The sequence below is a fragment of the Rhinoderma darwinii genome, chromosome 6 (assembly GCF_050947455.1).
Source record: "Rhinoderma darwinii isolate aRhiDar2 chromosome 6, aRhiDar2.hap1, whole genome shotgun sequence".
Classification (NCBI taxonomy): Eukaryota; Metazoa; Chordata; class Amphibia; order Anura; family Rhinodermatidae; genus Rhinoderma; species Rhinoderma darwinii.
This window is the reverse complement of record NC_134692.1, coordinates 81,245,109-81,317,197: the sequence shown is the minus strand read 5'-3', so window position 1 is coordinate 81,317,197 and position 72,089 is coordinate 81,245,109. Positions and strand designations below refer to the sequence as shown.

The following is a 72,089-nucleotide window of genomic DNA, read 5'->3' as shown; positions in this document are numbered from 1 at the left end:
CCACCCAGATCACACTGCAACCCGCAGAGAGAGGAATATCCGTGACAAAGTCCATTGCAACATGCTGCCAGGGGGCATCGGGCACAGGCAGTGGTTGGAGAAGACCAGCTGGTGTGGAGTGGGCAACTTTATTAGCTGTGCATACCGTGCATGAAGAGACAAAGTCCCTGACGTCTTTGTGCAGCGTGGGCCACCAGAACTGACGGGCAATTAGGTCTTGGGTCTTACGAGTCCCCGCCTGACCTGCCAGCTTGGAGCTGTGAACCCAGCGAAGGATTCTTCCTCTGTCTGCCAGACGTACAAAAGTTCTTCCTGGAGGAATGTCTCTAACTTGCAGAGGGTTCACAGAGAAGATGCAGGAAGGATCAATAATATTCAATGGGGACTCCACAGTGTCCTCTGTTTCGAATGACCTAGACAAGGCATCGGCCCTCACATTCTTGTTGGAAGGTCGGAAGTGGAGTTCGAACCAGAATCGAGCAAAGAATAACGACCACTTGGCTTGATGAGGATTCAACCATTGAGCCGTCTGTAAATAGGTCAGATTCTTGTGATCCGTGAAGACCAGGATAGGGTGGACTGCGCCTTCCAGTAGATGTCTCCACTCCTGCAGGGCCAGCTTGATGGCCAGTAACTCCCGACCCCAATCGAGTAGATGCGCTCTGCGGAAGAAAACATTATAGAATAGTAGCTACATACCACAGTCTTGCCTTTAGAACCCCTCTGGAACAACAGTGCACCTGCACCAACAGAGGAAGCGTCCACCTCTAAAGAAAACTGTACGGACACATCAGGGTGGTGAAGTATAGAGGCTGACGTGAAGGCTTTTTTCAGGGTCTCAAATGCGGCTTCAGCCTCCGGAGTCCACATTTTGGCCATCATACCCTTCTTTGTGAGGCAAGAGATAGGGGCTGTCAATGGCGAGAAGTTGGGGATGAACAGCCGGTAGAAGTTGGTGAATCCAAGGAAGCGCTGTATGGCCTTTAAGCCTTGGGGGCGTGGCCACTCCAGGACGGCCTTTACCTTCTCAGAGTCCATTTTGAGGCCCTGATCGGAGATGATGTAGCCCAGGAAGGGAAGAGATCTTTTTTCAAACATGCACTTCTCAAGCTTGGCGTACAGATGATTCTCCCTTAAACGAAGCAACACCTGGCGGACATGACTCTGATGAGTTACTGGATCTGGGGAAATAATAAAAATGTCATCGAGATACACCACAACACAGATATAGAGGAGATCACGAAAAATGTCATTGACAAATTCCTGAAACACTGCGTGGGCGTTACACAGGCCGAAGGGCATAACTAGGTATTCATAGTGCCAGTCACGAGTATTAAATGCAGTCTTCCACTCGTCACCCTGACGAATCCGAATCAGGTTGTAGGCCCCCCGCAAGTCCAGTTTAGAAAAAAAAATTGCCCCCCGTATGCGATCTAACAGTTCCGAAATTAAAGGCAAAGGGTACCTGTTCTTCACCGTGATCCGATTAAGGCCTCGGTAGTCAATGCAGGGACAGAGGGATCCATCCTTCTTCTTGACAAAGAAGAACCCGGCTCCGGCCGGGGATGAGGATTTCCGAATGAGGCCCCTCTCCAGATTCTCCTTAATATAGGTCGACATAGACTGAGTCTCTGGCAGGGAGAGAGGGTATACTCTCCTGCGAGGAGGAGATGAATCAGGAACCAAGTAGATCGGACAATCATAGGCACGATGAGGCGGCAAGGTCTCTGCTTCCTTCTTGTCGAAGACATCAGCGAACTGAGAGAAACACGGAGGCAACCCAGCCAATGACTGATGCGGAGAAAGCTACGGTGGATGGATATGACCCAGACAGAGGTCGAGACATTTGGGACCCCACTGGAGAACCTCTCCGGAGTTCCAATCCAGGCGTGCAAACAGAGCCAAGGCAAACCCAGCAGCACGGGGTTGACGGCCTTAGGCAGAACCAACAGGGAGATGAGCTCAGTGTGAAGAGCTTCCACTTCAAGTCTCAATCAGTTGGTCATGGAAAAAACAGGATCAGGCAAAGGCAGTCCATCTACCGAGGCAACGAACAACGGCCTTTCCAGGCGGACAGTGGGCAACGGGAGAAGATCAGGTAGGCAGAAACCGGATGGAGCCTCTCGCCAGCGACGATGGTCACGGCAATAAACAGTTTGGAAGAGAGTTCATGATTAAATGCAGTAGCGGCCAGGGTTGTCTCTCCAACCAAACCTAGGTGTTGGGGTTTTTTGGTTTCTGTGGACAGAGACGCACGACATGGCTGGCGAGGCCGCCATAGAGAGTCCTGAGCGTACGCCTGCACTGTTACTATTGTTACTATTGTATAGACAATTTTAGGCGATCCTCCTGCATCAGCACCTCAGGCGTAGCAGTAGATGAAGGCAAGTGTAATGACAGGGATAGGGAAACAGACAAGTGAGCCCTAATCTACCCGCCACTCAGTCCCTGCCTACTTGCAACGACTCACCCTAGGCGACGGGGTACAACTGGGCGACGGTCCCTACACTCAATAAGTGCACGACAGACAACAGACAAGGAAACACAGAACAAAGGGAAACGGGGCAGTTGCCCACGGCAACACCGTGAGCAACAAGAATAGTAAACGAGCCGAGTCAAACCAGGAGAGTACGAGGTGCCAAACGTAGAGCAGAAGAGTAGTCAGTAAGCCAAGGTCAATACGAAGCAGGGACAAGTAGTTCAAGAAGCTGCAGCAAGGCCAGGAAACCAACAGAGAAGAATCACAAGCAAGGAGGAACAGGAAAGGCAGGTATAAATAGACAGAGGGTGGGAGCTAGCTCCGTCTGGCCAGGCTGTGATAGGCTCTCCCACTCCTAAGCCTGCCATCCTGAGTGGTGGAAGATGGAGTCAGTCTCACAGACATAGAAGCAGGTGCAGACTGATTACTTATGGGTGTGGATACAGAAGCTGTGCCTGGCAGATCCTTAACAGTACCCCCCCCCCTTTTATGAGGGGCCACCGGACCCTTTCTAAATGGACCTGGTTTATTGGGGAAACGAAGGTGGAACCTCCTGACCAATACCCCAGCGTGAACATCCCGGGAGGGTACCCAAGTCCTCTCCTCAGGCCCGTATCCTCTCCAATGGACCAGGTACTGGAGGAAGCCTTGGACCATCTTGCTGTCCACAATCTTGGCCACCTCGAATTCTACCCCCTCAGGGGTGAGAACGGGGACAGGAGGTTTCCTCGAGGGAGCCAAGGACGGGGAGCAGCGTTTAAGGAGGGAGGCATGAAACACGTCGTGTACTCGAAAAAGATGGGGGCAACTCCAGTCGGAAGGAGACAGGATTGAGGACTTCAATGACCTTGTACGGCCCTATAAACCGGGGAGCAAACTTCTTGGACGGGACTTTAAGGCGCAAGTTCTTTGACGATAGCCACACCAGATCCCCGACCATAAACAAGGGGTTAGCAGAACGTCTTCTATCTGCCTGAGTTTTTTGTATGCTCTGGGACGCCTCTAGGTTCTTCTGAACCTGGGCCCAGACTGTGCACAGTTCCCGATGAACGACCTCTACCTCGGGATTGTTGGAACTACCAGGTGAAACGGAGGAGAACCGTGGATTAAACCCAAAATTACAGAAAAAGGGGGAGACCCCTGACGAGTTACTGACCCGGTTATTAAGGGAAAATTCGGCGAGGGGAATGAATGAGACCCAATCATATTGACAGTCAGAGATAAAACACCTTAAATATTGTTCTAGAGACTGATTAGTCCTCTCGGTTTGGCCATTAGTTTCAGAATGGAAGGCAGAGGAGAAGGACAGATCAATCTCGAAATTTTTACAGAAGGCTCTCCAAAACAAAGAAACAAATTGTACCCCTCTGTCCGAAACAATATTGACAGGGACCCCATGGAGACGCAGGATGTGTTTGACAAACAAGGTAGCTAATGTCTTAGTATTGGGTCGTTTTTTGAGGGGCACAAAGTGGCACATTTTACTGAAGCGGTCTACTACCACCCACACCACCTACTTGCCTTGAGATGGAGGCCAATCGGTGAAAAAAATCCATGGAGATATGGGTCCAAGGTCTCTGGGGAATGGGCAAAGAACGTAGTAAGCCCGCTGGTCGGGACTTGGGAGTCTTGGACCTAGCACAAACCTCACAAGCGGCGACGTAGGCCTTAACATCTTTAGGCAACCCAGGCCACCAATATTTTCTGGCAATGTGGTGCTTGGTACCCAGGATGCCTGGATGACCAAATAGTGCGGAGTCATGATTTTCCCTAAGTACCCTTAGCCGGAATTGCAGGGGAACAAACAGCTTGTTCTCAGGAAGGTTCCCGGGAGCTGAACCTTGATCAGCAGCAATTTCAGAGACTAAATCAGACTCAATAGAGGAAATGATTATACCTGGAGGCAAAATACAAGCAGGATCTTCCTCCGAAGGAGTGCTGGCCATGAAGCTACGCGACAGTGCATCAGCCTTAATATTTTTAGACCCAGCCCTATAGGTAACCCAAAAATTTAATCTGGTAAAAAATAACGCCCATCGAGCTTGTCTCGGGTTTAGCCTCTGGGCCGATTCTAGGAAAACCAGATTCTTGTGGTCGGTAAGGACCGTTACCTGGTGCCTAGCCCCCTCCAGGAAGTGGCGCCACTCTTCAAATGACCATTTAATGGCTAAGAGTTCGCGGTTGCCAATATCATAGTTCTCTCAGTGGGCGAAAACTTCCTGGAGAAGTAGGCACAGGGACGGAGATGGGTGAGGGACCTGGTACCCTGGGACAAGACAGCCCCCACTCCCACCTCGGACGTGTCAACCTCCACGATAAATGGCTCCATTTGGTTGGGCTGAACCAACACCGGGGCCGAGATAAAGCACTTCTTAAGGACCTCAAAAGCCTGGACAGCCTCAGGAGGCCAGCGGAGGAGATCAGCACCCTTGCGAGTGAGGTCCGTAAGAGGCTTAGCGATGACCGAGAAGTTAGCAATAAATCTCCTGTAATAATTAGCGAACCCCAAGAAACACTGTAACGTCTTCAGGGAGGCAGGTTGGACCCATTCCGCCACAGCCAGGACCTTGGCGGGGTTCATGCGGAATTCATGAGGAGTGAGGATTTGACCCAAAAATGGTATCTCCTGCACCCCAAACACACATTTTTCGGTCTTCGCAAACAGTTTGTTTTCCCTAAGGACCTGGAGCACCTTACTGACATGCTCAATGTGGGAGGACCAGTCCTTGGAAAACACAAGTATGTCATCAAGGTACACTACAAGAAATACCCCCAGGTAATCTCTTAAAATCTCATTAATGAAATTCTGGAAGACCGCGGGAGCATTACACAACCCAAAGGGCATGACGAGGTATTCTAAATGACCTTCGGGCGTGTTAAACGCAGTCTTCCACTCATCCCCCTCTTTGATGTGGATAAGGTTATACGCCCCCCGTAGATCAAACTTAGAGAACCATTAGGCCCCCTAAACCTGATTAAAGAGATCAGGAATCAAAGGAAGGGGATACTGGTTCCTTACAGTGACCTTATTCAAGTTACGGTAGTCAATGCATGGCCTAAGACCACCATCCTTCTTCCCTACGAAGAAGAAGCCAGCACCTACCGGAGAAGTAGAGGGGCGAATGTAACCCTTGGCCAGGCATTCCTGGATATACTCTCTCATGGCTTCACGTTTGGGACAAGAGAGATTAAATATCCTACCCTTAGGGAGCTTAGCTCCTGGTACCAAATCGATAGCGCAATCGTATTCTCTATGAGGAGGTAACACTTCGGAGGCCTCCTTAGAGAAAACATCAGTGAAGTCCTGAACAATCTCAGGTAGCGTGTTCACCCCCTCAGGGGGAGAAATAGAATTAACAGAAAAACATGACGTCAAGCATTTATTACCCCATTTGGTAAGATCCCCAGTATTCCAGTCAAACGTGGCATTATGCAACTGAAACCAGGGAAGGCCTAAAACCAAATCGGACGATAATCCCTGCATCAACAGTACAGAGCACTGCTCCAAATGCATGGAGCCAACAAGGAGTTCAAAAACAGGGGTATGCTGTGTAAAATAACCATTAGCAAGAGGAGTGGAGTCGATACCTACTACCGGGGCAGGTTTAGGCGAATCAATCAAAGGCATAGCTAGGGACATAGCAAATTCCACAGACATGATATTAGCAGACGACCCTGAATCCACGAAGGCACTGCCGGTAGCAGACCTACCACCAAAAGAGACCTGAAAGGGAAGCAAGATTTTATTACGTTTCATATTTACGGGAAATACCTGTGCGCCCAAGTGACCTCCCCGATGATCACTTAGGCGCGGATGTTTTCCGGCTGCTTATTTTTACGCCTAGGACAGGTGTTCACTTGATGCTTGTCATCCCCACAATAGAAGCAGAGACCATTCTTCCTGCGGAACTCTCTACGTTGTTGGGGGGACACGGAGGCCCCGAGTGAGTGGTGGAAGATGGAATCAGTCTCACAGACATAGAAGCAGGTGCAGACTGATTACCTATGGGCGTGGATACAGAAGCTGTGCCTGGCAGATCCTTAACAGCAGGAGGGGTTGTTGAAAGTTAGGCGCCAATATAGGAAGCCATCTCTCCTGTTGCATCTCATGAGACCTCTCCCTGAACCTTATATCTATCCGAGTAGCCAGCAGAATCAGGTCGTCCAAAGCAGGTGGTAGGTCTCGGGCAGCAAGTTCGTCCTTGATCCTGGGTGACAGGCCATGCCAGAAGGATGCCACCAAGGCCTCATTTTTCCAGGACAGCTCTCCCGCCAGGGTCCGGAACTGGATGGTGTATTCGCCCACGGAGGAGTCCTCTTGACGAAGGTTGAAGATAGCTGTGGCTGCCGACGAAACATGTCCTGGCTCCTCAAAAACAGTATGGAACAACTGCACGACCCCCTGGAAGTCTCGAGTCTCGGGTCCCTGTCGTTCCCAGATTGGGTTCGCCCATGCCAGGGCCTTGCCAGCAAGTAGGGATACGATGAAGGCGATCTTGGTTATGTCTGACGGAAATGCTCGGGTGTGCAGAGAAAAATGGATATAGCATTTTTTCAGAAATCCCCTGCACGTACTTGTGTCTCCATGGAACCGAGAAGGTAATGGCAGCGAGAACCGGGAATCCGAACTGGAACTGCCAGGAGGAGTAGCAGGAGGGTCGGTCGGAGGAGCTTGTATATAGGAAATGGAAGCAGTTAGCACCCCTAGCTGCTGCGCCATGGAGTGCACTGCTACAAAAAGTTGATCCTGTCTAGTTGACATCCTGCAGGTCTGCCTGCATGGCTTGGGAGGGTGACATGCCCTTAAATTGACCAGCGGGGGCCATGGCCTGAGCATACTGTCACGAGGCGGCGTGTGGACCCACTGGGCCGTGCTGCGTAGCGGGATGGCAGCTGGCGAAACAGGTAAGGTATAGAGTCTATAGTCCAGAAAAAGGTACCTGAGGCAATGTAGACAGTAGCAAGGCAGGCTAGGCTGGGACCAGGCAGCAGGTAGACGTCAGGCATGGAGTAGTAGAACAGGTGTGAAGATGCAGCACAACACGACAACAGCTCAGCACGGCAGTAGACCAGGATGGTACAGATAGCACGGGAAACAGGATACAGGAACAGAAAACACCGGGAAGCTGGAAGACACTTAGGAAACCATTTGCAAGACAGACTAAGGGAAACAACAACAACAACACTCAGACGAGGATAAGAAGGGCAGTGACCCTCTTATAGTCCAGGAGTTCATGAGTAGATGATGATGATTTTGAGGTTTTTGAGATTTTGCGCACCCTCCGAGAGACAGGCTCGATACCCGGAAGTGAGTGCCGGCACCTCACAGGGGGACGATGCAGCACAGCAGCAGGACGTCCATGGCCGCGGTCATCAAGGGGTAAGTTAGAACGACGTAGACGTTACAATGTGGTTTTAGAATCACCCTACATGTGGCCCTAATGTTTTGCCTGGACATTCGACCAGGCTCTGGAGTGAAAGAGCAACATGCAATGTTGAGGCCTAATTTGGCAATTTACAAAGTATTGGTTCACAATTGCAGAGGCTCTGATGTGAAATAATAAAAGAAACCCCTGAGAAATGACCACATTTTGGAAACTACACCCCTCAATGCATTTTTTAAGAGGCGTAGTGAGCATTTTCACCCACAGGTCTTTTCCATAAATGGTTGCGCTGCAGATGGTGCAAGGAAAAAATGTAAATTTTTCCCTAGATATGCAACATCAGTGGCAAATATGTTGTGCCAGGCTTGTGCCACTGGAGACGCACACCCCAAAAATTGTTAAAAGGGTTCTCCCGGTTATGGCGATGCCATATATGTGGAAGTGAACAGCTGTTCGGGCACGCTGTAGGGTTCAGAAGGGAGGAAGCGACATTTGACTTTTGGAGCGTGGATTTATCTGGTATTTTAGTTTATAATGTGGGGGCATATGTAAGCTTAGCAGAGTACATTAGGGGCATAGTCAGGTGGTAATAATGTGGTAAAAAAAAACAATAAAATAATCCATAGATATTTGTTACGCTGTGAAGCAGTCCATTATGCATAGGCCAATGACGCACGCACTGATAAATGGCATCCTTACTTATCTTTCTTTTGGTACACACTCCGCACCTTTGCAGTTTGGGGAATTTTGCTGGGAAAGTGTTGTCCTGGTATAATACGGACACCCTCGCTTCCAGCAGATATGTTTGGGCCCTACCTTTCCTGGTTCCCTAATTTTAGGGCCTTGATAAATCGTTTCTTGAAACAGAAGAAATGCTCCCCTCGGGCCTGCACAACTGCATATTTCTTATTTCCTGACATACTGGAGCCTTAACTTAGGCTGTTTTTTTGAGGGGAGAGCTGTAGTTATTATTGGTATCATTTTGGGGTACATTCGACTTTTTGATCACTTATCCTATTTTTTGGGATGCAAGGTGACCAAAAAATAGCAATTCTGGCATAGTTTGTTACGTTTTTTAATATAGCCTTCACCATGCGCTATATAATATATGTTAACTTTACTCTTCTGGTCAGTACGATTCTGGCGATACCTAATTTATAGCACTTTTTTATGTTTTATAACTTTTTGCACAATAAAATTACTTTTGTAAAAAGAATGTATTTTTTCTGCCGCCATATTGTGAGAACCATAACATTTTAAATTTTTTGTCGACGGAGCTGTATGAGGGCTTGTTTTTTGTGTGACGAGCTATAGTTTTATAGGTACCATTTTTGGATACATGTGACTTTTCAATCACCTTTTATTAAAATTTTTGTAGGGCAAAGTGAATTTTTTTTTACGCCGTTCATCGCGTGGAATAAACAACATAATATTTTTATAGCTCAGGCCGTTAGAAACACGGCGATACCAAATATGTATGGTTTATTAAATTATTTAAATAATACAGGAGTTGATAAGGGTAAAAGAGCGATTGTGTTTTATTTTATTACTTGAAACTTTATTTTACAACTTTTTTGTTCACCTTAATTTTCTTTAGTCCCACTAGGAGACTTGGAGTTCCAACGATCAGATTTTTTTGTAGTGCAATTAGATCTGTCAGTAATTCACTGACAGGAAGCCGATTAGGCTTCGCCTCCGGGCGTGGCCTAATCGGCTTCAGTAATGAAAGAGCAGGAGGCCATTGTTAGGCCTCCTGTTGCCATAGCAGCAGTCGGTAGCCCTGCGATTGCATGGCAGGGCTGACGATCTGCTACCAACCTCTAAGATGCAGCGATCGCTTTCGCTCGCTGTATCTAAGGGGTTAATGGCAGGAATCAGATCTAGCTCCGGTTCCTGCCATTACAGGTGGATGTCAGCTGTAACATACAGCTGATATTCACCGCTGAGAACGCCGGCTCAGCTCCTGAGCCAGCGCCATCTTGCCAGCGGCTACAGAAGCCTTTTAGGCCACACCTACGTGTGGAGCCTGAAAGGCTTTTGTACAATGCGTACCGGGAGGCTAGTGTTAGGCCTCCGGTTGCCTTTGCTGGGGTGCTGATGATCGCTTTTGACCGCTGCATTTAAGGGGTTAATGGTGGGGATTGGAGCAAACTTCATTCCCCGCCATTACCCCAGGGTGTCAGCTGTAACATACAGCCGACACCCGGGGATGGTGGCACCAACTCAGCTTCTTAGCCAGTGTCCACCATTTGTCATATGTATACGGTAAAATGCAGGAAGCACTAGCTTTTCATGACGTATCATACGACAAATATCGGAAAGGGGTTACAATCACTGAATAAGCCATACCAGGGAAACTGGGCCCCATAGCAAACTTTTAACAGGGCCCCCCCTCCCCAGGGTGCCACACAACCCCCCTTGTAGATAGTGCCTCCCTGTAGATTTTGACACACAGCTTCACCTGTAGATATCGCCATACAGCCCCCGGTAGATAGCGCCACACACAGCCCCCTGTAGAAAGTGCCATACAGCCCCCCCTGTAGATAGACCCATAGAGCCCCCCTGTAGATAGCACCATAGAGCCCCCCTGTAGATAGCTCCATACAGCCCCCCTGTAGATAGCACTATACAGCCCCCTGTAGATAGTGCCATACAGCCCCCCTGTAGATAGCACCATACAGCTCCCCCTGTAGATAGCGCCATACAGTCCCCTCTGTAGATAGTGCCATACAGCCCCCTCCCTGTAGCTAATGCCATACAGCCCCCCTGTAGATAGCGCCAAACAGCCCCTCCTGTAGATAGCGCCATACAGCCCGCCTGTAGATAGCGCCATACAGCCCCCTGTAGATAGCACCATACAGCCACACAACCCCCGTTGTAGATAGTGCCTCCCTGTAGATTTTGCCACACAGCTCCACCTGTAGATATCGCCATATAGCCCCCGGTAGATAGAGCCACACACAGCCACCTGTAGATAGTGCCATACAGGCCCCCCTGTAGATAGCGCTATACAGCCCCCTGTAGATAGTGCCATACAGCCCCCCTGTAGATAGTTCCATACAGCTCCCCCTGTAGATAGCGCCATACAGCACCCCTGTAGATAGCGCCATACATCCCCCTGTAAATAGCACCATACAGCCCCCCTGTAGATAGCACCATACAGCCCCCTGTAGATAGCGCCATACAGCCCCCTCTGTAGATAGCGCCATACAGCCCCCTCCCTTTAGCTAATGCCATACAGCCCCCCTGTAGATAGCGCCAAACAGCCCCTCCTGTAGATAGCGCCAAACAGCCCCCCTGTAGATAGCCCCATACAGCCCCCTGTAGATAGCACCATACAACCCCCCCTGTAGATAGCGCCATACAGCCCCCCTGTAGATAAAACCATACAGCCCCCTGTAGATAGCGCCATACAGCCCCCTCCCTGTAGATAGTGCCATATAGCCCCCTGTAGATAGCGCCATACAGCCCCTCCTGTAGATAGCGCCATACAGCCTCCCTGTAGATAGCGCTACAGCCCCCCTGTAGATAGCACCATACAGCCCCCTCCCTGTAGATAGCGCCATACAGCCCCCCTGTAGATAGCGCCATACAGCCCCCTCCCTGTAGATAACGCAATACAGCCCCCCTGTAGATAGCGCCATACAGCCCCCTGTAGATAGCGCCATACAGCCCCCTACCTGTAGATAGCGCCATACAGCCTCACCTGTAGATAGCGACAGACAGACCCCCCTTTAGATAGCGCCATACATTCCCCCCTGTAGATAGCGCCATACAGGCCCCCCTGTAGATAGCGCCATACAGCCCCCCTGTAGATAGCGCCATACAGCCCCCCTGTAGATAATGCCATACAGCTCCCTCCCTGTAGATAGTGCCATGCAGCCCCCCCTGTAGATAGCTCCATACAGCCCCCAGTAGATAACCCCATACAGCCCCCCTGTAGATAGCGCCATACAGCCCTCCCTCCTGTAGATAACTCCATGCAGCCCCCTGTAGATAACACCATACAGCCCCCTCCCCTGTAAATAACGCCATACAGCCCTCTCCCCTGTAGATAAATCCATACAGCCCCCCTGTAGATAATGTCATATAGCGCCTTCCCTGTAGATAGCTCCATACAGCCCACCTGTAGATAACGACATACATCCTGTAGATATCGCCATACAGTCCCCTCCCCTGTAGATAACGCCATACAGCCCCAACCCCCCCAAAAAAAACAACAAACAAAAAAAACAGCCCGTAGCATATGGGTTGTCCCACAAAATACATGTATCCCCTATCCACAGGATAAACCATGGACTTCCAGGTCTGCGTCCGGCAGCTCAATAAAAATGAAAGGAGCGGCGGCCACGGATGCGCAGAAGCACACATTCATCCCTTATTATGTGGATAGGCAATACATGTGTTTTGTGGGACAACCCCTTTAATGGCAGAGGGGCTATATGTGGAGCACTATCTACAGGGGGCTATATGTGGGACACTATCTACTTTGGGGGCTACATGTGGGGCACTTCTACAGCGGTGGCTATAAGTGGGCACTATCTACAGGGGTGGCTATATGTGGGACACTATCTACAGGGTGATGCATGTGGGGCACTGTCTACAGGGGCTCTATGGAGGTCACTATCTACAGGGGGATCTATGTAGGGCACTATCTACATGGGTCTCTATGGGGGGCACTATCTACACTGGCACGGGGGTGTGTGTGTGTGTGTGTGTGTGTGTGTGGGACACAGTGTATGGTGCTATTATAATTAGAGGTACAGAGTATGGTGCTATTATATTTAAGTATAGTTAAGTGTCTGGCACCATGATAACTTTATATTTGTTTATAGCTGCAGAAATGTTTGAACAGTGAGAAGCTGAAGACATCTAAGTTTCAAACTGCAGAAATGGGCTGTGGCCGGGAGAAGTCATCATAGAGGTCTTGACCGGATGGGGAAAAAAAGAGAAAAAGAACAACTAGAATCTGAGATCGTCACTGGTGAGTCACTTAATGTAAATGTTTATTCTGCCTCTAATCAGTACTATAGTCACTGTATGATCTGTAGCGAGGTGATGGGTGGTATGATTTTTTTTGGTGAAACAGCAACTCCCAGCATATTCTTATCATTGTTTGGGCCATGCTGGGAGCTGTATACAATTTAGTGCAAACCTGTACTGCAGGGGTTGCACTAAATTGAACTGTATTCGTGCTGGTGTTGTATTTATGTACTGAGCTTGGTTCTACTGTTGTATATATGTACTGAGCTTTGTTCTGGCACTGTATATATGTACTGAGCTTGTTTCTGGCACTGTATATAGAACTATATTGTTTGTAAAATGTACAAATGGCTTTATGCACGAGTTACATAAAAAAATGTGGTAAAAAATTACACCTCCTTGATTGTTAGGGAAAACAAGTATGGCGAGGGGGAAGGAGATGTCGGGAAAGAGGTTTGGGGGGGGGGGGGGCGCCAAACTGAATCTTTGCCCTGGGTGCTGGAGAACTTAGCTACGCCTCTGCTATAAGGCTAGAATTTTGGCATTAGGATGACATGCGCATCAACTTCAATGTTTCCCTATCAGCCATTTTGAAATGTTCGCAAGGTTGCACACAACTTTTTTGTTCCCATAGTGTTATCTAGCCAATGTATGGTGGTATTATTCAGTTACTGTATGGTGGTATTATTCAGTCACTGTATGGTAATATTATTCAGTCAATGTATGGTGGTTTTATTGAGTTAGTGTATGGTCTTATTATTCAGTCACTGTATGGTGATGTTATTCAGTCACAGTCACTGTATGGTGGTATTATTCAGTCAGTGTATGGTGGTATTATTCAGTCAGTGTATGGTAGTATTATTCAGTCACAGTATGGTGATAATATTCAGTCCGTGTATGGTGGTATTATTCAGTCAGTGTATGGTGGTATTATTCAGCCACTGTATGGTGGTATTATTCAATCCCTGTATGGTGGTATTTTTCAGTTACGGTATGGTGATATTATTGTGAGTATATTGTGGTAGTATTCAGTCAGTGTATGGTGGTATTATTCAGTCAGTGTATGGTGATATTATTCAATCACTGTATGGTGGTATTATTCAGTTACGGAATGGTGATATTATTCAGTCAGTGTATGGTGATATTATTCAGCCATGTTATGGTGGTATTATTCAGTCAGGTATGGTGATATTATTCAGTCACTGTATGGTGATATTATTCAGCCACGGTATGGTGGTATTATTCAGCTATGGTATGGTGGTATTATTCAGTCAGTGTATGGTGATATTATTCAGTCACGGTATGGTGATATTATTCAGCCACCGTATAGTGATATTATTCAGCCATGGTATGGTGGTATTATTCAGTCAGTGTATGGTGATATTATTCAGTCACGGTATGGTGATATTATTCAGCCACGGTATGGTGATATTATTTAGCCACGGTATGGTGGTATTATTCAGTCACTGTATGGTGGTATTATTCAGTTACTGCATGGTGATATTATTCAGCCACAGTATGGTGGTATTATTCAGTTACTGTATGGTGATATTATTCAGTTCTGGTATGGTGATATTATTCAGTCAGTGTATGCAGGTATTATTCAGTGACTGTATGGTGATATTATTCAGTTAGTGTATGGTGATATTATTCAGTCACTTTATGGTGATATTATTCAGTCACGGTAAGGTGATATTATTCAGTCACGGTATGGTGGTATTATTCAGTCAGTGTATGGAGGTATTAGTCAGTCACTGTATGGTGGTATTATTCAGTCACTGTATGGTGGTATTATTCAGTCACTGTATGGTGTTATTATTTAGTCACTGTATGGTGATATTATTCAGTCACTGTATTGTGGTATTATTTAGTCACTGTACGGTGGTATTATTCAGTCACTGTATGGTGGTATTATTCAGTCACTGTATGGTGTTATTATTTAGTCACTGTATGGTGGTATTATTCAGTCACTGTATGGTGGTATTATTCAGTCACTGTATGGTGTTATTATTTAGTCACTGTATGGTGATATTATTCAGTCACTGTATTGTGGTATTATTCAGTTACTGTATGGTGATATTATTCAGTTCTGGTATGGTGATATTATTCAGTCAGTGTATGCAGGTATTATTCAGTCACTGTATGGTGATATTATTCAGTTAGTGTATGGTGGTATTATTCAGTCACTTTATGGTGATATTATTCAGTCACGGTAAGGTGATATTATTCAGTCACGGTATGGTGGTATTATTCAGTCAGTGTATGGAGGTATTAGTCAGTCACTGTATGGTGGTATTATTCAGTCAGTGTATGGTGGTATTATTCAGTCACTGTATGGTGGTATTATTCAGTCACTGTATGGTGTTATTATTTAGTCACTGTATGGTGATATTATTCAGTCACTGTATTGTGGTATTATTTAGTCACTGTACGGTGGTATTATTCAGTCACTGTATGGTGGTATTATTCAGTCACTGTATGGTGTTATTATTTAGTCACTGTATGGTGGTATTATTCAGTCACTGTATGGTGGTATTATTCAGTCACTGTATGGTGTTATTATTTAGTCACTGTATGGTGATATTATTCAGTCACTGTATTGTGGTATTATTTAGTCACTGTACGGTGGTATTATTCAGTCACTGTATGGTGATATTATTCAGTCACGGTATGGTGATATTATTCAGTCACGGTATGGTGATATTATTCTGTGAGTGTATGGAGATATTATTCAGTCGCTGTATGGTAATATTATTCAGTCACGGTATGGTGATATTATTCAGTCACTGTATGGTGATATTATTCAGTCACTGTATGGTGGTATTATTCAGTCAGTGTATGGAGGTATTAGTCAGTCACTGTATGGTGATATTATTCAGTCAGCGTATGGTGGTATTATTCAGTCACTGTATGGTGTTATTATTTAGTCACTGTATGGTGATTTTATTTAGTGACTGTATGGTGGTATTATTTAGTCACTGCACTGTGGTATTATTCAGTCACTGTATGGTGGTATTATTCAGTCACTGTATAGTGATTTTATTCAGTCATGGTATGGTGATATTATTCAGTCACGGTATGGTGGTATTATTCTGTGAGTGTATGGAGATATTATTATGTCGCTGTATGGTAATATTATTCAGTCACGGTATGGTGATATTATTCAGTCAGTGTATGGTGGTATTATTCAGTCAGTGTATGGAGGTATTAGTCAGTCACTGTATGGTGGTATTATTCAGTCACTGTATGGTGTTATTATTTAGTCACTCTATGGTGGTATTATTCAGTCACTGTATGGTGGTATTATTCAGTCACTGTATGGTGTTATTATTTAGTCACTGTATGGTGATATTATTCAGTCACTGTATTGTGGTATTATTCAGTTACTGTATGGTGATATTATTCAGTTCTGGTATGGTGATATTATTCAGTCAGTGTATGCAGGTATTATTCAGTCACTGTATGGTGATATTATTCAGTTAGTGTATGGTGGTATTATTCAGTCACTTTATGGTGATATTATTCAGTCACGGTAAGGTGATATTATTCAGTCACGGTATGGTGGTATTATTCAGTCAGTGTATGGAGGTATTAGTCAGTCACTGTATGGTGGTATTATTCAGTCAGTGTATGGTGGTATTATTCAGTCACTGTATGGTGGTATTATTCAGTCACTGTATGGTGTTATTATTTAGTCACTGTATGGTGATATTATTCAGTCACTGTATTGTGGTATTATTTAGTCACTGTACGGTGGTATTATTCAGTCACTGTATGGTGGTATTATTCAGTCACTGTATGGTGTTATTATTTAGTCACTGTATGGTGGTATTATTCAGTCACTGTATGGTGTTATTATTTAGTCACTGTATGGTGATATTATTCAGTCACTGTATGGTGGTATTATTCAGTCACTGTATGGTGTTATTATTTAGTCACTGTATGGTGATATTATTCAGTCACTGTATTGTGGTATTATTTAGTCACTGTACGGTGGTATTATTCAGTCACTGTATGGTGATATTATTCAGTCACGGTATGGTGATATTATTCAGTCACGGTATGGTGATATTATTCTGTGAGTGTATGGAGATATTATTCAGTCGCTGTATGGTAATATTATTCAGTCACGGTATGGTGATATTATTCAGTCACTGTATGGTGGTATTATTCAGTCACTGTATGGTGATATTATTCAGTCACTGTATGGTGGTATTATTCAGTCAGTGTATGGAGGTATTAGTCAGTCACTGTATGGTGGTATTATTCAGTCAGCGTATGGTGGTATTATTCAGTCACTGTATGGTGTTATTATTTAGTCACTGTATGGTGATTTTATTTAGTGACTGTATGGTGGTATTATTTAGTCACTGCACTGTGGTATTATTCAGTCACTGTATGGTGGTATTATTCAGTCACTGTATAGTGATTTTATTCAGTCATGGTATGGTGATATTATTCAGTCACGGTATGGTGGTATTATTCTGTGAGTGTATGGAGATATTATTATGTCGCTGTATGGTAATATTATTCAGTCACGGTATGGTGATATTATTCAGTCAGTGTATGGTGGTATTATTCAGTCAGTGTATGGAGGTATTAGTCAGTCACTGTATGGTGGTATTATTCAGTCACTGTATGGTGTTATTATTTAGTCACTGTATGGTGATATTATTCAGTCACTGTATGGTGGTATTATTTAGTCACTGTACGGTGGTACTATTCAGTCACTGTATGGTGGTATTATTCAGTCACTGTATTGTGGTATTATTCAGTCACGGAATGGTGGTATTATTCAGTCAAGATATGGTGGTATTATTCAGTCACTGTATGGAGGTGTTATTCAGTCACTGTATGGTGGTATTATTCAGTCACTGTATGGTGGTATTATTCAGTCACGGAACGGTGGTATTATTCAGTCACGGAACGGTGGTATTATTCAGTCACGATATCATGGTATTATTCAGTCACTGTATGGTGGTATTATTCAGTCACTGTATGGTGGTATTATTCAGTCACAGAACGGTGGTATTATTCAGTCACTGTATGGTGGTGTTATTCAGTCACGGTATGGTGGTATTATTCAGTCAGTGTATGGTGATATTATTCAGTCATTATATTGTGGTGTTATCTAGTCACAGTATGGTTATATTATTCAGTCACCGTATGGTGGTATTATTCAGTTACTGTATGGTGGTATTATTCAGTCAGTCACTGTTTGGTGATATTATTCAGTCATTATATTGTGGTGTATCTAGTCACTGTAACACAAATATCATGATAATTGATCAGAAACTGGCGAATCATGATGATAATTCGCTAAAGTCAATAGGCCTTTAATGGGGCATATTCAGGCTTAGTGCCTAGGGCAGCGTGAGCTGTAAACATAGCCCTGAGTGTATCATATTATTACACGTGTATTACATATTAGAAATATGTAACATACACATACTAATATTTCACATTTAAAGGGGTATTTCCAGATCGAAAAATTAGCACTTATCTATAGGATCGGTGATAATTTTCTGGTCGCTGGGGGTCACTGAACGGGGTTCCGAACCCCTAGATTCTTCTCACTGCACACCCTGCAGTGAGGAGCTTAATTAAATGAAGCATCGGGCGAGCATCACACTCCATTCAATGTCTATGGGAATGACAGAAACAGCCGAGTGCTGCACTCGGCTGTTTCCATCATTCCCATAGACTTTGAACGGAGAGGAAGCGCAAATGCTCGACAGATGCTTAATTCAATGTCCTCCTTACTGCGGTCGAGCTGTGAGGAGGAACAGGGGGTTCTTCGATTCCCATTCTCACAATCAGTAAGGGTATGTTTACACGGCAAACTAAAAATGGCTGTAAAATACGGAGCTGTTTTCAAGGGAAAACAGCCCTATTTTCAGCCGTTTTTAAAGCATCAAGTGTTCTTTGATGCATTTTTTACGTGCGTTTTTGGAGCTGCTTTTCTATTGAGACAATGAAAAACGGCTCCAAAAACGGCTGAAGAAGTGACATGCACTTCTTTTTTTATGGGGCGTTTTTTTACGAGCCGTTATTTCAAACGGCTGCGTTAAAAAAACGCCCCGTCAAAACTAAATGCTGTTTTTCCCATTGAAGTCAATGGGCAGATATTTGGAGGCTTTCTGCTTCCAGTTTTTCAGTCGTTTTCATATGGATGTAACATTATAAATACAGATGTAACATTATAAATACGCATTTATAAATTTTCTTTATTGACACATGTTGAGTTCTTCCATTAGGCTATGTTCACACGGAGTATTTTGGGGGAGGAATATCTGCCTCAAAGCTCCAAACGGAATTTTGAGGCAGATATTCCTCCCCCAAAATACTCCGTGTGAATAGCAATTATCGCGCCGTTTTTCGCCCGCGGCCATTGAGCGCCGCGGGCATAAAACACGCTTTCTCCTGCCTCCCATTGAAGTCAATGGGAGGTCGGACGCGGAAGCGCCCGAAGATAGGGCATGTCGCTTCTTTTTCCCGCGAGGCAGTTTTACTGCTCGCGGGAAAAAGACGCCGACGCCTCCCATTGAAATCAATGGGAGGCGTTCTCGGGCCGTTTCTGCCGAGTTTTGCGACGCGGTTTCCGCGTCAAAAAACTCGGCAAAAGACCCCGTGTGAACATAGCCATAGGCTGTTTATTCTATTTTGAATAGACTTTTTTTGTTTTGGTTCATCAACCCCCATTGAGAAACAATCCCCCTGAAAAACAAAACAAAAAAACACAAAAACTCAGTGTGAACACAGCTGTACGATTGCTGGAGTTATAATGAAACCGTCCAATAAATAAAAAAAAAATAATGGCTTCTTTTTACGAATTATGTTGCTGTTATCGGCTCAAAACACCGCTCACCGACACCTAACAGCACCATAAATTTCAGTGAATAAATTGTATAACAAAAAGGAAGATCTCCACGCCACACGACCGCTCACACACCCTCACCCAAAACTACTGACTCAGGAGACACTGGACAAAAGACCGTTCACCACGCCTCTTTACCGCCAGCTAACCAATCAGACTCAAGGATTTCTGTACACTCGTTAGAAAAGAACAGGCAGATACTGGGGACAGTTCCATTCATGCTTTCGACGCGCCTAACATTATGTTTGTAAAAATACTGTATACTGTCATAAAGCTACGGTGGTGTAAGTTGTGGTAAACGAAATAATACTTAGGAATGGAGGATAAGACTTCTAAAATGTCTTAGAAACACGGAGAAAATTCTATTTTATCACACATCATTTTCCCCTCGCAAGTGTTGCAATGGTACAATCCACATATAAATAAAGAGGTCACGCCGCACATGCTTGCAGACGGTTGTGTGGAGCGGAGAGAGGTGTCGGCGTGTGAGGTTGTTTTAGCTGTAGAACAGGTTTAGAGGGCACAAATCATTGAAAGGGCAAATTTATGGCATTAGTTGGTTTGTGGTAACGTCAGACACATACCAATTTTGTCGCTCTCATAGAGAAACCTTACTGATTTGACGGGCATTGGCGTAGCCTGGCCACTAGGGGCAGCTTTGTGCTCATCGGAATAGTCTTGACCTAAATTCTGGAGGCATTTGTGTCTTGACTTTTGATTTTGTCCCTTTTCTGGCAGAAAATCAGCCCCCCTGACTGCCTTCAAGAGTTTAACAACTCCACATTACATAAAGTGCATTTCTCAGTCTGATCAGTATTCGTAGAGACGCCACTTTAATAAGTAATGCTTTGTGCTGCTCATAAATCACAATGAACGTGCTAAACGACTCCTACGTGTCCATTAAAGACATTAAGACCGGGCAGAAAAATTTAAATGTCGTCTTTATTGTCCTGGAGATAGGTAAGTGTGTGCCCTTCAAGTATGGGCTCTAGGTGACAAGAAATGCAGCAAGTGCTTGGCAGACACGTGGGCACAGCTGGACTTGGCATCACTTGCTGCTGTAGATGATAAGGGCACATCTGGGTGATCTGAGATGTATTCTTTCATGACTAAATTCCAGTTTTGTTTTCCATTTGAATTTTTCATACAGGCAGAGTTACAAAAACTAAAGATGGTCATGAAGTGAGGTCCTGCAAAGTGGCAGATAAAACGGGCAGCATCACAGTCTCAGTGTGGGATGAAATTGGAAGCCTTATTCAGCCAGGAGACATAATTCGCTTAACAAGAGGGTATGTGATAATGATTGGGAGGTGGAAGGCTGCTGGCGGAGGCACCTTCCTGGGTAACTAAGTCAAAGCTGTGATCAGATCCTCAGTGCTGCACATATCTCTTTGGTGTACAGAAAGTAAAACAGCAGCATCGGACAGGTAGGTTAGATGGGTGCACGCCTCTGGGGTCACAGTCCAATGACCCTTCAATATAGAGGAAGGTAGAAAATGAGGCAGTACGACCAATTTAGTGAAAAATAGCGATCCTGCTTATTCCACACGCAACGTTTCAGTTCCGTATGAGTCTTTCTTGAGCATGCTTTAGAGCTTCATACTGAGCATGCTCGAGAGCTTCATACTGAGCATGCTCGAGAGCTTCATACTGAGCATGCTCGAGAGGCTCATATGGAGCTGAAACATTGCGTGTGGAATAAACAGGATCGCTATTTTTCACTAAATTGGTCGTACTGCCTCATTTTCTACCTTCCTCTCTTTGGTGTAGATGCAAAAGGGAAACTCCGGCATAAACTGGGGGGTTCCCATTGTAAATATGCATAAGTATTGGCCAAATATGTTTAAAGGGAACCTTTCATCAGTTGTATGACTCATAACTACTATATAGGGGCAAGAGAGACATTTCAGAAAAGCAGCAGTAAAAACAAAGCATATCTTAAAAAAAGAAGGTTGAATAATCCCTGTTCCGTACGCACATTGCTCTTGAAGTGCCTGCTTTCTTCAGGCAGTTGTCCTGCGATTTCGGGGGCAGCTCCTCCCATCTACACTGGATTGACATCTGATGCCTCCTGTGTCCGTCCACCTCTCCCTGCTGAGGGATGTCAATCAAGTCTAGATGGGAGGGGCTGCCCCTGAGATCGCACGGCAATAGTGTGCTGAAGAAAGCGGACATGGCCTGTTCACATCAGCGTTGTCTTTCCGTTAAGGGGTACCGTCGGAGCCTTCCGTCGGGGGAACCCCTCAAGGCAAATGGAAGCCATAGCTTCTGTTTGCATCACCATTGATCTCAATGGTGACGGGTACTTTGCTAATGGTTTCTGTTTGTGACCGTTGTGAAAGAGTTCCGCTTTTTCGACGGAATCTATAGCTTCCATCAAAAGTGCTGTTGCTTCCGTCCAAAAAACGGAACCCTTTCACAACGGTCACAAACGGAAACCATTAGCAAAGTATCCATCACCATTGAGATCAATGGTGATGCAAATGGAACCTATAGTTCCCATTTGTCTTTCTGTTGATGGGTTCCCCCGACGGAAAGCTCAGATTGAACCCCTCAACAGAAAGACAATGCTGATGTGAACAAGCCCTAATGTGCATACGGCGCAGGAGTTGTTAAAACTTATTTTTCTAAGGTTTGCTTTATTACTGCTGCTATACATGGGTACGTCCTGAAATGTCTCTGTGCCCTATATAGCGGTTTAGGGTTGTCAAAGCTGCTGACCAGTTTAGTTCCCTTTAGGCTTTATCTTGGTAACAGAAGTTGTTGCCCTGGGAGAACTATGCCAGAAATGGTGACGATCCAGTGTTGTCGCATACAATGGCTGAAAGGCTTGTGTTATTACATGTCACCGTTCCTTAGAGCCTTGACTGCCAGTGACTGAGAGATGGTGTCGGGACACAGCGTTAAACATGAAGTTCCTGATAAGTATCTGTTTTTTTTTACTTTAGTGGTGACTAAGTCCCATGCACACGACTGTATTTTTCATCCGTTATTACGGACCCATTCATTTCTATGGGCTACGGACACCATTTTGTATTTTTACGGATGGGTGTCCGTGCCGTAGAAATGAGGGAACATGTCCTATTTTTGCCTTTAATTACGGCACGGACTCCCCATAAAAGTCTATGGGCGCTTCCATAATTACGGACGGCTACGGATGCGCATCCGTAGCCGTCCTGGAGATTAGCAAAGATCCCTCCGTGTTTTTTTTTTTTTTTGTTGATCCGTAAATAAGATGCAATATGGACCGTATTTACAGACAACGTTCCGTATACACGAATGGTTTAACCCCTTCCCGCACCTTGGCGTAACTGTACGTCCAGATAAGCAGTAACTTCGCGCACCTGGGCGTACAGTTACGTCCGCGCTTTAAAAGTTAACCGCCGCGCGGCGCTACACCGCAGCGGCGGCTAACTGTGCAGGGTGTCAGCCCTGCTCTCCCCGTTGCCGATCAGCGGCCTGTCGCCGCTGAAATCGGCAATTAACCCCTTCGATGCGGTGGTCGATTGCGATCACCACATCGAAGAGGTTTACAGCGGATCGGCAGCCCCCCACATGTATTTGCGGGGGCTGGCGATCCTTATCATGGCAACCAGAGGCCAGACAATGACCTCCGGGTTGCCATGTACGGAAGCCTCGGAGGATCAGCCTCTGGCCGTTCCTCCTCTGCTTCCTGTCAGTGTGACAGTTACGTCACAATGACAGTTAGAACACATTACACTACGTGTGTAGTGTAATGTGTTCCAGCAGCGATCAGAGCTGCAAGTCTAAGTGTCCCCTAGTGGGACAAGTAACAAAAGTTAAAAAAAAGATAATAAAAATGTTTTGAAAAAGTGTAAAAATCAAAGTTATAAGTGACATAAACAAAGAATGCTTTTTTTCCTATAATAAGACTTTTATTATAGGAAAAAAATTAACACGTTAAAAGTACACATATTTGGTATCGCCGCGTTCGTAACGACCCCAACTATAAAACTGTAATATTATTTTTCCCGCACGGTGAACACCGCGAAAAAAATAAACGAAAAACAGTGCCCGAATCACAATTTTTTTGGTTACCAACCCTCCCAAAATATACAATAAAAAGTGATCAAAAAGTCGCATGTACGCCAAAATGGTACCAATACAAACTACATCCCGTCCCGCAAAAAACAAGCCCTTACACCGCTTTTTTGACTGAAAAATAAAAACGTTACGGCTCTAAGAATATGGTGACACAAAAAATAATTTATTTTATAAATAAGTGATTTTATTGCACAAACGCTGCAAAACATAAAAAAATTATATACATATGGTATCGCCGTAATCGACCCGCAGAATAAAGTAAAATGGTCATTTATAGCCCAGGGTGAAGGCCATAAAAAAAACAAATAAAAAACATTGTCAGAATTGATGGTTTTTGGTCACCTTGCTTGCCAAAAAATGGAATAAAACGTGATAAAAAAAATTTCTGGTACCCCAAAATGGTACCAATGAAAACCTACAGATTGTCCCGCAAAGAATAAACCCTCACACGGCTCCGGTGGAGAAAAAATAAAACCGTTCTGGCTCTCAGAATATGGCGATGCAAAATGTGCAGAGTGTTCCAAAAGCGGATAAGATCGGGCACCATTTATAAGTGCGACACCGGCCACATATCTGCGGATTATTATTTATTTACTGCATTATTATACCCTGATGTACCCCGCACAGCTTACATATGCCCCCACATTATAAACTGAAACACCAGTAAAACCCCAAACAGAACAACTACCAAGCAAACTCTGTGCCCCAAAAGCCAAATGGCGTCCCTCCCTTCTGAGCCCTGCAGCGTGCCTAAACACCAATTTACGTCCACAGATATGGCATCGCCATACCCGGGAGAACCCGGTTATTATTTTGAGTTATTTGTCTTCAGTGGCACAAACTGGGCATAACATATAGTGCACTAAAATGGCATATGAGTGGAAAATTGTAATTTTCACTCCGCACCATGCGCTGCGCATTAACCCCTTCGCACACCATGACATAGCATGTCGTAGTGTGGGGGGTGATGTATGGAGCGTCTCACGTAAAAAATAAAGAATTTAGAACGGCAAAATCGCTGTTTTTTTGGTCACCTTGGCTCTACCTAAAAATGTAATAAAAAGTGCTCAAAAAGTTGTATGTACCAAAAAGTTGCACCAATAAAAACGACCGCTCGTCCCTCAATAAATAAGCCCTCATACCGCTCTATTGACTGAAAAATAAAAAAGTTGTGGCTCTTGGAACGCGGGGAGGAAAAAACTAAGAAGGAAAAGAAAAAAATGGATCACTCCAGAAAGGGTTAATTACTTTCTAATGAAAAACCATTTATGACCACACGTGGGGTATTGCTGTACTCGGGAGAAATTGCTTTACAAATGTTGGGCAGCTTTTACCCCCTTTATCCTTTGTGAAATTGAAAAAAATGCAACATTTTAGTGGAAGAAATGTCGATATTCATTTTCACGGCCTAATTCTAATAAATCCTGCAAAAGACTTGTGGGGTCTAAATGCCCACTATATCCCTAGATAGATTCTTTAAGTGGTGTAATTTCCACTTTTGCGGGGTTTCCCCTGTTTTGGCCTCTCAGGGGCTTTGCAAATGCGACATGGCACCCAAAAACCATTTCAGCTAAATTTGAGCTCCAAAAGCCAAATAGCGCTCCTTCCCTTCTAAGCCTTGCTGTGGGTCCAAACAGCAGTTTATTACTACATATGGCATATTTCCGTAATCGGGAGAAATTGTTTTACAAATGTTGGGGTGCTTTTTCTCCTTTATTCCTTGTAAAAATTAAAAATGGCTACCTTTTTTCAGAAAAAAAGTCGATTTTTACCTTTACAGAATAATTCCAATGAATTCAGCAAAACAACCGTGGGGTCAAAATGCTAACTTTACCCCTAGAAAAATTCCTTGAGGGGTGTAGTTTCCAAAATGGGGTCACTTTCCGGCGGTTTCCACTATTTTGTTCCCTCCAGTGCATTTCAAACGTGACACGGCACTGAAAACCATTCCAGCAAAATCAGAATTTCAAAATCCAAATGGTGCTCCTTTCCTTCTGAGTCCTGCTGTGGGTCCAAACAGCAGTTTATTACCACATATGTGGTATTGCTATAATCAGGAGAAATTGCTTTACATATGTTGGGGTGTTTTTTCTCTTTTATACCTTGAAAAAATTAAAAATTTCTACGTTTTTTCAGAAAAAAGTAGATTTTCATCTTCACAAACTAATTCAAATAAATTTAGCAAAAAAACTGTGGGTTCAAAATGCTAACTATACCCCTAGATAAATTCCCTGAGGGGTGTAGTTTCCAAAATGAGGTCACTTTTGGGGGTCTTTATTGTTTTGGCCCCACAAGACCTCTTCAAACCTGACATGGTACCTAAAATATATGCTAAAAAAAAAAGGCCCCAAAATCCACTAGGTGCTCCTTTGCTTCTGAGGCCTGTGTTTCAGTCCATGACCGAACTAGGGCCACATGTGGGGTATTTCTAAAAACTGCAGAATCTGGGCAATAAATAATAAGTTACATTTTTTGGGAAAAACCTTCTGTGGTATAGAATTTTTTTTATTACAAATGAATTTTGTATAAAAAAAAATGAAATTTGTAACTTTCACCTCTACTTTGCTTTAATTCCTGTGAAACGCCTAAAGGGTTAATACACTTTCTGAATGCTGTTTTGAATACTTTGAGGGGTGCAGTTTTCAAAATGGGGTGATTTATGGGGACTTTCTAATATATAAGACTCTCAAAGCCACTTCAGAACTGAACTTGTCCTTGTAAAAATCGCCTTTTGAAATTTTCTTGAAAATGTGAGAAATCGCTGCTAAAGTTCTAAGCCTTGTAACGTCCTAGAAAAATAAAATAATTTTCAAAAAACGATGCCAAACTAAAGTAGACATGTGGGGGATGGTAACTAGTAACTATTTTGTGTGGTATTACTATCGGTTTTACAAGCAGATACATTTAAATTTAGAAAAATGCTAATTTTTGCAATTTTTCGCTAAATTTTGGTGTTTTTCACAATTAAATACTGAATCTATCGGGTAAATTTTGCCAGTAACATAAAGTCCAATGTGTCACGAGAAAACAATCTCAGAATCGCTTGGATAGGTAAAAGCATTCCGGAGTTATTACCACATAAAGTGACACATGTCAGATTTTAAAAATCGGCTTCGTCCTGAAGGCCAAAACAGGCTCAGTCCTGAAGGGGTTAAGGATGACTAAATGACTACGGATCCGTATTTACAGACCGTGTTTACGAATGGATAAAAAAATATGGTCGTGTGCGTGGGGCCTTATTGAGGGGGCAATATTGGGATTTCTCGCCATGTTTTATTAACCCCTTCCTGATATCTGCCGTATATATACGGCGCACGCCGGGTGGGGGAATATGGAGTGGGCTCACGGGGCACAAGTAAAAAACTGTAAAATAAAGGTTTAACAAATGAAAAAATTACAATTAAGAGCTCAAAAAACCCCCCTTTTCCTATTTTCCCTCAAGCACAATGTAAAAAAAATAAAAAGCTAACATAACTGGTATCGACACGTCCGTAAAAGTCTGATCTATTACAATATATCATTATTAAAGAGGCTCTGTCACCAGATTCTCAAATCCCTATCTCCTATTGCATGTGATCGGCGCTGCAATGTAGAGAACAGTAACGTTTTTTGTTTTTTTTAAAACGTTCATTTTTGGCCAAGTTATGAGCTATTTTATTTATATATATATATATATAAATGAGCTTTCAAATGGACAACTGGGCGTGTTTTTTTTTTCGTATGTCCAACTGGGCGTGTATTGTGTTTTTAACTGGGCGTGTTTACTTGTTTTACTAACTGGGCGTTGTGAATAGGAGTGTATGATGCTGACGAATGAGTGACCAATCAGCATCATGCACTCCTCTCCATTCATTTACACAGCACATAGTGTTCTTACTAGAACGATGTGCAGCCACATACACAAGTGTCCTGATAATGAATACACATGACCTCCAACCTGGACGTCATGTATATTCAGAATCCTGACACTTCTGAATCTTTTCTGTGAGATTCCAGCAAGCCATGCGTAATCTCGCGAGATTACGAGGTAAACGAGATTTCGTTTCCCTTGCTGGAAATCTCACAGAAAAGATTCAGAAGTGTCAGGATTCGCACGGTGAACACCCTAAAAAATTTAAAATATCAGAATTGCTGGTTTTTTTGGTCCCTTCTTCTCTCACAAAAAATGAAATAAAAAGTGATCAAAAAGTCTCAATATAAACTGCAGCTCACCCTGCAAAAAGTAAGCCATCACACGGCTAAATCGACAGAAAAATAAAAACTTTATGGCTCTCAAAATGTGGCGACAAAACTCAAATTTTATTTTTAACAATACGGTTTTTCCTAGTAAAACAAAGAAAACTATATAAATTTGGTATCGCTGTAATCGTATTAACCCGCACGGTGAACGCCGTAAAAACAAAACCACCCAAAAGGTTGAGGAATCGCTGTTTTTTTTTTTTCTATACCACCCCACATATATATATATATTTTTTTCTCGTTTCCCACTACATTATACGGTACAAAAAATGGTGCTGTGAAAATCTACAACTCGTCCCGCAAAAAACAAGCCCTCATACAGCAATATTGTTGGAAAAATAAGAGTTATGGCTTTTGGAAGGTGGGGAGTAAAAAACAAAAGTGAAAATCCCAAAAATGGCTGCGGAGGGAAAATGTTTTTGAAAGGTTTACATATTCTTTAACCCCTAAAGGCTATGTAAACCTTTAAAAACATTATATATATATATATATATATATATGTGTGTGCTCGGTGCAGCTTTCTAATTTAGTTTTTATTCAAAATTATTTTGACTTTTTCAGATACAGCTGCTTTGTATCCTGGATACAGATCAGCTGTATCTAGCGCTGAAACCTGTATCCGTCAGGTCAGCAGCACTGGCCGGTTCGGTGTCAGTGGGTCCTTTTGTGTCTGACACGTGAACTTCGATGTGATCAATAACTGCTCCATCCTGCGTGTCAGAAACAATGTAGTGATTACATCATCACATCGCCACTGACCTGACCTGTCCATGTAAAGGATAGGTCCCGCTCATTAAATAGAGGAGCGAACCAGGAAGTGGAATGTAGCGGCAGTGGAGGTAAATGGGGAGATGGGAATACCCCTCTTAATATCTATGGGCAGCTTAGAATGAGAAGAACTGACTGCTGGGATTTGTTTAATCATCCAGTGGCTACAACGTTCAGGTATTGTCGATGAAGTCTACTTGACTTCTCTGCACTTCGTTACTCTGTCTGTGGTAGTTGCAGCAGAGGAAGCGTAATCTCGCTGTAACCTGTCATTTACTGCGTAATCTCGCGAGATCACGCTTCCTCTGCTGTAACTACCACAGAAACCGTAACGAAGTGCAGGGATTGTGAATATAGACATCCCGTGGAATGTCTATTCACTGTCTAGACAAAATAGACGAGGAGACAGCACTTCCAACATATGTCAGCTTTTTAATCACCTGTGCGACGTTTCAGTCCTGGACTGAAACGTCGCACGGGTGATTAAAAAGCTGACATATGTTGGAAGTGCTGTCTCCTCGTCTATTTTGTCTATATGATATCGGGAACCGCGGATCCGGTCCTATTGAGGCGTGCACCCACTTGTGGTCCAGTGCTGTGGTAATTTTCTGCTTTGGATATTCACTGTCTAAACACTTCAGGATTGTTAATGTGTAAGTATAGGACAGCACATAAGGATCTGGCAGGATCCCTATGCGCTGAGTAAATGAATGGAGAGGAGTGCAAGACGCTGATTGGTCAGCGTCATACACTCCCCTGTACAAAGCCCACTTGGTCTAAAGTAAAAGTACGCCCACTTGGGCATTAAGCAACTCATTAGCATAAATGTAAAATCACTAATAAAGTGGTGAAAATAGATAGTTTTATTAAATAAAAAGCTTCACTGTCACCTACATTACAGCGCCCATCTCCTTATGTAAGAGACAGGGCACTTATAATGTGGTGACAGAGTCTCTTTAACTATGGTAATCTGATTTTTGCATTGATCTTGGCACTCGCTGTCCTAAAAAAACAAATAATTCTGCCATTACTGGTAATACAGTTTTATGTAGGTAGTAAGAGTAGCATATTGCATTTTATTACACTCTACACGGAAAATGATTTAGCTGCAGTTATTTGGTGTATCTAAATAGGATCAGAGAAAGCCTAATGACTTCCTGTAGTGTTTACATAAGCAAACGGTCACGTATATTCTAGCTGGCTTCCCTATTATGGCAGCCTGGCATGAGTTCGTACATGTTCAACAGTGCAAGCTAAGCACACTGTCTGTGTAAAAGAATGGCTTATTGTTTAAAGCTGAACTGTAAGACAATGTGAATATAAATAGAAGACTGTATTGTTTGCACCAAAGACTGTCATAACTGCATGTACATTTTTAAAGTGCAAATAGAATCCGTTTGTCTCAGTTGTGCAAGGTTTCTGTCGTTTTGATGGAATGGATAGCGTGTCAGTCAGGGTCCCGTTCCGACGGAAATCTCCGTCGGAACGGGACCCTAGCGCAGATGTGAACGAAACCTTATTGACTAAACACTTTTTTGGCTTCACGTTAACAACCATGTTAGGCTCTGTTGCCATATACTGCACAGTATACCTCTGTATGTAATCTGTTTGACAGGTTTTCATGTGGATTAGGCTTCTTTGCTTTTTTTTTAGAGCTTAAAAAAAAAGTATGCATTTGCTTACGTCCACAGTGGATTTGCGGATGGAAAATCCGTAGCGAAATGCAGTAGCAGCAGAGTGTATGAGATTTCAACAAATCGCATCCACATGCTGCAGAATTTTTTTTGCGTAGAAACTGACCTGACGTGTGGATTTTTAAATCCGTAGCATGTCAATTTCTGCTACAAAAAATTCAGTTTTGTTGCAGATTTTCCCTATTGAGTTCAAATTTGCTCGCAAATCCCATTGTTGGCAATTTTGCTGTGGAATACTGGCAGAACCTGCAGTAGTATCTGCGAGTCCAGAGAAGTTTAAAATATAAAAACACTATACTCGCCTCCCCTGGTGCTCCCATTGCAACTTTTTCCTGGTCCCCCACCAGTCTCTAAACCCAGCCTCCAGCGATGATATGTCAAGATGTATGCACTGCAGCGTTCACATGTGACGACTCCCATCGCTGGAGACTGGGTGTACAGAGACTGGCAGGGGACCAGGGAAAGGTTGCTACAGGAGCACCAGTGGAGGTGAGTATAGTGTTTTTGTTTTCTTAGACACTTGGCTGTTTTCCACTGGGAAATCCACACCAAAATCTGCTTGATGTGCTGTGAATTTTCTGCGGAAATTTTTCAGCAGCGAATCTGAACTTAGATTTGGAAGTATTCCATTTTTTTAAATAAATGGCAGACTGATCCAACTCAATGGGCATATGTTTGGACCCATCTAAAGACTTCACTTACCTTTCAAAATAAATAAATTCTGCTATCAGATACAGAATATTTATTCGTAAAAGGATACAATTATAGCGTACTGTGCAAAAACCACTATATGACCAATCTGTGTGAATACCCCATTAGTGACTAATGCATGTTTTCTCTTTCATGAAGAGAACCTCTCTTTATGCTATATGCACACGTGCTTTTTACTACAACCGCATCAAATCAGGGTAAAAAACGCATGTTTTTTTCGGATTGATCTTTGATGCGGTTTTTAACCGCTACGTGAGTATAACCTTCGGCCTTATTCACACTAATGTATTCCTAGTTGGTGTGCTCTCTGTTGTCACATCGGACAGCACGCCATCCCATACAAGTTAAAGAGACTCTGTCACCACATTATAAGTGCCCTAGCTCCTATATAAGAAGATGGGCGCTGTAATGTAGGTGACAGCAGTGCTTTTTATTTAGAAAAACGATCTATTTTCACCACTTTATGAGTGATTTTTAGCTTTATGCTAATTAGTTTCTTAATGCCCAAGTGGGCGTGTTTTCACTTTAGACCAAGTGGGCGTTGTACAGAGGAGTGTAGGACGCTGACCAATCAGTAACCAATCAGCGTCATGCACTTCTCTCCATTCATTTACACTGCACTAGCGATATAGCTATATCGTTATGTGCAGCCACAAATACACAAACACTAACATTACTACAGTGTCCTGATAATGAATACACCTGACCATCCAGCCTGGACGTGATGTTTATTCAGAATCCTGACACTTCTGAATCTTTTCTGTGAGATTACAGCAAGGCAAACATAATCTCGCGAGGTTACGCTGTAAACTGTCATTTAAAACGAGATTAAGTTTTATTTTTCTCTCAACAATGTGTGTCTGTTGTGAGAAATTCACAGCATGCCCTATTCTGGTCCAGTTTTGCAGACCAGACTTGCCCATTGAAGTCTATGGCTGTATGAAAAAAACCAGACCGCACATGGACGACATCAGGAAGTGCTTGCAGAGGAGAAATATGTCTAAAATAACATGGACATTCATGTACATGAATAACGGTCCGTTTTTCGTACACCAATTGGACATGCTCGTGTTAATAAGGCCTTGGATAGAAACTGAGTGATCACTGCGGGTCCTGCATCTCCAAGGGTATGTTCACACAGCATATGTTTGAGGCAGAAAAATACGAGGCTGATATCAAGAGCGGATTATCAACTTTTCTGGAGCTATTTTCCATAGTCAATGAAAAACGGTTCCAAAAACTTCCCTGCACTTCTTTTTGGCGGACGCTTTTTTACGCGGCCGTTTTGAAAAAAACGGCCCGTCGGAACAGAACGCCGTTTTTCCCATTGAAATCAATGGGCAGATGTTTGGAGTGGTTCTGCTTCCGATTTTTCGGGCGTTTACGGTCCGAAAATGGGCTGTGTGAACATTCCCTTATATACTTTCTGTTGTGGCAAAAACGCACCTTTTTCCTGCGTTTTTTCAACTGCAAATAATGGTGCATACTTTGCTGCGTTTTTCATAATGCTAGGAGATGGTGAAGTCTCCTGAAAAACGCAGCAATTCTGTCCACTTTCCGCAGCAGGAATTGACGTTCTACAGTCCAAAAAATACGCACCGCAGGTCAATTTCAGCTCGGAATATTTACGCAGAGTGTGGATGAGATTTGTTAAATCTCACCCACTTTGCTGCGACTGTATTCTGCTGCGTTTTTTCCGGTGCGGTTTCAATTGCGTTTTTTCAATGCAATTCTAAGCTGTGTGCGTTTTTACCGTGATTTGGTGTGTTTTTCGATACATTTGCGATAAAAAAATAAACGCAGCCGCATTAATAAAATGCACCAAAATGCTGTAAAAATGCATGCAGTTTTCAGATGTGTTTTTCAATGCAGTTCTAACCGCACCTGAACCACAATGTGTGAATAGTCCCTAACACGACCCATTTTTTCCACTTCTGTTTTTTAAAGGCAGACTGCATGGCTACGTGCTGGATTTTATACACCTGTGGCAATGTGACTGAATGAAACACCTAAATTCAATGAATTCCCTTTGGAGACACGGCCAATTAGAGTTTTTTCATTTTAGTTTTTTTTTTCCCCGCCTTTCAAATGCCAAATTCTTTCTTTTTTCGTCGACATAGCCGTAGGAGGGCTTGTTTTTTGTGGAACAAGTTGCAGTTTTTCATGGCACCATTTATTGTACTGCATAATGTACCGGGTAGCTGATTTTTAAATTTTTTTTATTTGTGGGGTAAAATTGGGAAAAACAGTGGTTTACGCCATTTTCGGGGGACGGGGAGTTTGTTTTTATGGCGTCTATCAGGCGTTAAAAACTATGTGGACCTTATTCTACAGGTTGATACGATTATGGCGATACCAAACTTATGTTTTGTTTTATTTTTCACCACTTTTAGAAAAAAAAAACAATTTGCTAAAAAAAAATAAATGTTTTAATCCGGCAATTAGCGATGTGAGGGCTTAATTTTTGTGGAGTGAGCTGTAGTTTTCACCGAAACCATTTTGGAGTAGTTGCGACTTTTTGATCACATTTTACTGTGATAGTTCGGACTTTTATGGACGCGGCGATATCAGTTATGTTAACTTTTTTTTAACATTGATTTAGGGAAAAAATGGCAAAAGAGGGTTTTTTTGAACTTGGGTATGTTCACACGATCTATTTTCAGCCGTTTTTGGTCCCTAAACTCCCCGAAAAACGGCTAAAAATGCGGGGGCTGAACACCTACAAACATCTGCCCATTGATTTCAATGGGAAAAACGACATTCCGTTCCCACAGAGCGTATTTTACGCGCCCGTTTTTAAAAACGGCTGCGTAAAAATATGTGCATGTCACTTCTTGAGCCGTTTTTGGAGCTGTTTTTCATTTACTCAATAGAAAAACCGCTCCAAAAACGGCCGCTAAAAACGCAAGTTGCTGAAAACCAGGAGCTGTTTTCCCTTGCAAACTGCTCCATATTTTCAGACGTTTTTATATCCTAATACTTGATCTTTGATTCCGCCCGCTGGAGTGAGGTGACGGCTGTATAACACAGCCGCCACCCGCTGAGTATGGAGCGAGCTCGGCCTGTGAGGTCGCTCCATACTTCCCTTTTGGCGACATCTCAGTAAGGGTATGTTCACACGAGGTCATTACGTCCGTAATTGACGGACGTATTTCGGCCGCAAGTACCGGAGCGAACAGAGTGCAGGGAGCCGGGCTCCTAGCATCATACTTATGTACGACGCTAGGAGTCCCTGCCTCGCTGCAGGACAACTGTCCCGTACTGAAAACATGATTACAGTACGGGACAGTAGTTCCAAGGCGGACAGGCATCTGCTAGGTCATGCCTGCGGCATGATCTAGCAGGCATTCGCTGCAGGCAGACCTGGGGGTCTTTATTAGACCCCCGGCTGCCATAGAAGACACAGACACTCGGCGATTTTATCGCCGGGTGTCAGTGAGATGAGAGGGAGCTCCCTCCCTCTCTCCAAAACCATTCAGATGCGGTGCTCGCTATTGTGCACCGCATCTGAAGGGTTAAACAGGTGAGATCGATACTAATATCGATCTCACCCGGCAGAGCAGGGACGCCCCCAGCCCTCAGCTGCTTCTGGCAGCTGAGAGCAGGGAGATTTCACGGCTCCCTGCTCTGTTTACTTTATTCTACAGCAGCGACGTAGTTTGGCGGCGCTCTAGAATAAAGCCCACTAATGACCGCCGTAAAAAGACGTATCGGCGGTCATTAAGGGGTTAAAACCCCAAAACACTGAACAATGCTGTTTTATCAGATCTGCACCCCTTGTTTTACAACGCCTTTCCGGGAGAAACGGTATTTGATGCTGAGAGAGGCCAATTTCACACGGCAGTGTTCTGTCGTTTTACATCAGTATTTGTATTCCAAACCAAAAGTGGAGCATAAACAGAAAGTATAATGGAAAGATTTGTACCTCTTCTGTGTTTTGGACCCACTCCTGATTTTGGCTTCCAAATACTGACCAAAATACTGCTAAGTGAAAATGGCCTAAGAGCCTGTTCACATCACCGTTCATTTCCGTTCCGGGGTTCCGTCGGGTGAACCCCGCTTGAAATGGAAGCTGTGCTGTCAGTTTCACTTTCCGTTGCGGGGTTCACCCGACGGAACCCTCCGACGGAACCCCGGAATGGAAATGAACGGTGATGTGAACAGGCCCCAAGGCAGAAAGCTTTATGAGAAACCGGGTCCAATACCGTTTTCGGTATTTCAAAAAAGCATTTTCATATATTCTTTTGTTCAGGTTTTGATAACTCTGCTTGTGCTTGAACTTATAGATGTTTTACATTTGTCTTTAAGGTATGCATCAATGTGGAAAGGATGTCTAACTCTGTACAGTGGAAGAGGTGGAGAGCTTCAGAAAATAGGAGAGTAAGTACATGGCTTTTTCCTGTGAAGTGTTACCATCATATCATACCTCCCAACTTTCAAGTATCGCAAAGAGGGACAACCGATGCGTAGCAAATTATTTTCCTTTTAAGCTACGCCTCTAACCCTGCCCAATCACCCCCCATTCACACCCGATTCAGCCCACACCGTATCATGCCACTTTAGCTGCCTCCCACACACTATAATACCCCCTTCCACACCGTATAATGCCCCCTTAGCTGTCCCTAGTGGCAGTCCCCACATAGTGCCACTGTGCCTATGTAGATATTGCCACACAGTGCCCATGTAGATGGCACCATAGTGTTCCTATGTAAATAGTGCCACACCCCCTTGAAGATAGCACCACCATCCCCCTTTAGATAGCGCCATTGGGGCTCGCTCTATGAGTGGAATTCCCAGCCAGAGCATCGGCCACGCTGTGGCCGGGTGTACCGCTCCAGGAGCAACTCCTGACATCACTGTCCATATATATAGACCGTGACCTCAGGGACCCCCTCTAGGAGCAGAATCCTCGGTCAGAGTGTCCATTCCATATATGGATGGTGACGTCAGGGGCTCCTGGAGCGGAATACACGGGCACAGCACTACTATGAGTCCTTTACTAGTAGACCGTGAGTGCTGAAGCAGGGAGCTGACGGTTCCTTTCTTCAGCATTGGATTCAACTGTATCTGCGTCCTGAGGATGCAGATACAGTTGTCACCGGAACATACTACCGGCCGCCTGGAATCCCGGACTGCACCGCTGAATCCGGGACGGTTGGGAGGTATGATCATATGTTGTGTTTCTTGTCTAACATTTCTTCTGACAAACTGCACACAGAATGTCACTTGTATTTAATTGTAAAGCATTTCTATTACATCTTGGAATGATCTATTCCTCAACTGTTCATTCTAAGCATGGTGTAAATGAAGTCTAAGGCCCTGTTCATGCGGTTTTTTTGCAGGCAGAAAAAAATCTGTCTCAGAATTCCTTCAGGAATGTGGCGTTTTTCGTTCCTGGCCATTAAAGCTAATGCAAGGACTGTGGGCAAAAAAACACTGCAAAAAAATGTTTAGAACAGAACGCCACAGGTTTTTTATGTCTCCCATTGACTTCAATGGCACGTCAGAGGGGGATGCTGCGGCAAGAAAGGACATGTCGCTTTTTTTTCCCCCGCGAGCTGCCAAAAGCCACTTGAGAAACCGCCTCCCATTGAAATAGTTTTTTTGGCGCTGATTCAGATGCGGTTTCCGCATCAAAATCGCCAAGAAACTGTGTGAACTGACTCTAAGATCAGTAAAAAAAAATTTACCTACCATTTGTGGATCCTTTGTTCTCAAGTAAGGTTTTAACCAGTGGTCTCCAAGATGTGACTTTTCAGCTCTTGTTAAACTACAACTCCCAGCATACTGGAAGTTGTAGTTTTGCAGCAGCTGGAGTGGCACCAATTAAGGGCTTATGCACACTGCCATATTACAGTGTGGTATGGATCTGTAAAACGGTGCATGTAGTAGGGATGCACGATGCATTGAAACTTCGATGCTGTGCATCCCCAAATGGTTCGATACCGTTATTTCATGTATTTCGATACTTAGCTTTGCGGCCGCACAGCTTAGCATTGTAACACATGAATGTACGAGCGGGGCTGGAGCTGTGTGATACAACCATTGCCCCGCTCCTTAGTCCTGACAAGTGCACGCTGTCGGGATGATGTGATGCGGCTAGCGCTGCACTAATAAGCGGCACACTGAAGACAGAACATGGCGGGCGCACTGCAAAACTCCCCCATGTTCTGTCTTCAGTGCCTGAACCGCCGCTTATTAGTGCAGCGCCGGCTGCATCTCCTCATGCTGACCGCGCGCGCACATACTGTCAGGAGCGGGGCAATGGCTGTATTACAGAGCCGCAGCCCCACTATAACGGCGGAGATCAGAGAAACCTCATCTCGTCCGTTATTCCCCTGAATGCTCAAAGCTGACTGCAGCATTCAAGAGGAAGTGAGAAGGGGTGATGCCCCTTGGATCGCATCACAGGAATCCCTGTGACGCGACTGAGGGACATACCATATATGGGCAGACAGCCTATGGTCCATTGAAGGACCGCAGGCTGTCTTACCATATTTCCTGTTGGGGCATACTTAGTACACAGGCTAATGTACTGGCATATAGATATATACCAGTACATTACTATCAGCATATAGATATATGGCAGTACATTAAAGTTTAAAAATAAAGTAAATACATAAAGTAATATTAAATTTTAAAAAATACACATTCACCTTTTTTACAATAAACATTAAAATAAGTCTCAATACATAAAATATACACATATTGGGTATTGGCGCGGCCGTAATAACCTTCACCAAAAATTTTTTTGCATCATTTATGATGTGTACGCTGGAAAAAGTAAACTAAAGATGGCTTTCTTTCACTTAGGCCGGATTCACGAGGCGGGTGCGTTTTGCACGTGCAAAAAACGCGGCGTTTTGTGCCCGCAAAAGGTCCATAAAAGCTCCATGTGTCAGCAGCATATGATGCGTGGCTGCGTGATTTTCACGCAGCCGCCATCATTATGACACTCTGTTTTTATGTTTGTAAACCGAAAAGCACGTGGTACTTTTCTGTTTTCATCCATAGTTTTGACTACTGTAGCGCGCATCACACGGAAGTACGTCCGTGTGCCGTGCGCGGTTTTCACACACCTATTGACTTCAATGGGTGCGTGATGCACGAAAAACGGGCAAATATATAGGACATGTCGTGAGTTTTACGCAGCGGACATACGCTGCGTGAATATCACGGACAGTCTGAACGGCCCCATTGACTAACATAGGTCCGTGCGATGCGCGTGAAAAACACGCGCATAGCACAGACTTAGGCCGGATTTACACGAGCGTGTGCGTTTTGCGTGTGCAAAAAACCCAGCGTTTTGCACGCGCAAAAGGCACTTAACAGCTCTGTTTGTCATCACCATATGATGCGCGGCTGCGTGAGTTTCGCGCAGCTGCCATCATTATGGCACTCTGTAAACAGAAAAGCATGTGGTGCTTTTCTGTTTTCATTCATGGTTTTTACTGCTCTTTCGCGAGATTTTCACGCACCCATTGACTTCAATGGGTTCGGGATGTGCGAGAAATGCAGAAATATAGGACATGTTGTGAGTTTTACGCAGCAGACACCCGCTGTGTGAAACTCACGGACAGTCTGCACGGCCCCATAGACTAAAATAGGTCTGCGAAAGTGGCTTTTTACAATACAAGGTTGTGTATTGTCCACATGATTTTTTTTTATTTTTTATATTCTTTACACTATTAACTTTGTGCTGGTTCAATAGTTGGTTTATGCCCCTTCCAATGCAAGGAAAGTTGTCATTGATAGTCAATAGAGCCCCTCTGCATATTCAGTGTTGGTTTGAGGAAAGTTAAAGCATTAATCTGTTTAGTAGCACAGATGCATTCCTAGTATCTCTTGGGGTGCTATTATACGAGCCGCGGTAACCGAAATTTCACCCTTCGGACTGCACTTATTAGCAGTTAGCCCAGAAAATAAATCCTGACGTTCATTCACCTAAAATTAAAATTCATACAGGACATCGGGCTTAGATCTTTCAGTATAACTAAAACCTGAGTATGGGACTGGGGTCCACTACCGTTTACAGCTCCAAACACATTTCTATCTCTCATCACCTCAGGACATATTTTTGGTAATGGCTTCATTACTCTTCTAATTTACTCTCTGCATTTTCATAGCTTATAACCATTTTAAAGCTCCACAAACGCAGTGATGCAAAGGTAGTGGTTATTGCTCACTAAGGCCCCATTCACATCGCGTTTGTGCTATCCGCCGAGCGCATTCGTTTTTAAACACTAAAAAAGTGTTGAAACGTATAGCTCAGCGTATTCATAGAATATAATGGGTTAAATGTAGACCAAAATAGCGTTCGTTTTGGTCTGTTTGTCATTGTTTACATTGGGATACTGTTTGTTTTTAAAGTACTGAAAAGCGTAGTCTGCTACACTATTCTGTACTTCAAAAACTTATACGCCACGTAATGTTTTTTAGCTTTGATCTCAATGGACGACGTATGCAAACGTAAATCTATATGTTTGTATCCGTTTGCATATAGTAAATCTATCCGTTTTTGTTTTTTTTTCTATCAGTGTTCACTTTAAAAAAAAAAGTATACCGATTTTTTTTTTTTTTTTTTTTTTTTTTTTTTAAGGTAAAAAAACTGATAGAAACCTATACCAACGTATGAGTATACACCAAACGTACACGCTATAAAAAACAGACGTAAACAGAAAATGGTATAAGTTTGTACACATTTTCAATTGTCCACATTTTTATTTTAAAAAAAAGTATACGCTCGGTGGATAGCATAAACACGATGTGAATGGGGCCTTACCATCACTGTATAAAGATTGCGCTCATGCCCCTGTCGCCAGTACCACGTTTTTAATGCACAACGTTTGTGACTGGACAGATCTGGAAGTTTGGTTTTCTGGAGCCTCCTAATTTGTTTTGGAAATTATTTGCTTTTCCTGCTCTGCTGGTTTGTTTCCATTCACGCTCCATAAAATAGATTCGATAAGAAGCATAATACACGTGTAGGCAATAAGCTCCCTTTAGATTACCATCTTTGCTCTCACCCCTCCCTTCCACATTTGCTTTATATAATTTCTAACCTACTACTCGCTGCAACTGCTCTGGTCAATTTAACACGTGTCACATTGTTTATTAGTCTTCATCATACGGATGGTTCTAAGGCTGGGTTCACGTCTGCGTTCTGTGTTTCTATTGGTCTGCTCCATCATAGGAGCGGAACAACGAAGATACTGTAAGATTGGGATCTGTTGCATAACTTAAACAATCGGCGCCCGATGGAACCAGTTGACTTTAATAGGTTTTGTCGGGTCCCTGCCAGGGTGTATCCACACAGATCCTATTTTGGACAGCCGTAATATGGCTGCAGTTTAAAATACTGAAATGAACAGGGTCTGGATTTTGCAGCCACCATACACTCCTCATAATACAGATGGTACAACGATAAAAGAATTTCTATACAAATGATAAAGTGCTGCTGCACCTTCTCAGTACGCCATGTGCAGCTACCCTCCTAGCCAAACACTAAACATGAAACTCCCAAAAAAGCTCCTTCCACTTTTATGGGGCTCTTGCAATTTCCTGCACAGCGGGTAACTGGAAGCACCACTATTCATGGAATAAGCCAAAGGGATGTTGTTCCCTTTGTTCTTGTGATCGGCAGGATCCCAGAGGTCGGACCCGGACTGATTCTAATATTATGGTATATCCTAGTGATATGCCACAACGTTATTAGATTAGAATACCTCTTTTTAACCCCTTCAGGACTGAGCCTGTTTTGGCCTTCAGGACGAAGCCGATTTTTCAAATCTGACGTGTCCCTTTTATATGGTAAGGGTATGTGCACACGATAACTGGCTTTTACGTCTGAAATTACAGACTGTTTTCAGGAGAAAACAGCTGCATCGATTCAGACGTAAAAGCTCCTCCTCGCATTTTGCGAGGCGTCTTTGACGGCCGAACATTTGAGCTGTTCTTCATTGAATTCAATGAAGAACGGCTCAAAAAACGTTTCAAAGAAGTGTCCTGCACTTCTTTGACGAGGCAGTCATTTTACGCGTCGTCGTTTGACAGCTGTCAAACGACGACGCGTAAATTACTGTTCGTCGGCACAGTATGTCGGCAGACCCATTCAAATGAATGGGCAGATGTTTGCCGACGTATTGGAGCCGTATTTTCAGGCGTAAATCAAGGCATAATACGCCTCGTTTACGCCTGAAAATAGCTCGTGTTAACCCAGCCTTATAACTCTGGAATGCTTTTACCTATCCAAGTGATTCTGAGATTGTTTTCTCGTGACATATTGTACTTTATGTTAGGGAAAAAATTTTGTCGATAAATTCAATATTTATTTGTAAAAAAAACACCAAGATTTAGAGAAAATTAGCATTTTTCGAAATTTAAATGTATCTACTTGTAAAACAGATAGTAATACCACACAAAATACTTACTAGTTTATATTTCCCATATGCCTACTTTGTTTGCATTGTTTTTTGAACATTCTTTTATTTTTCTAGGACGTTACAAGGCTTAGAACTTTAGCAGCAATTTCTCATATTTTCTCATATTTTTCAGGGACCAGTTCAGTTCTGAAGTGACTTTGAGGGCCTTGTATATTAGAAAGTCCCCATAAATCACCCCATTTTGAAAACTGCACCCTCTCAAAGTATTCAAAACCACATTCAGAAAGTGTTTTAACCCTTTAGGCGTTTCACAGGAATTAAAGTAAAGTAGAGGTGACATTTACAAATTTCATTTTTTTAATCAAAATTAATTTGTAATAAAAAAAAAATTCTGTACCGCAGAAGGTTTTACCCGAGAAATGGAACTCCATATTTATTGCCAAGATTCTGTAGTTTTTAGAAATATCCCACTTGTGGCTCTAGTGTGCTAATGGACTGAAATACGGGCCCCCGAAGCAAAGGAGCACCTAGTGGATTTTGGGGCCTCCCTTTTTTTTAGAATATAATTTAGGCACCATGTCCGGTTTGAATAGGTCTTGTGGTACCAAACTAGTAAAGACCCCCCCAAAAGTGACCCCATTTTGGAAACTACACCCCTCAAGGAATTTTTTCTAGGGGTAAAGTTAGCATTTTGACCCCACAGTTGTTTTGCTGAATTCATTGGAATTTGTCTGTAAAGGTAAAAATCTACTTTTTTTCTGTAAAAACTTTAGATATTTTAGATATCATTTTTACAAGGAATAAAGAAGGAAAAAGCACCCCAGCATTTGTAAAACAATTTCTCCCGATTACGGAAATACCCTATATGTGGTAACAAAGTGCTGTTTGGACCCACACCGGCGCTTAGAAGGGAAGGAGCGCTATATGGCTTTTGGAGCTCAAAGTTAGCTGGAATAGTTTTTGGGTGTCATGTCTCATTTGCAAAGCCCCCCGAGGGACCAAAACAGTGGAAGCCCCCCAAAAGTAACCCCATTTGGGAAACTACACCACTTAAGGAATCTATCTAGGGGTATAGTGAGCATTTAGACCCCACACGTCTTTTGCAGAATTTATTAGAATTAGGCCGGATTCAGACGAGCGTGTGCGTTTTGCACGCGAAAAAACGCTGCGTTTTGCGCGCACAAAAGGCACTTAACAGCTCTGTGTGTCATGATCATATGGTGCGCGGCTGCGTGCTTTTCGCGCAGCCGCCATCATTATGACACTATTTGGATGTTTGTAAACAGAAAAGCACGTGGTGCTTTTCTGTTTGCAATCATAGTTTGCCTGCTGTTGCGCGAATCACGCACGTTCCACGGAGGTGCCTCCGTGTGGCATGCGTGATTTTCACGCACCCATTGACTTCAATGGGTGCGTGATGCACGAAATACCCACAAAGAAAGAACATGTCGTGAATTTTACGCAGTGGACTCACGCTGCGTAAAAATCACGGACTGTCTGCACGGCCCCATAGACTAATATAGGTCCGTGCGAGGCGCGTGAAAATCACGCGTGTTGCACGGACGTATATCACGTTCGTCTGAATAAGCCCTTAGGCCCCATACACATGAAAGTAAAAACGCCCGTAATTACGGCACGTTTTTACGGGCCCATGGGCTTCTATTGGCCACCGGTACCTCACCGTATGCTTACGGGAAGGTGCCCGTGCCGTTGAAAAATATATTATGGGAGCGTTGTTAGGCGATGTCAGTAAATAGTTACTGTCCAGGGTGCTGAAAGAGTTAAACGATCGCCAGTAACTGTTTCAGCACCCTGGACAGTGTCTTCCGATCACAATATAGATCAACCTGTAAAAAAAAGCAAAAAAAACGTTCATACTTACCCAGAACTCCCTGCTTCTTCCTATCCGGGATGACGTTTCAGCCGATGTACAGGCTGCAGCGGTCACATGGACTGCCGCGTCATCCAGGGAGGTCGGACTGTATGTCAAGAGAGGGACGTGTCACCAAGGCAACGGCCGGGTAAGGATGAATTTCTTGTACTTTTTCTGCGGAAAGGGCTGTCCCTTCTCTCTATCCTGCACTGATAGAGAGAAGGGCTGCCGATTACTGCAGTGTAATTTTACAGCAAAAACGTGCTCGAAAATACGGGTGGAATACGGGTGACACCGGACCCGTATTTATGGGCACGGGTCCGTAAATACTGGTGCAATACGGGTCGAATACGTGTGACCAAGGACTTGTATTTACGGGAGGACAAAAATACGTTTGTGTGCATGAGGCCTTAGGCCAGGGGTGGGCAAACTTTTTGACTCGCGGGCCACAATGGGTTCTAAAATTTGACAGAGGGGCCGGGCCAGGAGCATTTGGAGGGAGTGTTTGGGCCGGATATACTAAAGCATTAAATGTAGTGTGTGCAAACCTCATAGCACAGTAAGAACACTACAACCCAATTTATTAACTGTCTTTCAAATGTGAAAAATAGCCCTTATCAGTTAATAAATTTGTCTCAAGGAATATGCAAGATATGGCATTTACATACTATTTTGCAGATACTGGGAGGAGGAAATGTAAATAGATTAAAATAACATACGCAATGTGATTTATCAAGAAAAAAGTTCTGTTGACTCTGTAAATTAGCTGCCAACCTCTGAGCAGTAGCCGCCCGTTCTTGTGTTGACTGCTTGCTAGCATAGTTTGCATGCTTCGTGGCAAAGTGACGGCTGATATTGTACTCTTTGAAAACCGAAGGGCTTAATGGTGACGTGAAACGAAGTGAAAATGAAAGTGAAATAAAGAGAAATACGCGCCACATTAACCCCTTAATGACCGGGCCATTTTGCACGTTAATGACCAAGGATTATTTTTTGTTTTTCCACGGTCGCATTCCAAGAGTCGTAACTCTTTTTTTATTCCGTCGACATAGCCGTATAAGGGCTTGTTTTTTCCGGGACGAGTTGTATTTTGTAATTGTACCATTTTTAGATGCTTATAATATATTGGTTAACTTTTATTAACTTTATTTTAGGAGAGAATTGAAAATAAGCAGCTATTCCAGCATTCATTTTCACGTTATAAATTTACGCCGTTTACTATGCAGCGTAAATAACATGTTCACTTTATTCTATGGGTCGGCACGATTACAGGGATACCAAATATGTAAAGGTTTTATATGTTTTTCCTACGTTTGCACAATAAAAAGCCTTTTAGAAAAAAATTACTTGTTTTTGCATCGCCGCATTCCAAGAGCCGTCATTTTTTTATTTTTCCGTTGATGTGGCCGTACGTGGGATTGATTTTTGCGGGACAATGTGTAGTTTTCATTAGTACTATTTTGGGGTACATAGGACTTATAGATGAACTTTTATTTTATTTTTTATGGGGGGAATGGGAGAAAAGAGAGAATTTTGCCGTTGTTTTTTGCGTTTTCTTTGGACGCCGTTCATCCGGCGGTTTAATTAATGTGTTCATTTTATTGGTCAAGATGTTACGATCGCGGGGATACCATATATGTGTATGTGTGATTTGTTTTGACCGTTTTATTAAATAAAACCACTTTTTGGGGCAAAAAAGTAGTTTTATTTGACTTTGACTGTAATTTTTTTTATTTTTTTTTTCACAAACTTTATTTAACGGTTTTACTTTTTTTTTTTTAGTCCCACCAGGGGACTTCACTATGCGATGTGCCGATCGCATATATAATGCTTTGGTATACTTCGTATACCAAAGCATTATTGCCTGTCAGTGTAAAACTGACAGGCAACCTGTTAGGTCATGCCTCTGGCATCGCCTAACAGGCAGATGCTGAAGACAGACCTGGGGGTCTTTGTTAGACCCCCGGCTGTCATGGAAACCCGACGGCGACCCGCGATTTGTTTGCGGGGGCGCCGATCGGGAGACAGAGGGAGTTCCCCCCTCTGTCAAACACATTAAATGCCGCTGTCACTGTTGACAGCGGCATTTAATGGGTTAAACTGCCGGAATCGGCGCGTGCTTCGATTCCGGCAGTTGCAGCAGGAGCCAGGCTGTGTATAACAGCCGTGCTCCTGCCGCCGATCGCGTGTGTACACTGGCAGTACCCGCGCGATCACAGGACGGATATATCCGTCCTCCTGCGCGAACTAGCAGCTGCTGAGGACGGATATATCTTGGACAAGTTCGGCGGGCCGGATTAAAAAGCCTAACGGGCCGTATGTGGCCCGCGGGCCGTAGTTTGCCCATGTCTGCCTTAGGCCATGAAAATGAATATCAACATTATTTCCACTAAAATGTTGAATTTTTCAATTTCACAAAAGAAGAAAAAGCACCCCAACATTTGCAAATCAATTTCTCCCGAGTACGGCTATACCCCACATGTAGTCATATATATTTTTCCATTAGAAAGTAATTAACCCATTCCATACTGATTCATTTTTTTTGTTTTTCGTTTTTCCTCCCCGCTTTCCGAGAGCCATAACTTTTTTATTTTTCTGTCAATAGAGCGGTGTGTGGGCTTATTTTTTGCGGGACGAGCTGTAGTTTTTATTGGTACAATTTTTTGGTACATACAACTTTTTGAGCATTTTTTATTTTTCACGGCGTTCACCGTGCGAGTTAAATAATGGTATATTGTAATAGTTTGGACTTTTACAGACACCGCAATACCAATTCTGTGTATTTTTTTTACTTTAGAGAAAAAATTTAAAAAGGGTTTCTTTTTGGACTTTAAATATATATTTAATTTTTTCCACTAATAATAACTATTTACTTTTATTTTTACACATTTTATTAGTCCCCCTAGGGTACTTGAACCAGAAATCATTAGATCACTGCTAGAATACACTGCAGTACTAATGTATTGCAGTATATTGTGATTTTTACAGGCTCCTGTAACAGCGTGATCGCTGTTTCTGTCCATAAGTCCCGGGTATCAGCTGTAATACACAGCTGACACCCGCAGCGTATGGCGCGAGCTCAGCGCGTGAAACGCTCCATATATCACCCCCCACACCACGACATGCTATTAAGTTGTGGTGCGCGAAGGGTTTAATGCGCAGCGGATGGTGCAGAGTGAAAATTAAAATTTTCCACTGATGTGCCATTTTAGTGCACAAATGTTGTGCCCAGTTTGTGTCACAAATACCTCATAAAATATTAACCGGGTTCTCCCGGGTATGGCGGGTATGGCGATGCCATATTGGTGGACGAAAACTGCTGTTTGGGCACGCTCAGAAGGGAGGGAGCGGCATTTGGCTTTAGGGAGCTCAGATTTTGCTTGGTAGTAGCTCTGGCGTTTTGCTGGTATTTCAGTTTATAATGTGGGGGCATATGTAAGCTGTGCGGAGTACATCAGGGGCATAATAAGAGGGTATAATAATGGGGTAAATAAATAATAATCCGCAGATATGTGGCCGGTGTCGCATTTATAAATAGCGCCCGATCTTATCCGCTTTTGGAACACTGCACATTTTGCATCGCCATATTCTGGGAGCCGGAACATTTTTTTATTTTTTCACCACCGGAGCCGTGTGAGGGCTTGTTTGTTGCGGGACAATCTGTAGTTTTCAGTGGTACCATTTTGGGGTACATGCGATTTTTAAATTTTTTTTATTTTTTTTCTTCCATTTTTTTTTTTTGATCACTTTTTATTCCATTTTTCAGCAAGCAAGCTGACCAAAAATCATCAATTCTGACAATGTTTTTTATTTTTTTTTTACGGGGTTCACCCTGGGCTATAAATGACCATTATATTTTATTCTGCGGGTCGATATATAGATTTCTTTGTCACCATATTCTCAAAAAAGCTGTGTAAGTGCATATTTTTGCGGGACGGGTTGTAGTTTGTATTGTTACTATTTTGGCGTGCATTCTACTTTTTGATTACTTTTTATTGGATATTTTGGAAGGGGTGGTGACCAAAAAATAGTAATTCTGCCATTGTTTTTCGTTTATTTTATTTGCGGTGTTCACCGTGCGGGAAAAATAATATTATAGTTTTATAGTTGGGGTCGTTACAAACGCGGTGATACCAAATATGTGTACTTCTTTTTTTTTTTTTTTACGTATTCATTTTTTTCCTATAATAAAAGACTTATAGGAAAAAAAAGCAGTTCTTGTTTGTCACTTCTAACTCTTATTTTTACACTTTTTTTTTAAACATTTTTATTCTTTTTTTTTTTTTACTTTATTTATTCTTTACTTGTCCCACTAGGGGACATTTAGACTCACAGCTCTGATCACTGCTGGAACACATTACACTACCTACGTAGTGTAATTCATTCCAACTGTCATTGTGGCGTGACCGTCACTCTGACAGGAAGCCTACGACGAGCAGCCTCCGGCTAGTCCTCATAGACTTCTGTACATGGCAGCCCGGAAGCCATTGTCTGGCGTTCGGTTGCCATGGGTACCATTGCCAGCCCCCGTGATTTCACGTGGGGGCTGCCGATCTGTGCTAAACACCTTAAATTAGGCGATCGCAATCGAACGCCGCATCATAAGCGTTAACAGGCGAAATCGGCGGCAATGGGGAATGCAGGGCAGACACTGCACAGTTAACCGCTGCTGCGGTGTAGCGCCGCGCGGCAGTTAACTTTCAATGCACTGACGTGACTGCATGTCGAGGTGCGCGAAGTTACTGCACACCTCGACGTGCGGTTACGTCAAGGTGCGGGAAGGGGTTAAACACCTCAGGAAATGCACCAAACTGTCCTGTGTGAACCTGGCCTTTGGGGATAGTGTGATTTGAAGATGCTTGTTTTCCTGTTCATATGTCTGTGCAGCATTTGTACATATTACTGTTGACGTTTAAGGCTGGGTTCACACGAGCATGTTCGGTCCGTAAAGGATGGAACGTATTTCGGCCGCAAGTCCCGGACCGAACACACTGCAGGGAGCCGGGCTCCTAGCATCATAGTTATGTACGACGCTAGGAGTCCCTGCCTCACTGCGGGACAACTGTCCCGTACTGTAATCATGTTTTCAGTACGGGACAGTAGTGCCACAGACAGGCTGGGACTCCTAGCGTTGTACATAACTATGATGCTAGGAGCCCGGCTGCAGCGAGTTCGGTCCGGGACTTGCGGCCGAAATACGTTCCGTCCTTTACGGACCGAACATGCTCATGTGAATCCAGCCTTATGGTTTAAAATTTTTTTTGTTCTTGTATTTAAGGGACAATTCACTTACAATAAATCTCCATTAATTTGAACAGGAGATTCATCCTTCAAAATAGAGGAAGGGTTTTCTATTTAAAATTCTAGATGACATCTGGAACAAGACCTGCTTTTTCATTAAACTTTGTTTTAACGTCGTTTCAGGGTTTATTTTCAGAATTAACTTTTTTTCATTTATTTATTTTTGCTCTGGTTTAAAGGACTGGCAGCATGGGAAACTGAAGTCCTCTATTTATTCACAGGGCAGGTACGCACCCGCAACCCGAGGGAGCACTCTCTAGGGCTGTGAAAAGGTAAAACCACTACCATGCTACAGTAGCTCTGTCTTGTTTCAGTCAAATAATGGTCTGGATGGTTTAGCTGGATGATGTGCATTATGATCAGACTATATTTTTATTATGATTCCTTCCTTGCTAGGCATAATTAGCTTCTTTTGTCAAGTCAGAAAACAATTTGTATGTATTTAAAATAGAACTAAAATAAAAGCCTTTTTTCTTTGCCAGTTTGTGTAGATAGTGACATAATTATAGTGTTTTTGTTTTTTTCAAATTTACTGTTAAAAGCAGATGCAACTGGAAAAGGCTTCGTTCACATCTGCGTTGGAGTCTCAGCTAGGGGCCTCCGTCGCAGATCCGGCCAAGTTTACCAGAGATTACTGGAGACCGTAGCGCAGCATGCTCCGCTATTGTCTTGGGTAAAACGATGGACACCCCGACGGAAAGGCAACAGAACCTGTTAACGTCAATGGGTTTGTCTATATCGGTGGTGTTTGTCGTGCAATGGAACCGTTGCCTCCTGACCGATCACACCTGCGTCGGGCTAGTCCGTTATTCTGAACATAGCCCAAGGCTACATTCATACGAAATAAAATTGATCAACTGTCAGTTTTTCATGGCTGTTTTGCATCAGTGTGTCTCCAAATTTTCATCCATTTTCAGGCCATCTGTCTGTTTTTAATTTGTCATCCGTTTGCCATTACTTTTTTTTTTTGTCCAAACCCTCTGGAAACACCACGGTGCACATGTACCTAGTGCCGCAATGTCCCTATAGATACTGCCACAGTGTCCCTTCTAGATAGTGCCTCCCCCCCCTGTAGATACGCTATTGAGGCTCCCTCTGGTGGCGGAATCCCCAACCAGAACGTTGCTGGCGCTCTGGACGAGGATTCCACTCCAGGAATATCCCCTGACGTCACTGTCCATGTATGGATAGCGATGCCAGGGGCTCCTTTAGGGGCGGAATCACTGGCCAGAGCGTAGGCAACGCTCTTGCTGCGGTTTCCGCTCCTAGAGGGAGGCCCCGACGTCACTGTCCGTATGTATTCCTGTATCTCAAAGCTCCTTCCAAGGGGCTTTTCCAAGACCGGAATCACCGGCCAGAGAAATTGCGATGCTCTGGCCGGGGACTCCATCGTTGAAAGCCCTGACATCACTGTCCATATATGGATAGTGACGTGAATGGCTTTCCTGGGCTCAGTGATTAAAGTAGCGCTTTGCCTGGGGAGTCCTCTTGTGAGGGCCAGGATCCGTTTTTAATGGCCGTCACAAGGATTGATTTCTATAAAACCTGCCGTTAAAAACTTACCTTTTGAGTTCTATGGGGCTGTCTGGCTGTGAAAACGGGCGAAAATAGGACGTTTCCTATTTTTTGACAGCTAGTATTCACGGGTCGTTAAAAAAACAGCCATGTGAATACAGCCATAGAACTACAATGTTCTGAAAACATCCGTGTGAATATAGCCATAGAACTATAGTGTTCTGAAAACGGCTGTGTGTCACATGGCCATTTTTCCCTGTGGTGTCAATGTAGCCTGAAAAATATTATGCAGGTTGCTTTTAGCTGTTCTGTTGAACAGAATCGAAATGTATCTTTTTTTTTTTCAAATTTTTTTTTATACTGATCGATGGGGGTCTTAGCAGTGGGACCCCCAATGATCAAACACTTATCACCTGTCCTGTGGATAGGTGATTTGTTGTTGTGGTGGGATAACCCCTTTAACACATGGTGAACATACTCTAAGGCTGGGTTCAAACAACCTATTTTCAGACGTAAACGAGGCGTATTATGCCTAGTTTTACGTCTGAAAATACGGCTACAATACGTCGACAAACATCTGCCCATTCATTTGAATGGGTTTGCCGACGTACTGTGCCGACGACCTGTCATTTACGCGTCGTCGTTTGACAGCTGTCAAACGACGTCGCGTAAATTGACTGCCTCTGCAAAGAAGTGCAGGACACTTCTTTGCAACGTAATTTGAGCCATTCTTCATTGAAGTCAATGAAGAGCAGCTCAAGATTACAGGCGTCAAAGACGCCTCGCATAATGCGAGGAGGAGCTTTTACGTCTGAAACTACGCAACTGTTTTCTCCTGAAAACAGTCCGTCTTTTCAGACGTAAAAGACAGTTCTCGTGTGCACATACCCTAAGAATGACCATTATTTATTGTTTTCTAACAATTAAAGGTGTGTTTCAAAGGATATGCCATAAATGTCTGATAGATGCTCTAGGATCAGCACCTATATCAAAAACAGGGGTCATCTGATCTCTTGTTCTGCAAGGTGCAATGGCGGCAGGTTCCACACAGCTACCAATGGAAAGAGGGCTGCACATGCCCGCGGCTCTCCATTCTGTTCAACGGGAGTTATGGAAACTGGGGTGTTACCATTTCCCTTATCAAAGGGACATGTGCTGATGTCCCTACGCACTCGGACACCGTCAGCACTGATTGGACAGTGGTAGACTGTAGAGCACTCTTGAGGACACTACAATCTCATTAGTCAAACGACATATTAAAAATACATGAGCATGTAGTAAAGAATGTACAATTTTTTTTAAATGTAGCCATTTTATTTTAAAAAATGTTCCTGGATCCACATTGGAGATACCCCCCGTTACTGCATTGTCTAATCAGGAAGTAATTGTGTGTGCTTTAGGGCAGCTGAAGTGAATGGAAGTCATTTGACCGAGAAATGTTTTTACATGTTTTTCGGGGCCTCCAGGAAGTGATGTAGTACAGCCCCCTCACCCAGGGACCAAGTAGTGACAGGGGAGATGCATAAAGAGTCTTATTCAGAGACTTAGGCACAGATTTACTAAGACTTACGTTGATATGCCAGTCTAAGGGTATGTGCACACGAGAAGTGGCTTTTACGTCTGAAAAGACAGACTGTTTTCAGGAGAAAACAGCTGCGTCGTTTCAGACGTAAAAGCTCCTCCTCGCATTATGCGAGGCGTCTTTGACGCTCGTAAATCTTGGGCTGCTCTTCATTGACTTCAATTTAGAACGGCTCAAATTACGTTGCAAAGAAGTGTCCTGCACTTTGACGAGGCAGTCAATTTACGCGTCGTCGTTTGACAGCTGTCAAACGACGACGCGTAAATGGCAGGTTGTCGGCACAATACGTCGGCAAACCCAATCAAATAAATGGGCAGATGTTTGCCGACATATTGTAGCCCTATTTTCAGACGTAAAACGAGGCATAATACGCCTTGTTTACATCTGAAAATAGGTCGTGTGAACCCAGCCTAGGACTGAAGCCCGCCGGATTAAGATGCAACAAATGTATTAAGAGGCGTAAACCTCTTTATACATTTTTATGAATCTTGGGCTGTCCCTGCGCCACAGAGTGAAATCTAAGCCAACTTTGAGCTGGTATAGACTTCTGAAATTTACACCAGCTTCTAGCATAAATTTATAGTAAATAATTGCTGTCCCATTAAAGGGACACTCCGGCCAAAACTAAACTTTCCATGTGTACCATTATGGTCTTCTTTGTGTCAGTTTCTCATCTGTTATTTTTCTTGCTGCTTCTATCTCTATATATTACACTGGGATGGTTGCTTAGCAACAGTGTGAATCAGGCTCGGTGACACGCTTTCTCTACTTGAGACTATGGAGATCTAGGTGTCACCCATCACTTCAGCAGTTCCTGTACCACATTAGTTTTGCACAGGGGGGACAGAAACTTCTATCATCAACTACCACTGATACTTAGACCGGTTCCTGTCACACAGGTATAATGTAAAAGAATATAGTGCAGCCTCCCTGTCTGTATACTTAGGGTTTCTCACCTTAATTAGGAGAATAGAGAGAATGATAATCAGTGTCCCCCAGCATGCAGAAATGGTATGGTCTTTAGCTGGTCATGCGATGCTGTGCTGAAGCATCATGGGATTAGGAGGAAGGAAAGTTGGGAAAATCGAAGACTATAATTTGCAATTTAACGCCATAATACTGGGATAAAGCAGTTTATCAATTCCCTTAGTTCTGCGATCTATCCTATTAAGTTTTCAGAACTAGGGTGTTTTAAGAATAGCTTGTATGTGTATCTGTTAATAAATATGGTGTATTGGTCTATTTGTATAATACGAATGATTATCACATGTTCTAAAACTTGAGTGAGTGTATTTTTTTTTTTTGCAATTAACTCCTTAACGCCGAAGGACGGATATATCCGTCCTCAGCAGCTGCTAGTTTGCGCAGGAGGACGGATATATCCGTCCTGTAATCGCGCGGGTACTGCCAGTGTACCCACGCGATCAGTAGCAGGAGCACGGCTGTTATACTCAGCCTGGCTCCTGCTGCAACTGCCGGAATCGAAGCGCGCTCCGATTCCGGCAGTTTAACCCATTAAATGCCGCTGTCCATAGTGACAGCGGCATTTAATGTGTTTGACAGAGGAGGGAGCTCCCTCTGTCACCCGATCGGCGCCCCCGCAAACAAATCGCGGGTCGCCGTCGGGTTTCCATGACAGCCGGGGTCTAACAAAGACCCCCAGGTCTGTCTTCAGCATCTGCCTGTTAGGCGATGCCGGAGGCATGACCTAACAGGTTGCCTGTCAGTTTTACACTGACAGGCAATAATGCTTCGGTATACTAAGTATACCAAAGCATTATATATGCGATCAACAGATCGCATAGTGAAGTCCCCTGATGGGACTTAAAAAAAAAATTACAATCAGTTAAATAAAGTTTGTGAAAAAAAATAAAAATAATTACAGTCAAAGTCAAATAAAACTACTTTTTTGGCCCAAAAAGTGGTTTTATTTAGTAAAAGTGTCAAAACAAATAACACATACACATATATGGTATCCCCGCCATCGTAACAACTTGACCAATAAAATTAACACATTAATTAAACCGCCGGATGAACGGCGTCCAAAGAAAACGCAAAAAACAACGGCAAAATTCTCTTTTCTCCCATTCCCCCCATAAAAAATAAAATAAAAGTTAATCTATAAGTCCTATGTACCCCAAAATAGTACTAATGAAAACGACACATTGTCCCGCAAAAATCAAGCCCCGATACGACCACATCAACGGAAAAATAAAAACGTTACGTCTCTTGGAATGCGGCGATGCAAAAACAAGTAATTTTTTTCTAAAAGGGTTTTTATTGTGCAAACGTAGAAAAAACATATAAAACCTTTACATATTTGGTATCCCCGTAATCGTGCCGACCCATAGAATAAAGTTAACATGTTATTTACGCTGCATTGTAAACGGCGTAAATTTATAACGTGAAAATTAATGCTGGAATAGCTGCTTATTTTCAATTCTCTCCTAAAATAAAGTTAATAAAAGTTAATCAATATGTTATAAGCATCTAAAAATGGTACAATTACAAAATATAACTCGTCCCGCAAAAGACAAGCCCTTATACGGCTATGTCGACGGAATAAAAAAAAAGTTACGACTCTTGGAATGCGACCGTGAAAAAACAAAAAATAATCCTTGGTCATTAACGTGCAAAATGGCCCGGTCATTAAGGGGTTAATGTACTGTTTATAGCTTTAAAACGTTAAGGTTTCCTTCATAATTGAGTCTTAAGTTCCCTGTACCTGAGGTGGACTTTGCATTTTGAAGACTTTTAGAACACTCATTTTTTTTTTTTTTCAATCTTTAATGGTGTCTCCCTTTTTTCCACGCTAGATTTTGTATGGTATATTCAGAAGTGCCAAACTTTAGTGAACCAAATCCAGACTTTGCCAACCCGCAACAGAAAGCAAAACCAAAAACAGATGTAAGTTGTATTTGAGTAGCACAGACCGACATCATGAGTACTTTAGACTATTTTAATGCGGAGTAGCTAATGTATACTTTTGTATAGAAGTTCTGTCTTGTGCTATAACTCGCTATATGTAACCTTATCTGCACAAATGGACTGCATATATTTTACATGGACTATAATAAAAATGTATTACTGCTAGCTTGATCACTGAAACATGTAAGGCTAAATTCATACGGGCGTTGCACATCTCGGACATGAGAAAAACGTCAGTTTTTCACGGCCGAGGTGCATCCGTGCGCTGCGGGATGCGATATCACGCATCCCCCATAGACTAATCTATGGAGGGATGCGTGAAGCGAGAAAAAATAGGACATGTCCTATTTTCTCACGGACCCTTCACACGGTCCGTTGAAACAATGGGCGAGTGAACGGCCACAATGAATTATATAGGTCCGTGTGATGGCCGTTGTTTCAACGGCCATCGCACGGACGTTTAACACGTTCATCTGAATAAGGTCTAAGGGTATGTTCACATGCAGTGACCAGAAACGTCTGAAAATACGGAGCTGTTTTTTTAACAACTCGCGTTTTTCGCGGTGTTTTTTACGGCTGTTTTTGGAGCTGTTTTTCAATGGAGTCCATGAAAAACGCCTCCAAAAACGTCCCAAGAAGTGACATGCACTTCTTCTTTTGACGAGCCGTCATTTTACGCGCCGTATTTTGACAGCGACGCGTAAAATGACACCTCGTGGGAACAGAACATACACACAGTTTGTGGTGCAGTTTTTGTTTTGTTTTTTTGTCCACTCCTGTGTTTAACTCCGAAATCTGAGCCAAATGCTGCACTGAAAACAGCATTGAAGCTGCATATGTGATCCTGGCCTCAACACAGATTTGTTGTATACATTTCTGCCTTAAAGGGGTAGTTTTTTGCAGCAGGTGCATGGATTTATGCAAATTGATTGATGGAGACAGCTGCAGCAACAAATTTGCCGTGTGTAAATGTATCCTATGGGTGTATTCACACGTGCAGTTTTGCCGCGTGTTCTTACAGCGATTTGTCGTGTTCTGCAGTTAGCGCAGAAACCCCAGCAAATCGTGGTAAATACGCATGCAGTTCCCGACTGCACGGCAAAAACCCTAAAGGTTGCACTTGCCTAGAATAGTAAAGTACTTGCCTCTCGTCTGAAGCTGATAATATAGTGGGAAACCGGATCAGTAGTGTATGAATCGTTGATAAACCGTGTAAGCCTACTGGAAGCAAAAAATCAGGCACTGCAAAGTGTATCAACCAAATAGTAGTGAAATGCAGATTGCTTTTTAGGCTGTGTTCACATCCACATTGGTTTTCCATTCATGGGTTCTGTTGCAGCTTTCTGTCGGAGGAACCCGTGAACAGAAAGCCAAACGGAAACTAAAGCTTCCGTTTGAATTACCATTGATTTCAATGGTAATGCTTTGGTTGCAAATGGTTACCGTTTGTTTCCCTTCCGGAAGGTTGCATTCCTTTTGCAATGGAAGCATTACCATCTAAATCAATGGTAATGCAAATGGAAGCTATGGTTCCTGTTTCCCTTTCAGTTCATGGGTTCCTCCGACGGAAAGCTGCAATGGAACCCATGAATGGGAACGCAATGCTGATGTGAACAGGCCCTTAATTCTGTCGGCAAGAGACTTCACGTAAGAGGGCTTGCATTTTCACTTGCTTACGAAAACAAATTTCAGGAGTATATATAACAAAATTCATGTTGTCTTCCAGGTGCATATGGATCCAAGCAATAATTCCCAACCAAGCACAGGTAAGTGCATTGCCAGTTAGGTTATTGAGAAATTTGTCTTACTGTAGATACCGGTTGCCGTAAGAAAATGTTCACCCTTGAACACAATTTTCTCTGTCTTGATCTAAATATGTCAAACTGTGCTGATTCTTTTAAATATATTTTTATAGAGCTTTGTTTTTCACATACAGAGCTCGAAATGACCTTCCCCTAGGCATAAAGTTAAATTCTGAAAGTGAATGCCTGTAGCGACATTATAGGGAGTTTACAGCATACTATTCTACATTGAACTCTAAAGCCATATACAATGAACTCCCTCTAGTGGTGGATGCTAGCAGCCGGGATTTTTAATTTTATCTTTGCGTTTACTCAGAATTTCGAGCTCTGTATCAGAAAAACTGAGCTCCAACATCTGAGAAATTTTAAGAAATTAACAGGCACATAATATTGCATCTAAAAATACGGTGATAAATAGTGGAATCCACTGTAGGGGTATGTTCACATACTGCATGATTTCTGACAAGATTTTTCATGGAGACATTCTGCATTTTTTACAGTACCTGCAAAGATGACCTTTTATTAAATCTCATCCTCACACTGCGGTAAATTTCTGCACCGAATACATTCATAATTTGACCTGCGGTGCAAATTATAAATCCAAATTATGTCAATTTATGTTGCGTAAAGGCTGTTTAATTGTTGCAGAATTTCCCCACTGTGTTCAATAGGGAAGTCATATTCCATATAAAATGTCAATTGTTGCGATTACGCTGTGCAAATTCAACCAGTTTAAAGAGGCTCTGTCACCACATTATAAGTGCCCCTACCCCCTTATATAAGGAGATCGGCGCTATAATGTAGGTGACAGTAATGCTTTTTATTTAAAAAAACGATCTATTTTTACCACTTTATTTCCGATTTTAGATTTATGCTAATGAGTTGCTTAATGCCCAAGTGGGCGTATTTTTACTTTAGACCAAGTGGGCGTTGTACAGGGGAGTGTATGACGCTGACCAATCAGCGTCATGCACTCCTCTCCATTCATTTGCTCAGCACATAGGGATCCTGCTAGATCAGGATGTGCTGTCTTATACTAACACATTAACAATACTGAAGTGTTTAGAGAGTGAATAGACATTCCACGGGATGTCTATTCACAATCTCTGCACTTCGTTACTCTGTCTGTGGTAGTTACAGCAGAAGAAGTGTGATCTCTCGAGATTACGCTGTAGATGACCGGTTACAACGAGATCACGCTTCCTCTGCTGTAAATACCACAGACAGAGTAACGAAGTGCAGAGATTGTGAATAGACATCCCGTGGAATGTCTATTCACTGTCTAAACACTTCAGTATTGTTAATGTGTTAGTATAAGACAGCACATACTGATCTAGCAGGATCCCTATGCGCTGTGTAAATGAATGGAGAGGAGTGCATGATGCTGATTGGTCACTGATTTGTCAGCATCATACACTTCTATTCACAACGCCCACTTGGTCTAAAGTAAAAATATGCCCACTTGGGCATTAATCAACTCATTAGCATAAATCTAAAATCACTAATAAAGTGGTGAAAACAGATCGTTTTTTTTTTAAAAATAAAAAGCACTGCTGTCACCTACATTATAAGAGATAGGGCACTTATAATGTGGTGACAGAGCCTCTTTAAAAAGTAAATAAAATTATTTTCAGTTTGAAAAAAAATAGAATTTACTCACCTTTCCAGGCGCTCCTATAGCAACTCGTGCCTGCTTTTCCAGATATTTTTTCTGTACAGCCATTCTCCTGTGGTGATGTTTCAATGCATGTGACCCCATGCAGCCAATCACAGGCTGAATTTATCACGTGATGAAACGTGAACACAGGAGGTCGGCTGTACAGAAAGCAGCTGGGGGTACAGGGACGTGTTGCTATGGCGGGGCACGGAGAGTATTTGTGAATGTTCGGGCGATTTTACAGCAGGTTCTGGGTCGGAAATACGATGCAGGCTTTTCTGCAGATTAACTGACCCATATGAACACCCCTAAAGTTGTTTTCACACACAACAGTTGTGTTGTATCTGCTGTGGAATTATCTAAATTCTGCTGTAAAGTCTTGAATGTGGATTTGTCCACCGAGTTCATCCTACACAGCCTTGTGTGAAATCCTCAGCAAATCTGGAAAAATTTTACATCAGATAGGGGTGTTGACACTTTGCAAGTCTTAAACTACACATTCTTAATGCTTGCTTCCCTTATTTTAGGTAATGGGCCAGGATCTGTAAACTTGTTTCCTAATCCTGCACCTTCATATAGTAACAATGGTAGAGCAAATGGACGAGGACCTGTAAACCCACAGACTATTGTTCCACCAGCTAATCCTGCCCTGCCATCAATTGCCACCATAAGCAATGGAAGAGACCCACGAAGAGCAAAGAGATGACATGTATATGCTTCTGTTTATTCTACAAAATGACACGCTATACTCTTAAGTTGTCTGCAACCTGAGGCTTTCCAGCGGTGGCGGAACTGAACTTTCCAGCATGTCCTGCCAATCATAGACGGCAGGGTATGGTGGGAGTTGTAGTTCCACAACAGCTGGAGAGCCACAAGTTACAGACAACTGCTCTACTTGAACACTTAGTGCACTTTTATTTATGGTTAATGTGAAGAGTTGGGTCTCTTTTAAAACTTTTTTTTGTATCTTCGTACAGTTCCAGATGTTATATTCTATTACTGAGTAACCATAGACTATATTGATGTTGAATTTGGAGCAATGTATAGAATTTTGTTAAACTACCACACTGGACCAAATTGGACTTGCAGACACAATCCTTCCTTAAAATGTTTCCTTTTGGAATTTTACAATATTCCTGTGTAAATTGCACAGTGAAATCTGCATTTACCTGGGGATTACAGGGGTTTGCTGAAAATGTGGTGTTTTTTTGTTTTGTTTTTTTTTTTAAATATATGTATCATAAACCTTTATTTTGATTAATTATTCCCTTGTTCATGTTTCACCCCTTGGCGACATGTCACATGCTATTACTTCACCTTCCGCCAAGGGGTTAACGCATTGTAACGTAACGGTATGTGACCGTGATGGAGCAGATTCAGAAGCTGAGCCTGCTCCATCACCAGCGGGTGTCTGCTATATATTACAGCTGACACTCTAATGTAAGACGGAGGTCCGATCCCTGGTGGTTAACACTCTAAATGGATTGTAAGACATCTGCACCCCTGCGACGCAATCGCAGTTGCTATGGCAACCAGAGGCCAAACAATAGCCTCCTGGCTGCCAGGTATGAAAGCCTATTAGGCCCCACCCAGATATGGGACCTAATAGGCTTGCTGTCAGTGTATGACTGACCGCTCAAATACACTGCACTACATATGTAGTGCAGTGTATTAGAATAGCGATCAGGGCTTCAGGCCTTAAAGAGGCTCTGTCACCAGATTTTGCAGCCCCTATCTGCTATTGCAGCAGATCGGCGCTGCAATGTAGATTACAGTAACGTTTTTATTTTTAAAAAACGAGCATTTTTGGCCAAGTTATGACCATTTTTGTAGTTATGCAAATGAGGCTTGCAAAAGTCCAAGTGGGTGTGTTTAAAAGTAAAAGTCCAAGTGGGCGTGTATTATGTGCGTACATCGGGGCGTTTTTAATACTTTTACTAGCTGGGCGCTCTGATGAGAAGTATCATCCACTTCTCTTCAGAACGCCCAGCTTCTGGCAGTGCAGACACAGCCGTGTTCTCGAGAGATCACGCTGTGTCGTCACTGACAGGTCCTGCATCGTGTCAGACGAGCGAGGACAACGGCACCAGAGGCTACAGTTGATTCTGCAGCAGCATCAGCGTTTGCAGGTAAGTAGCTACATCGACTTACCTGCAAACGCCGATGCTGCTGCAGAATCAACTGAAGCCTCTGGTGCCGGTGTCCTCGCTCGTCTGACACGATGCAGGACCTGTGAGTGACGTCACAGCGTGATCTCTCGAGAACACGGCTGTGTCTGCACTGCCAGAAGCTGGGCGTTGTGTAGAGAAGTGGATGATACTTCTCTTCAGAGCGCCCAGCTAGTAAAAGTATTAAAAACGCCCCGATGTACGCACATAATACACGCCCACTTGGACTTTTACTTTTAAACACACCCACTTGGACTTTTGCAAGCCTCATTTGCATAACTACAAAAATGGTCATAACTTGGCCAAAAATGCTCGTTTTTAAAAAATAAAAACGTTACTGTAATCTACATTGCAGCGCCTATCTGCTGCAATAGCAGATAGGGGTTGCAAAATCTGGTGACAGAGCCTCTTTAAAGTCCCCTAGTGGGACAAAAAAAAAGTTAAAAGTTCATATAAAATGTTGAATAAAAAAAATAAAGTTTCAATTTATATAAACAAAGACGACCTGTTTTCCCATAATAAATCTTTTATTATAGAATAAAAAAAAGAAACACTCAAAGTACACATATTTGGTCTGTAACGACGCCAACTCTAAATAACATTATTTTTTTGCCGCGCGGTGAACGCCGGGGGAAAAAAAAATAAAAAAATCGAAAAAACAAAAACTGATTCTGGCATTGGTTTTTATTGTCACCTCGTCTCTCCAAAAATTTTCATTAACCCCTTAATGACCGTGCCTGTTTGTACCTTAATGACCAAGCCAGATTTGTCAAATCTGGTATGTCTAACTTTATCAGAGAATAACTCTGTGAAAGTTTTGAATATCCAAGTAATTCTGACATTGTTTTTTCGTCACATGTTGTACTTTATTTTAGTGGTAAAAGTAGACTGATACAATTTGCGGAAATTAATAAAAAAATAGAAAAATGCAAGAAATTTTGTAAAAATTACAATTTTTCCATATTTTTAACTGCGATATGTCACATATGTACACACATACTGTACAATTTTTTTGAATTAAATATATATTTCCATCTCTTTACTCTATTTTGGCAGCACTTTTGAAAAAATTAAATACATTTTCAGTAATTTAGAGGACTTACAAATTGAATAAGAATTTTATAAATTTTGAAGTACATTTTGTTTTCCTGCACCAAGCCAGGTTTTCAGAGGCTCACAGGTCTCAGAATGATGGAAACCCCCACAAATGACTCCATTTAGAAAACTAGACTCCATAAGGTATTTATTTAGGGGTATAGTAAGCATTTTGACCCCACCTTTTTTTGCTAAATTTATTGCATAACAGGTGAAAAAAAATATTATTTAACTTTTTTCATAAAGGTATTAGTTTGAAAACCGATTTCTTTGTAAAGCGAACATGAAAATGAAGAGACACACCCCAAAATCTATCACCCTCTTTCTCCTGTTTTCAAAAATACCCACATTGTGGCCCTAATGCGTTGTTTGGACACACGGCAGGGCCCCAAAGGAAGGGAGCACCCGGAGGCTTTCAGGACTCATATTTTGCTTGAAAATTTTTTAGGCCCCACTGTACATTTGGAGAAGCTTTGAGCTGCCAGAACGATAGAAACTCTCCATAAACGACCCCATTTCGAAAACTAGACCCCTTAAGGTATTTATCTAGGGGTATAGTTAGCATTTTGACCACACAGGTTTTTCGCTAAATATATTGGAATTAGTCTGTAAAAATTAAAATGTACTTTTTTTCAGAAAGGACATAGAAATGTTTAATATTTACAAGGAATAACTAAAAAAATGCACCCCAGCATTTGTAAAGCAATGTCTCCCGATTACGACAATACCCCATATGTGGTAATAAACTGCTGTTTGGACCCACAGCAGGGCTCAGAAGGGAAGGAGCGCCATTTGGATTTATGATTTTGCTGGAATGGTTTTTGGTGCCATGTCGCATTTGCGATGCAATGGAGGGACCAAAAGAGACCCCATTTTGGAAAAACCTTCAAGGAATTTTTCTAGGGGTATATTGAGCATTTAGACACCATGGGTCCTTTGCAGAGTTTATTAGAATTAGGGCGCAAAAATTAATATAAATTTTTTTTCCGCTAAAATGTTGCATTTTCTCATTTTCACAAGGGATAAAGGAGGAAAAAAACAACCATTTTTTATAAAGCAATTTCTCCTGAGTACGGAAATACCCCACATGTGGTCATACGTTTTTTTCATTAGAAATGAATTAACCCTTTCAGGACTGATCCCTTTTTTGCTTTCTTATTTTAGATTTTCACTCCCCGCTTTCCAAGAGCCATAACTTTTTTATTTTTCCATCAATAGAGTGGTGTGAGGGCTTATTTCTTGCAGGAGGAGCTGCAGTTTTTATTGGTACCATTTTTTGGTACATAAAAAGTGATTAAAAAGTTGTATTACATATTTTTTTTTAGAGCTAAGGTGACAAAAAAAAACAAAACTGTGATTTTGGCTGTTTCAATTATTTAATTTTTTAAGGCGTTCACTGTGCGAATTAAATAATGGTATATTGTAATAGTTCGGACTTTTACGGACGTAGCGATACCAATTTTGTTCATTTTTTTACATTACTTTAGAAGAAAAATGGGAAAAGGTGTTTCTTTTTTTTAACTTTAAAAAAAAAAAATTCTCACTACTAATAACTACAATTCTTCTACACATTTTATTAATCAATCCCCTTAGGGGACTTGATCCGGCGATCACTGGTACAATACACTGCAATACTAATGTATTGCAGTATATTGTTATTCTTACAGTCTTCTGTAACAGAGCGATCGCTGTTCCTGTCCGTTAGTCCCGGGTGTCAGCTGTAATACACAGCTGACAATCGCTGCGTATGGAGTGGGCACAGCACGTGAGCCGGCTCCATACATCAACCGCCGCACCATGACGGTCAGTTAAGTCATAGTGCGCAAAGGGGTTAATGCACAGCGGATGGTTCAAAGTGAAAATTGCAATTTTCCACTGATATGCCATTTTAGTGCATAATATGTTGTGCCCAGTTTGTGCCACAGAAGACAAATACCTCATAAAACGTTAAGCGGGTTCTCTCGGGTATGGCGATGCCATATGTGTGGGCGCAAACTGCTGCTTGGGCACGCTGCAGGGCTCAGAAGGGAGTGAGCGCCATTTTGCTTTTGGAGCGCAGATTTTGCTTGGTAGTAGTTTTGTTTGGGGTTTTACTAGTATTTCAGTTTATAATGTGGGGGGCATGTGTAATCTGTGTGAGGTACATCAGGGCATAATAAGAGTGTATAATAATGGGGTAAATAAATAATAATTCATAGATGTGTGGCCGGTGTCGCACTGATAAATGGCGCCCGATCTTATCAGTTTTGGACACTGCACATTTTGCATCGCCATATTCTGAAAGCCAGAACTTTTTTATTGTTTTCACCACCGGAGCCGTGTTAGGGCTTATTTGTTGCGGGACAATCTGTAGTTTTAATTGGTACCATTTTGGGGTACATGCGTTTTTTTTTTTGTGTTTTTTTTTAATCACTTTTTATTACATTTTTTTTTGCAATCCTGACCTAAAAACAGGAATTCTGACACCGTTTTTTTAGGTTTTATTTTTGCGGCGCTCACCATACGCTATAAATGAAATTTTTACTTTATTCTGCGGGTTGGTACGATTATGGCGATACCATATGTATATGGGTTTGGTCCTTTTTTTTTTTGCGCTTTGCACAATAAAATCACTTATTTATAAAAAAAAAATAATTTTCTGTGTCACCATTTTCTGAGAGCCATAATTATTTATTTTTTTTAGTCAAAAAAGCTGTGTAAGGGCTTGTTTTTTGCAGGACGGATTGAAGTTTGTATTGGTACTATTTTTGGGTACATGTGACTTTTTGATCACTTTTTTTATTCTTTATTTAGGGAGCGGTGGTCACCAAAAAAATTGCGATTCTGTCGTAGTTTTTAATTAGATTTTTTTTTGGGGTGTTCAAAATAACATTACAGTTTTATAGTTGGGGTCGTTCCAAACGCGGGGATACCAAATATGTGTACTTTTTTAACGTGTTCATTTTTTTTCTATAATAAAAGTCTTATTATAGGGAAAAAAAAGCATTTTGTGTCTTTATAACTTAGAACTTTTATTTTTACACTTTTTTGAAAACATTTTTATTACTTTTTTTTTTTTACTTGTCCCACTAGGGGACATTTAGACTTGCAGCTTTGATCGCTGCTAGAGTACGTTACGCTACACACGTAGTGTAATGTACTCTAACTGTCATTGTGACGTAACTGTCACTCTGACAGGAAGCCGAGGAGGACCGGCCGGAGTCTGTTCCTCTGAGGCTTCCGTACATGGCAACCCGGAGGTCATTCTCTGACCTCCGATTGCCACGACAAGCATCGGTAGCCCCCACGATCACTTTGTGGGGGCTGCCGATGTGCTTCAAACCACTTAAATGCGGCGACGGCAATCCGTCGCCGCACTTAAGGGATTAATTGCTGAAAGCAGCGGCAATGGTCCGCTGTCCGGCGAGACTGATGTGACAGCTGTCTAGGACAGCTGTCAGTGCGCGCCTGTCACTCTGTGTTTACACAGAGTGACAGTTTGAAATACTGACGAAAATGAACGTCATGGTGCGGGAACTAGCAGGCGACCATGACGTTCATTTTCATCATTGGTCGTGAAAGGGATCAAACAGTCACATGTAGCCCAAAATGGTACTAATAAAAACTTAAGCTCGTCCTGCAAAAAACAAGCCCTTATACAGCTTTGTCAACTCAAAAATAAAGTAGATATGGTTCTTAAAATATGGCAACACAAAAAAAGAAACCATTAAAAAAATAAAAAGTGATTTTTGTTGTGGTAACCCTGTGAAACATTAAAAATATATATACATATGGCATCGCCGTAAACTTATTGACCCACAGAATAAAGTCTATATGTCATTTATAGCGCATGGTAAACGCCATAATAAAATAAAACAATAGCAGAATTGCTGTTTTTTTAGTCACCTTGCTTTGCAAAAAATTTAAAAAAAAGTTGCATGTACCCCAAAATGGTACCAATGAAAACCACAAATTGTCCCACGAGAAATAAGCCCTCACACAGCTCTGTTGCAGAAGAAATAAAAAGGTTCTGGCTCAGAATATGGAGACTTGAAATGTGCAGTGTTCTAAAAGCGGGTAAGATTGGGCACCATTTATTAGTGTGACACTGGCCACACATCTGAGGATTACTATTTATTTACCGCATTCTTATACCCTGATGTACTTCGCACAGATTACATATGTCCCCACATTATAAACTGAAATACCAGTAAAACCCCAAACAGAACAACCACCAAGCTAAATCTGCGCTCCAAAAGCCACCCCAGTGTGCCCAAACAGCAGTTTACATCCACGTTGATCATCGCCAGACCCGGGAGAATCCGATTAACAGTTTGAGGTATGTAACTTCAGTGGCACAAACTGGGCACAACATATTGTGCACTAAAATGGCATAGCTGTTGAATATTTGAATTTTCACTTTGCACAATCTGCAGCACACTAATTTCGTCTTGATAAATACCTTGAGGGTTGTAATTTCCAAAATGGCGTTACTCCTATTTTTTTTTTTGGACTATTTCACCAAAATAGGACTCAAATGCGCATGGTGCTCTTCCACTTTTGGGCCCTGTCATATTTCCAGGCAAATGATAAATGCCTTGAGGGGTGTAGTTTCCAAAATGAGGGTAAAAACCCGTTCCAAACAGGACGCGACCAGGTCAGAGAATGCTACTGAGGGGAAGTGCCCAGGTGTGTTAAATAATGATAGCCTCTCCCACTAACCTTGAGAGGGGAGTGGTGTGTGGGGCATGGAAGTAAATGTGTAATGGAAAAAAAATATACTGTGTATGGTATACAGTGAAGGAAATAAGTATTTGATCCCTTGCTGATTTTGTAAGTTTGCCCACTGTCAAAGACATGAACAGTCTAGAATTTTTAGGCTAGGTTAATATTACCAGTGAGCGCTAGATTATATTTAAAAAAAAACAGAAAATCACATAGTCAAAATTATATATATTTATTTGCATTGTGCACAGAGAAATAAGTATTTGATCCCTTTGGCAAACAAAACTTAATACTTGGTGGCAAAACCCTTGTTGGCAAGCACAGCAGTCAGATGTTTTTTGTAGTTGATGATGAGGTTTGCACACATGTTAGATGGAATTTTGGCCCACTCCTCTTTGCAGATCATCTGTAAATCATTAAGATTTCGAGGCTGTCGATTGGCAACTCGGATCTTCAGCTCCCTCCATAAGTTTTCGATGGGATAAAGGTCTGGAGACTGGCTAGGCCACTCCATGACCTTAATGTGCTTCTTTTTGAGACACTCCTTTGTTGCCTTGGCTGTATGTTTCGGGTCATTGTCGTGCTGGAAGACCCAGCCACGAGCCATTTTTAATGTCCTGGTGGAGGGAAAGAGGTTGTCACTCAGGATTTGACGGTACATGGCTCCATCCATTCTCCAATTGATGCGGTGAAGTAGTCCTGTGCCCTTAGCAGAGAAACACCCCCAGAACATAATGTTTCCACCTCCATGCTTGACAGTGGGGACGGTGTTCTTTGGGTCATAGGCAGCATTTCTCTTCCTCCAAACACGGCGAGTTGCGTTAATGCCAAAGAGCTCAATTTTAGTCTCATCTGACCACAGCACCTTCTCCCAATCACTCTCAGAATCATCCAGATGTTCATTTGCAAACTTCAAACGGGCCTGTACATGTGCCTTCTTGAGCAGGGGGACCTTTGCGGGCACTGCAGGATTCTAATCCATTACGGCGTAATGTATTACCAATGGTTTTCTTGGTGACTGTGGTCCCAGCTGCCTTGAGATCATTAACAAGTTCCCCCCGTGTAGTTTTTGGCTGAGCTCTCACCTTCCTCAGGATCAAGGATACCCCACGAGGTGAGATTTTGCATGGAGCCCCAGATCGATGTCGATTGACAGTCATTTTGTATGTCTTCCATTTTCTTACTATTTCACCAACAGTTGTCTCCTTCTCACCCAGCGTCTTATGGTTTTGTAGCCCATTCCAGCCTTGTGCAGGTCTATGATCTTGTCCCTGACATCCTTAGAAAGCTCTTTGGTCTTGCCCATGTTGTAGAGGTTAGAGTCAGACTGATTAATTGAGTCTGTGGACAGGAGTCTTTTATACAGGTGACCATGTAAGACAGCTGTCTTTAATGCAGGCACCAAGTTGATTTGGAGCGTGTAACTGGTCTGGAGGAGGCTGAACTCTTAATGGTTGGTAGGGGATCAAATACTTATTTCTCTGTGCACAATGCAAATAAATATTTATAATTGTGACAATGTGATTTTCTGTTGTTTTTCTTTTTTTATATAATCTTTCTCTCACTGGTAAAATTAACCTAGCCTAAAAATTCTAGACTGTTCATGTCTTTGACAGTGAGCAAACTTACAAAATCAGCAAGGGATCAAATACTTATTTCCTTCACTGTACATGTGAAATATAGGGGACATTACTAAGTGTAGTGTATAGGGGGTCAGGGATGTGAGTTATACAAAGATGTAAGTGCAGTGTGTAAAACATGGAGGTATAGTGTTTGGATAGTGAGGCACAGCATTTATTGCCGAATAGCAGCCTATTTAGAATGCCCATACTGTAAGATAGAGCGGGCTGCCCTGCATGCAATGCCAAACACCTGCACACCATGCTCTCCCAGCACCCTAAGACCTGGCTGCATGTACAGTGTAAGTAAACATGGGGTATTGGTTGTCGTTTTGGCCAAAAGAACGCAAGCTCGCAATCCTAGTCACGGATCCCCAAACTTGCGAGTCCCTACCTGGAACTTTTAGTTCCAAAATCTAAGATATGCAAAAAAATTGGGACATAGAATATAATTAAGAACACAGAAAAGGCCATACTCACAAATTAGGAGGGTAAAAACTCGTTCCAAACAGGACGTGACCAGGTCCCTGACCCCTATACACTACACTTAGTAATGTCCCCTATATTTCACATGTATAGCATACACAGTATATTTTTTTCCATTACAGATTTAAGCCGGATTTACACGAGCGTGTGCGTTTTGCGCACGCAAAAAACGCAGCGTTTTGCGTGCGCAAAAGGCACTTAACAGCTCTGTGTGTCACACGCTCTGTGTTACATACCGCCATCATTATGACACTATGTTTGTAAACAGAAAAGCACGTGGTGCTTTTCTGTTTTCATTCATACTTTTCACTGCTGTTGCGCGAATCCCGCACGTCACACGGAAGTGCTTCCTTGTGCCATGCGTGGTTTTCGCGCACCCATTGACTTCAATGGGTGCGTGATGCACGAAATACGCACAAAGAACGGACATGTCGTGAGTTTTACGCAGCGGACTCACGCTGCGTAAAAATCATGGACTGTCTTCACGGCCCCATAGACTAATATAGGTCCGTGCGAGGCGCGTGAAAATCATTGCGTTGCACGAACGTATATCACGTTCGTCTGAATAAGCCCTTACTTCCATGCCCCACACACCTCTCTCCTCAAGGTTAGTGGGAGAGGCTATCATTATTTAAAACACCTGGGCACTTCCCTTCAGTAGCATTCTCTGACCTGGTCACGTCCTGTTTGGAACGGGTTTTTACCCTCCTAATTTGTGAGTATGGCCTTTTCTGTGTTTTAAATTATATTCTATGTCCCAATTTTTTTGCATATTTTCCAAAATGAGGTCACTTTTCAGGGGTTTCCACTACTTCCACAGGTACTCTGGTACCTCAAGGGCTTTGCAAATGTGGCTTGGCGCTCGAACAGCAATCCTGTAAAATCTGAGCTCCAAATGGCGCTCCTACCTTTCTTAGCCCTGCAATGTGCCCAAACAGCATTTTTTTTTCTATTACCCTCTGAAGATGAAAAATATGAGATTTCGCTCCCAATTTTTCCTTTTCGCACTGTATATTTTTAATAAAATCTAGGAAACTCCTGTTGGGTCAAAATGCTCACTACGCCCCTAGATGAATGCCCTGAGTCACTGCTCAGGGGTTTCTACTGTACTTGTACCTCAGGGGTTCTGCAAATGCGACGTGGCACCTAAAACCCAATCCTACAAAATTGCACTCGTGCCTTTCTGGGTCCTGCCGTGTGTCCAAACGGCAGTTTAAAACCACATATGGGATAGATGAGAAATTTCTTTACAAATGTTGGGGTGCTTTTTCTTCTTTATTCCTTATTGAAATGAATAAATCTGAGCAAAAACGACGGTTTATGAGAAGAAAAAATTCAATCTTGATAGTCACGGCTCCATACATTTAGCAAAAAACGTGGGGTAAAATTGCTCACTATACCCCTTAATAAATGCCTTTGGGGGGGGGGGGGGCCTTCCAAAATTGTCTCTTTTTAGGGGTGTTTCCTATGTTTTGGCACCAGGAGACCAATTCAAATCGGACATGATGCCTAAAATATATTCTAATAAAAAGGAGGCCCCAAAATCCACTAGGTGCTCCTTTGCTTCTGAGGCTGGTGTTTCAGTTACGTAGCACACTAGGACCACATGTGGGATATTTCTAAAAACTGCTGAACCTGTGCAATAAATATTGAGTTGCGTTTCTCTGGTAAAATCTTCTGTGTTACAGAATTTTTTTTTATTAAAATGGATTTTCAAAAAAAATAAATGAAATTTATAAATTTCACCTCCAGTTTGCGGTAATTCCTGTGAAACACCTAAAGGGTTAAGAAACTTTCTAAATGCTATTTTGAGGGGTGCAGCTTTAAAAATGGGATGACTTATGGGGTTTCTAATATATAAGGCCCTTAAAGCTACTTCAGAACTGAACTTGTCCCTAAAAAAATAGGTTTTGACAAAAGAAATTGCTGCTAAAGTTCTAAGCCTTGTAACGTCCTAGAAAAATAAAAGAATTTTCAAAAAACGATGCAAACCTAAAGTAGACATATGGGGGATATTAACTAGCAACTATTTTGTGCGGTATTACGGTCTATCTTACAAGCAGATACATTTAATTTTGTAAAAATGCGAATTTGCTAATTTTTTCTAAATTTTTTTTTTTTTTTTTTTTACAAATACTGAATTAGTCAACCACATTTTTCCACTAACATAAATTACAATAAGTCACGAGAAAAAAAATCTCAGTATCGCTTGGATAAGTAAAACCATTAGCATTGTTCTTAGCCCCTTGGAGACACAGCCAAAGTGGCATACCTGTATAAACGGGTTTCCCCTCATAATAAAATGTTAATAAAGTAAATTTTTACTAATGGCTGTTTTTTTTAAACTTTTATTTATTAAATGGGTTTTCAAGGAAATGTATATTTATACTTAAGTTAAATTGGTGGAAGATGCATGTCTTTCTGGTTATGGCCTGTTCTGCAATACTTTAAGTTCAGGGCAACAAAATTACACTGCTTAAAGCAGCCTGTATCTTAGGCTACATTCACATGAGTGTGGCAGATTTACGTGCACAAAAAAAAAGCACATAAATCTGTCTGTGAGTTGCATTTTGCACCAGTGTGCTTTGCGTGTGGCATGTTCTTGCTAGCGCTTTTTTTTTCCATTGTACTTGATGCGTGAAACACGGACAGCACATGACAGGTTGTCACAACGATCACATGAAGTTCCATGATACAGCTGTCTAGAGACAGCTGTATCACGGAGTTAAATGCCACCGGGGAGCGGCAAACATGATAACTCTTCAGGACGTTCTGGACCGGCTTTGCAGAGTAAATTGCGGACCGCCCGGACGTGGCTAAACAGATGAGGAAACACGTGGTACAGTTACGTCATTTGTGACATAACCGTACACTCTGATAACCGGAAACAGGAAGTTAGCTATCGGAGCTAATGGACGGGTCTGCAGAGGAAGTGCCAATTTTGGATTAGCAAGTGGTCACGTGACTGAAGATGGGATATGACGCTACATTCATTAGATCCAACGTAAGTATATTGCAAAGTTACTTATTTTGCATTGTTTAGTTTAACTAAATGTGATTGTTTGCTTCCAGAAAACCCCTTTAATTAGTAAAAGTTTTAAAAAATTAATAAAAGTACACATATATGGTATCGCTGCGACCGAAATGACACAAACAATAAAGTTAATATGTAATTTAAACTGCATGGTGAACACCGTAAAAAAAAAAACAAAACTAAAAAAACAGTGGCTAAATTGCTATTTTTTTCCATTGTCTCCCAAAAAAGTCATAATAAAGGATAATCAATAAGTACCATGTACCCCAAAACAGTACCAATCAAAAATACGTCTCATCCACCAAAAAACAAACCCACAACACTACATTGGCGTCTAATGATAGAATCATGAGTGGGATTTGGTGGGACCGGGCGTGATGGATTATTTCTAGGGTCTTGAGCGTATTGTCGTGGGCCTCCATGCCAGGTACAAATCGCACCTGATCAGAGCGTAACAAGGTGGGTAGGTGTTTTTTAGTCTATTGGCCAGAAGTTTGGCACATATCTTTAGATCTACATTAAGTAAGGAAATGAGCCTATAGCTCAATTGGGGATCCTTGCCCTGCTTAGGGAGGACAGCGACATGTGCCAAGGTGGAGTCAGAGGGGAAAAGGGGGGATTGCATTATAGGATTGAAGTAACAGGGGTGATATTTAGTCTGCTAAGAGTTTATAAAATTTGGCAGTATATCCGTCCGGTCCAGGGTCCCCCCCCCCCCCCCGGAATATCCATTGACAGCAAGA

General features: G+C 42.6%; 1 protein-coding gene across 2 annotated transcripts; it reads left to right on the top strand.

Moving 5' to 3' along the window:
* Positions 1 to 20,183: 20,183 nt before the first annotated feature.
* On the top strand, positions 20,184 to 59,974 carry NABP1 (nucleic acid binding protein 1). Of its 2 annotated transcripts, XM_075831279.1 has the most exons (7): positions 20,184 to 20,683; positions 20,874 to 21,012; positions 35,509 to 35,580; positions 48,978 to 49,028; positions 54,670 to 54,760; positions 56,508 to 56,547; positions 58,768 to 59,974. In XM_075831279.1, the coding sequence occupies exons 1-7, from the start codon at positions 20,593 to 20,595 to the stop codon at positions 58,944 to 58,946; spliced, it is 663 nt and encodes a 220-aa protein (XP_075687394.1). In that variant the 5' UTR covers positions 20,184 to 20,592; the 3' UTR covers positions 58,947 to 59,974. The 2 variants fall into 2 exon arrangements, with proteins under 2 accessions (XP_075687394.1, XP_075687395.1); XM_075831280.1 differs by lacking the exon at positions 48,978 to 49,028.
* Positions 59,975 to 72,089: the final 12,115 nt, after the last annotated feature.

Excerpts from the sequence above, each read along its gene's own strand:
- NABP1 (XM_075831279.1), top strand. The coding sequence starts at position 20,593 with ATGAACGTGCTAAACGACTCCTACGTGTCCATTAAAGACATTAAGACC. Across the intron at positions 21,013-35,508 it reads ATAATTCGCTTAACAAGAGG|GTATGCATCAATGTGGAAAG; the intron begins GTATGTGATAAT and ends TTTGTCTTTAAG. Across the intron at positions 49,029-54,669 it reads CTCTCTAGGGCTGTGAAAAG|ATTTTGTATGGTATATTCAG; the intron begins GTAAAACCACTA and ends TTTCCACGCTAG.